This window comes from Cryptomeria japonica, chromosome 1, assembly GCF_030272615.1.
Source record: "Cryptomeria japonica chromosome 1, Sugi_1.0, whole genome shotgun sequence".
NCBI lineage: Eukaryota > Viridiplantae > Streptophyta > Pinopsida > Cupressales > Cupressaceae > Cryptomeria > Cryptomeria japonica.
Genome location: NC_081405.1, coordinates 585,745,940 through 585,818,028, shown reverse-complemented (window position 1 = coordinate 585,818,028; position 72,089 = coordinate 585,745,940).

Genomic DNA, 72,089 nt, shown 5'->3' with positions numbered 1-72,089 from the left:
ATGTTATATTAAAAAAAAAAATTGTATCATATTTAGGAACTTTTGGTCTTGTTCTACCGGATTCCCTAGTGCGGCATGAAAATTGGTATCAGAGCCCTAGGTTGCTATAGTGGGAGCTCTAGGGTCTATTATGCTTAGTTAGATTATTTTTTACATCTATATATATCCTTCTTATGTTGCGTTACTCTCCCAAATGGTCCCTGTTACCCGTAGAGAAGCTAGGGATGGAAACCAAAACTCTACCTCTAGGTTTCAGCAAGAGAGTTTCCAAGGGGACCATGAGGGAGAACAATCCCAAGGTACCCATAGGGAAGAGAGAGATGAAAGTCAAAATAATGAATCTGAAGGAGCTCAATTGGGGCACATGATGGGGGAGATCCTCCAAAGGTTAGATACAATTGAAAATAAAGCAAAGCATGAGGAAGGAAATAAATCTCAACATCATGACAGGGAAAGAGATAGGAGCCCTAGGAGAGAGACAAAAAGACCAGATAGTGACTCTACTACTCACATGAGAGATTTACTTAGGGCTAAGATGCATCTTTTCTTTGGCAATGAGGGGGGATCTATAGAAAAAACTTGGATATTTGATCTTGAAAGATGTTTCAGCATGCACCCTTTTAGTAGCAATGTTAAAGCTAGATGTGCCATTATGCACTTAAGAAAGTTTGCTTCAACATGGTGGTGAATGGAGGAAGAAAAACTTCAGGTTAGCATAGACACCATTTCTTGAGAATTATTTTTAGAAAGCTTTAAAGATAGATTCATGTCAAATCAATGGAGGTAGGGTAGAGAAAAAGAATTCCATCACCAAAAACAAGACAACATGTTGGTTGAAGATTATGAGTGAAAGTTCTATGAACTTAAGCCCTTCTTGGGTTACAAGGAGGATGGACCTATGTTGGTGCAACATTTTATTAGGGGATTGAATGACCATATTTCTGGGGATGTAGCGGTCTTTGAACCAAAGAGTCTTCGAGATGCAATAGCCAAAGCCTTTCTGGTTGAGAGGAATGTTAATTTGGGTTTAGGAGGTCATTCCAACAATCGAGGTAATAGTGTTGGGGCCATCTCTACGAGGAACCAATATCAAGGGACGTCAGGCTCTAAGAATCAATAATCAACTCTCAAAGGAGGACATTTCTCACACAAGAAAAAGACTAAGAATTACAATCAGAGTGGTAGAGAATTTCAATACCGACAAAGTCATGGTAATTCTCGCACCCAGTAGAAGTATACCCCTCAACCATCCCAAAATTCTTAGAACATTAATAAAGGGAGTTACCAGCAATCGAGTGAACCATCTACAAGATTTTTTGTGAGAAACATGGGTTGTTATTCTTGCGGGCAGCATGGGCATATTGTAGTACATTGTCCTCAACTCACCAAGTCCCTTGCAAACCAGAATCAGGCAACCTCTGAACCCACAGTAGGAAATGCAGGCCAGTCCCATAGAATATTTATCGCAATAGAGAAAAGGCAAGCTTATCACCAAGGCATAGTTATTGAAACCACAGGTTCATTAAAGGGTAAAACTATATTTATTTTATTTGATTTTGGAGCAACTGATTCCTTCATATCTCCATCCTTAGTAGAGAAGTATGGGCTAGTGGTGGAAGGGCAAGGAGTGAAGTGGCAGGTAGAACTAGCCTCTGGGACCAAAATGACCATATATTTATGTGTCCAAGAATATGAATTGGGATTAGGACCCTTCACTACAAAGGTAGACCTTCATGTAATCCTTCTCGGCTCTTATAGGGTCGTATTAGGTATGGATTGGCAAGAGGAGCATGAATACAACATAGAGTGCAGAAAGAAAACTATATATTGTATTGATGATTTTGGTGAGCATAGAGTGATAGTAGGTATTCAGTGACCCATATCTCTCCATATGATATCTATAATGCAACTCAAGCGATGCATGTGAAAGGGATGTCAACTTTCTGCACTCCCAGTTAAGGATCTTGATGAAGAGGAAAGTAAGGAAGTAACACTTGATCACCCCTTGCTTCAAGAGTTTGCTGATGTATTTCCTAAGAAAATCCCAGGAATGCCTCCAAAAAGGGATATTCATTTTCATATAGACTTGGTACTAGGAGCGGAACCCATCTCCAAGGCTCCAAATCGCCTGAATACTCTGGAACTAAGTGAGTTAAAGTTACAATTATAGGAACTATTGGTAAAGGGTTTTATCAGGCCTAGTGTATCACCATGGGGTGCTCTAGTGATTTTTGTGAAGAAGAAGGATGGTTCTCTCAGGCTTTGTATTGATTAGCGATAACTCAATAAAGTTACCATTAATAATTGGTACCCACTACCCCGTATTGATGACTTGTTCGATCAAATGAAAGGGGCAAGATATTTTCCAAAATTGACCTTAAGTCAGGATACCACCAGCTAAGGATCCTCAAGGCTGACATCTATCGTACAACCTTCTGTACTCGATATGGCCACTATGAATTCACTGTGGTGCCTTTTGGTTTAACTAATGCTCCTTCAGTATTCATGAGCCTTATAAATGGAGTATTCAAAACTTACTTGGATAAGTTTTTGATAGTTTTCTTAGATGATATACTAGTGTACTCAAAAAAAGTGGAAGAGCATGAACAACATCTACGCCAAGTGTTACAATGCCTACAAGAGAATCAGTTATATACTAATGTTGAGAAATGTGAGTTCTCTCAAACTAAAGTTAAGTATCTTGGTCACATGATCTCAGGGGAAGGAATATCTGTGGACCCAACAAAGATTCAAGCCATAGTAGAATGGCCAATGCCCGCTAATGTCTCAAAAGTTCGCAGTTTCATGGGCCTAGCCAGCTATTATCGATGTTTTGTTATTGGTTTTCACTTCGGCTTTTTGGACAACCTTGTAACATGATTTAGGGACTCAGCTAAACTATAACACTGCTTACCATCCTGAGACCGATGGTTAGACAAAGTGAGTTAATCAGATTTTAGAGGACATGTTGAGGATGTATGTGATGGATCGATAGTCCGCTTGGGAGGATTACTTGTATCTAGTCGAGTTTGCATATAACAATAGGTATCACAGTTCCATCGACATGTCACCATATGAGGCCTTGTATGGTAGACCTTGTCGCACACCCTTGAGTTGGGATAGATTGGATGATAGGACACTTCTTGGATTAGAAATGTTACACGATATGGAAGTACAGGTTTAGGGTATCAGAGAACATTTGGCAACCGCACAAGATAGATAGAAGAAGTATGTAGATGCTCATAGGGTTGATAGGCAATTTGTAGTTGGTGATAGGTTATTTTTGAGGGTCTACCCTCATAAGAGCCCAATTTGTTATGGAAAAGGTTCTAAGTCAGCACCTAGATTTTTAGGTCCATTTGAGATCCTGGAGAGGATAGGACCAGTTGCTTATCGACTCTCCCTGCTGCCTAGCCTTGCACATATTCATGACATATTTCATGTTTCTGCTCTTAGAAAATATACTCTATATTTGACACATGTATTGGATTGGACTTCTTTATAGGTCGCAGATGGGCAAGTGGCTTTAGAGCTAGTACGTATACTACAACATCAGACCCTGACCCTCAAGGGTCGCACCATAGAGCTGGCAAGGGTCCAATGGGACCAAGATGATGAAACTTTAGCTACATGGGAGGATTTTGGCAGACTTAGAGCTGCTTACCCCTATTTGTTTATAGGCTTCTAGGAGTAAGCCTAGTTCTAGGGGGGAGGATGTAATACCCATCCTAGTGACTTTTCTTGGCATGGACATTATTTGTTATATTTGGTGATATTGGACTCTATATTTCCTTGTTAGAGTAGATGATGAGACATATTTAGTTATATTTGTACCTTTATGGTTCAATATGTTATTTGATGCATTAGTGAGTTAGGCATTTCATTGGTTTATGTACATGATTTCATTATCTTTTCATATGGCTACTATATTATATGTTTATTATCTCAAGCTAACAATGCTAACCCAATCATGCTTAGAATAGATTATTATATGAGACATCTATAGGATGAGGGGAGGTAGTCATAGTTCCTCTATGGAGACCCACACGAGGTCGCACTCCCCCTCCTTGTTTTTCATTTGTATATGGATATATATTTCTATCATTTTAGTGATGCAGGATTGTAGGTACTAGGCATCGACTCCACCTGGCTACACAAGTTTGAGCGTGCCTCTAAATCCTCGAATGTTGTTGTTGCGGAGATAACACCATGATTCCCACAAGTAAACCTATTAGACGTAGGTCTCTCGTTTAGGAAGATCATCCTATCTTGAGGGCTGGGCAATGTCATATTTATGATGGGTATTGGTTTCAGTATTTTGACTAGTTCTGATTTATGTTGTGCGTAATGATTTTTGTATAATGTTTGATTATTTCTTTGATAGGATACCTACACATTAAATGATTTAAGTGGCTTATGTTATGTTGCATTAAAAAGATGAAACAAAAGTAATATAGATGTATTATGTTATATTTATGGACATATATATATATATATATATATATATATATATATATATATATATATATATATATTCGTATATATGGGTGCACACATATATGCCTACATATATATATATATGTATATATATATATATATATATATATATGTATATATATATATATATATATATATATCTATATATATGTATATATATATATGTATATATATATGTATATATATATATATATGTATATATATATATATATATATATATATATATATATATATATATATATGGGTGCACACACACACACACACACACACACATATATATATATTGTGTGTGTATGTGTAATATAAGATTTGTTTTTATTAATTCTATATATTAAAAAAAGGATCAAATAAAAAGATCGAGGTTTAAAATAATGTTATCCTTGTCAATGAGTTTTGAACCTATGACTTCTCTTGTATGAGTCTTGATAGTTACCATTGAGCTATATGTGTTATTTGAGATTTTTATTTAGCTATCAAGTATTTAGCATAATTATTTCCATGGGGTATCTATTAAATTTTAAATAAACTATTATAGTTAGTGTTAATAAATAATACCAACTGTAGAGGTTGGAATGGTTGCTTCCCATAAAACAACCTCTCTAACTATACAAGTTGGTATTATTTATTGAAGTTTGTATTTTGGAGGAAGGGGTTGGTATTTTCTAGGAAGATAAATCAGAAGAAATTTGAAGGTTTAGGAGCAAGAAGAGAGATTTGTACAGGAACGGGTTGGATTTTTGCTTGTTCTTTCTCAAAATATTTTCTCCGTCGGACCCAAGGTAGGCCTCATTCCAAGAAGAATCCATGTGGCTTGCTTGTGTTGTGATTTTTGTGCTGTATGTTATGCTTGCATAATTTAAATGAATATTACATGAAAATTTAAATTTAAAAATATGAATATTATTCTAGAAATACTTTATTCTGCTTCTTTCCTTGTTTGTGTAAGGGATATGCTTTGGTTGGGAAATTCAATTTGGAGAAAATGAGTGTCATGTTGGGGAGTAATGACTCTTGCATTTATTTTATTTTTATTTTTTTTATATAAAAATTATTTATGATTTGTAGTGAATCAAATATAAAAATACATCTATAATTAAATGCCAGATCTCATCCAACAACTATTTTTCAAGTGTCAAGTATCAACCCAACATACAAGATTTCCATTCTTACAATTGTCCCAGTTTTGATAGTTATGATTATGTTATTCATAATGTTCACTACAAATAAATTTTTTCAAATTGCTTCAATGAAAATGTAGAAATCTAGGTTTAATAAAACATATCCAAAATTTAGGGAAATCCAACAGTTCATTTGAACGTTAAGTTCCCTGTACTGAGACTAATTTTTAGTCAATAAAAAACTCAAAAAAAATTCATTGTTTGTGTCACTAGGGCATCAAATATCTTCCTCAAAATAAAACCAAATGATTCTAAAATAAATGAATATGAAAGATAACTCCAAATATTATAGTAATCCAAAATCTTTCATCTTTTAATGGTTTAAAATGAATTTATGAACAAACTCTTTTACACAACTCTATCAAAGAGGGTTTTAAATAGTTTTAAGAAAAATTATTTAAACTTTTATTATAACCTCTGGTTGAGGCTAAACATTATTTCAAGTTAAATATAAATCATTACACCATTTTCTCAAATATATTTCAGTCTTCACTCAAACCATTTATCAAAATAAATATCTATTAAACAACAAGGAAACATGGTTCAATTTTATGGGTTTTTGAGTTGTTCTTTGGGTTGCCTTTTCTTCCTAGGGGTTTGGGTGCTTTCTATAGTAGGTAACTATATTTTAAAGACCTATTATTCATGTATGTGAGGCGTTCATGATAAAAAAAGAAAATTAAGTGTTTTATATATGTTATGCATTGGCCACCTCCTTCTCATGCTTGATTGTGGCTTAGAGATAAGGGTCAGACTCATCCTTATGGTTTGGAGGACATGGGAAGTACTTGAACTTATAAGTTGATTATGCGAGATGAATTTTTTGTTTTTTTTGATGAATGTTTGAGTAGGATAACTAGATACCCTAGATGGGTGGCTCACTATAGGTTGCCAGGACCCAAAGTGGTTGCTAGGAGATCCTATGAGTGGGTTTAATTCAAGTGATAACATTTTAAAAATGAACTTGAGCTGGGTTGGGCTATAACACACTAGTAAAAGATAAATGATCATTGTAGTCCATATAGGCCTATTGGAGTACCACGACCATTGTTATAGGTTGGGTGGATCCTTTTGAGAGGGGATTGTGGTACATGGTAGGTAGGGTGGATCCTAACATTAAGGCTATATGATGACACCCACCTAGTAGGTGTTTTGGTTCTCTCTTTCTTGTGATGTTATTTGATGTTGTTATGTGATATTTGGTTCTTGTTTATTGTTTTGGGGGAATCATGTCTCATGGCCTTAGTATTGCCCTAGTACTTGTGTGGACCTTGGTTTTATCTCCTAGAATGGGGGAGTGGACCTTTGTGGTTCCATGTGGTTGGGTGGTAAATAGTTTTTGAGGTATGTTCGTCATCTCTTTTGATGATGCTTCTTGATCCTTGGTTGAAGATGTTGGAGACCTTGCTTTTGAACTAGTACATTCAAATATTGTAAAGATTATTTGTAAGCCATGAATGGCCTTATAATAACATGTAATTTTATGAAAAACATTGTAAAAGGGAGGGTAGTTTATAGGAACTATGATAGGGGATGATTACTTTGTATTTGAAACAATATTTTTAAAAGTTATGTTACCCTTCCTATCCTATCTCTTTATGATCTTATTGTGTTGTTATGAAATTGAGTAGAAGGCATTAATAGAAACTACAATTGCATTATTATATATGTTGTTATCGAATGAAAAGTATTAATTGCATGGATGTTGCGAATAATAATCAAGGGGAAAATGATGCAAAGGATAGTTATTGATTCTATAGTGGGAATGGGATTATGGGAAATATGATTGTTAAGTACTTTTACTTTTGTCTCAAATGAAATGATAAAAGCTTTGTAGTGTATCAAATAGATAGTAAAGTTAATGTGTTGTGAAATATTATAACATGCTCAAAATTAAGAAGATCATTGTATGTTTATTTTATGCACATTATGTTATGTGTTAAGTTGTTATATCTTTCAATTATGTTGATGAACATTAAAGGGAACCTGTAAGGGCATTAAGTATGTTATATTAAAAAAAAAAAATTTAGCATCTTTTGGAACTTTTCTTCTTGTCCTACTGGGTTCCCTGGTGGGGCATATCACGGGATCACAATCAAGCAGGAGACCAACACATGAGGAGGTGTTTGATATTAACAAAGGGTTCCCAACATGTGATAAAATTTCTCTAATATTTATCTTCAACTTTCTCAATGGTAGCATGCATAGGTAAAAACAAGGTCAAAGTGGGGAAATTTTCCACATCTACCCAACCATCATGGAAATGTTAAGAATTAAATGAGTTTCCACATGGAGTAAGGATCTATCAATATTTTGAAAGATGTGAAGCCCTAGGAACCATGGTGGATTTTCTTGTAGCTATGTCTACAAGCACATCCATGCACAAGCGGTTGCGAGGCATGCCCCATAGTATAGATAGATCATTGTTTTTCTTGCTTGCATAGGAGGATGCGTTGTGGAGATTTTGATCGTGCCTTTGATCCTTTCTAGGAATGGTCCAGTTATTCTCTCTGCTTCCATGGTTAGAGGGGCTGACTCTTGTGCTCCTCCCTTCTCCTTCTTGGCATTGTGGAGGAAAGAGGAGATTTGGGATCCGAGTGGAGTTTATGGTAGTTGGATCTACTATGGATTTGAGGTTTCACCTATTCTTTGGGCGGTTCTGAAGGTTTGTGGTTGTCTTATTTTGTTTTTTCTCTTGTTTCCCTTCTTTTTAGAGGGTTGTGTGAAAGCATTTCAAGCCTGGATTGGGCACTCTCTTCACTGATCTATTTGAGGTCTTTTTGGACAACCCTCTTCTTTCTCTCTGATTGTTTAGGTTTTGCAATGACTATCTTCAACCCTTGCTACATGTTGTGCTGTTGTAGGGGTCTTCTGTTCAGGGGGTTTGTATGACCTTGGTTTTTGGTTTTGTTTAGGGTTTCTTTGTTCAGCCTATGAAGTTTTGCTAGTTGAGATTGGGGAGTTTAATCTTGTGGGAGGGGTTGGATTCCCAGTGTCTTGAGACTGAAATGTTGTATAATGTTTTCTCCCTATTGAGGTGGAAACTATGGAGGAGTTTATCTGTAGGATACCTGTTCAATTCAGACCTCTTTTTAAGTGCAAGGTTTTGGGAGCCTTCTCAAAATCTAGTTGTCCAATTATGCTTAGTGGTTCCATCTCTCAGTTTCTAGACTTTGGTTCATGGCTAGAAGATTTGTTCTTTCTTTTGAAGGTCCTCCTCCTTTCAGCCCTTATTGAGGTGGGTCCCTATCTTATAGAGGTGGAGAGGTTTGATGTTGTTAGAGGAGTTATTTTTAGATGCTTTGAGGTTGTGGGTGCCTTTCTAAAACCCAGTTGTCTAGCAAAGCTTCATTGTGCCTTCTCTTGGTCATTGGATTTTGGTTTCTGGCCAGCAAATTGAGTCTCTCTACGGATGATCTCTCTCTTTTTATCCCCTATGGAGGTGGGTCACTATCTTTTTGAGGTGGATGGGTGTTTTCCTATTAAAGGTGCGGTCAGATTCTATGGGATTGTTGTTGTTTCTTTCTTGGTTTTGCGAGCCATTTTAAAACCTAAATCGAAGGTTAGGGGAGCCTTTTGAAAAGCCCCTTTCTTTTGTTTGGTTGGATGCTGATAGTTTTAAAGGGCCTAGCTTAGATCGTGATATTTTTTTGTTAAGGGTTGGCCTAGCCTTTTGTTGCCTGATTTTTCTGTATATCGATAGGGGAACCCGGAAAATCCATGATGTTTGGATGAGGGAGTCTATCAAATTCATCTGTAGGCTTAGGCTATGTTGCTAGCAAGTTTTGTAATTATTTTCTCTTAGTTTGGTTGGTTTATTTATGCTTGTGGTGGTGTTGTCTTTTGGCTGGCACTTGCCAGATTTGTTGAGGTGGTCTCCTAATTTTATTTACCTCTTTTTTGGCAGAAGTTTCATTGTAGTTTCCATATCCTAATAAAATATGAGGGTTTCGGGTCCCTTCAAAATTTGTTGTTTGGGGTTTTAAGTCCCCCTCAAAACTTGTTTCTCCCTTAATCAAAAATAGAAAAATGAGTGAGGCTTTGAATACTATCTATGTTGCCACTAATGGAATAATGCACAAGGTAGCTATGGGGTTTGTCTTTGGCCAAAGAAAACTTAAGAAAAAATCAAATAAATGGCTAAAAAAGGATAATCTAGAGGAGACCAAGAAGAATGAGGAAGAAGCGGGTCAAGAGGCTTGGCAGGAATAGAGGCTTAGCAATAATAGATAAGGATACTTATTAGAAACTGAGACATCCTCAACAAAAATTGGGTTGTTGTTCATGATATTGTGTTGGTCTCAGTGTTTTTTTACTTCTCTTTTCATGTTTATAGTTCTAGATAGCTTTCATAATGTTAGTTGTTTGCTTTAGGAGTGGCTTGCTAGTTATAGTAGTTATAGGTTTACTCTCTTGAATAGTATGGTTTATATTGCCTATGTACCCCCTCAGACTATTTTTAATTTTTATATGATTATTGCTGAAAATTCTTATATCTACTATTATCAGTTGATAGCTTATCTAGTTATGTTAATTCTAAAAATGTCTAGATGGATGTTATGGTTGTTAGGTCATGGTAATATGTTTTTGATTACTTACTAAGAGTTAGCTTCTAGAGTTTTGTCTAGATGTCTGGCTATGTGATGCCAAAAGTTATTCTATGGCTACTCTATTTTGTTGATTTTTGTTTTTCCTTTTGAGGGTTCAGGGCCCTTTCCTTGCTAAAGTATTTAAAAACAATATAAATAGAATTTCTATCTCCACTTCAAAAGTAAGCTAAATCTAATTTTATTCGACTAGAACCTTGGGCTATTCAAACAAAAATATTATTTCCTAGGATAAGAGATCAAGGTAGAATGGCTTGAATAAATCATGTATCTTCTATTATGTAGCCTAAACTTAAGGATAAGATCAAAAGAGATAGAGAACATCGTGAACTTTTTGACACTTTAAATGGTTCATTAATTGGATACCCGATTTAAAATATCACCTCCAGAAGTTAGGACTCCTAAAATAGGAAATATAAAAATGTGTTGGACATGTAAATGAGTTGTATAAAGGGAGTTACATGTGTTTGTGTGTGTTTTAAAACATCATAGAGCATCATGGATTGGAGATAAGATGGTGTCAATTTTTGGCTAGTTTTAGCCCATGGTTTTGTAATACCATTTGATAATTTCATGTATTGTATGTCCTATATATTAAGTGTATGAGATTGAGGTTGTGTTTAAGAATCTTATAGTTGTTTAGTAACGTTTGGATCTCAGATGGTGATACTCCAGTGAGAAGCTTTCTTTACAAGTATATTGTGCTTTGTTGTTAATTTTTGAATAATATTATAAGGCATATTTTGGAGTGTGGGATTTTTCTCCCAAAAGGGTTTTTCCCACATAAATCATTATTTTTTGGTATGCATTCTATTTATGTTTATTTCTATTAAGTTTTTGGAACTATTACATGTTCGAATATTAGAAACTAAAAATAAAATAGACTCCAATTCACCACAAGATTAGTACAGTAGCATAAATAGGTTTGTGATACCAATTAACTAATGATAAGGCATGAGGAGATGTATAAATATATGTCCCTATACTAATAGAAGGCTATATGAGAATCTAAATACACCACAAGATAATAGGAATAAGGAAAAGTGGACAATAAAAGAGCTAACATGTAATAACAATGAGATGTATGGAAATAAGATCCCAGCCTAAGAATTCTAACTAAGATCTCACATTTCCATTACATAATATTAGGTGTCATAAATAGGCTTAATTATAATCCAAATAGGTAACCTATGCACTTGTGTTTGTGATTCCTTTTTGTGTATAGAAATGAAATAGAGATTATGAAATATATGTAAATGAACTAAATTAAATGATATGAAATTAACAACTTTCAACAATAACAACTTGACACACAGCATAAAAAACTAACATGGTAGCTTAGATTTGGAAAGAGAATACATAGAGATACATGTCTCTTCAATTTGGGCCTAAAAATGTTGAACAATTTTTTAGGGCACCCTAGTCTGAGGGTGTCTCTGCACATAAAAAGTTTCAAATTTGCTGTCAAGAGGTCCTATAGGTCTCAAACTCTTTATTTGTTAATCTCCAGTTTGTCATAAGTCTTCTTCCACATCCGTAGTTTGATTTATTATAATATTTTGTTCTGTTTTGAACCGTATTATATGGAAAACCTCTATAAGTAATAAGAGGATTATCATTGAATAAAATTTTCTTTCTTGAATAATCTTGAAGGTTGTTGATAAAAAAGATTCTACGCAAAAGAGATAGTCAAACATTTCAGAAAGAGTTGTCATCAAAGCTGTAGCTGAAAGAAAAGAATTAGAGGTAAAAAGTTAAGGTAAGATTGTGGAATTGTAGGTTAAGTATTTGAAAAAATTGAAGAGGATTTACAAGAGTGTTGTTATATTGTTCTATTAAGAAAAAGTTTGCAGATATCGCAACAAATACCAACACTTCTCAGCCTCAAATTTCAATTTCCCATGGTAAAAATTATGATTTTTGGTTAGTGAAAATGAAAATATTGTTTTATTCTTCATTCAACAAGCAATGGAGGATTCATTGTTTCCAAGAGTTGATGCAGCAACCAGGTCTAAACAAGGTACTACCAAAGTGAAGGTAGCTAAGTTACAAACTTTAAAAAGAAGCTTTGAAAATATTTATATGAATGGGTCTGATTTTATAAACCATTTCTTTACTGAAGTAATAAATATTGTTAATCAAATGGGAACAAATGGGGAAAGAAAAATTGATCAAATAGTGGTTGAAAAAGTTCTTAGAAGTCTTCCTAGTAGATTTGATGCAATTGTAGTTGCTATTGAAGAATCAAAAGACTTAATTTTTTGTGGATGAACTATTGGGTATTTGTTATCTTGTGAATCTAGCATAAATAGAAACAACAATTCTTGTTCATAAAATGCTTTCAGATCTTAGGTTTCATCTAGGAGAGGAAGAGGAAGAGGAAAAGGAAAAGGTGGACTAATGAGTATAGATCAAGGAGGAAGGAATAGCCAGTTCAAACATACTTACAATAATAGAGGATGAGGAAGAAACCAATTTCAAGAGAAAACACCAAGGTTTGATAAAACTAATGTTCAGTGTTATTGCTATAAGAAATATGGTCATTCAGAAAATGAATGTAGGAAGAAACAAGAAGAGATTGATAAAAATAGTGCAAATTATTCAAGTGTATTTGATAATAATTTTGGAATTTTATTCATAACTTGTATTGTTTCTCAAGAAAGCTCTATATAAATATAGTTTCTAGATAGTGGTTGTAGCAACCACATGACAAGGAATAAAGAGTTATTTGCTTACCTGGATGGTTCTGTGAATGATATGAGTTGTTTCCAGATTCGATTGTGTGAATGATATGGTTCTGTGAAATCTGAAGTAAATTGGGAAATGAGAGTGTAGTATATGTAATGGGGAAAGTTGTTATATATCTAGTGACTAAAAATGGAGAAAAAAGGTACATTCCTAATGTTTACATTATGTATAGATTAAAACATAATCTAATGAGTGTTGGATAATTAATTGAAAAAGGGTATAGAGTTTTATTTAACAACGATGTGTGTACAATTTTAGATAAGATTCCTAGTGACATATTGATTGGAAAGGTTGAGATGACTAGGAACCGGACATTCCCTCTTCAGAATCATGGAGTTTAAGGAACAAAGGAAGTTAAATTTAAAGCAGTTCATTTAGATTAGACATGGCTACAACATTTGAGGTGTGGTAATCTTAATTTTGATGACTTGAGTCTATTGCAGAAGAAAAATATGGTAAAAGGATTGACACCCATCATTCAGCCTACAAATTCTTGTGAAAATTGTAGAATGAAAAAACAACATAGAAATAATTTTCTATTAGGAAGCTCAAATAGAGCAAGGGTACCTTTGGAATTAGTTCACACTTATATATGTGGTCCAATCCAAACTCTGTATTTAGGTGGAAGTATATATTTTCTAACATTTATTGATGATTTCAGTAGGAAAATTTGGATACTTTCTCAAGGAGAAGCATGAAACCTTCATTAAATTTAAGGAGTTTAAGTTAATGGTAGAAAAGAAAAGTGTACCATTTATTGAGGTACTTAGACCTAATAGGGGTAGTGAGTACAATTCTAATAATTTTTTGGATTTTTGAAGAGACCATGGGATTAAGAAATAGTTCACAACAAGGTACACACCATAGCAGAATGGTGTAGTAGAGAGGAAGAAAATAACAGTAATAGAAATTGCAAGGAGTTTGCTAAAGGGAAAAAACTTGTCTAATGATTTTTGGGCAGAAGCAGTAGCTTGTGTAGTATACATTTTGAACAAAAGATCTACAAAGAGTGTTAAAGATAGAATTCCATAAGAAGCATGGAATGGTAAAAAAATATTTTGTCTCATTTTAGAATCTTTGGATGTGTTGCATATGCTTTAGTTCCAGCTGAACTAAGAAGAAAATTGGATGATAAAAGTGAGAAATGCATTTTTATTGGTTATAGTGAGCAATCAAAATCTTACAGATTGTATAACCCTATTCCAAAGAAAATGACTACTAGAAGGCATGTCATATTCAAGGAGGAAGAAGCATGGGATGGAAATGTTTATATTTTAGTCACAACTGGAGCACCAATACCTTATAATGAAAAATAAAAAGGTGGCCACTCAAATCAAGTAGGATTAGACACTCCACCAAGGAATCTAGTATAAGGTTAATTATCAAGTCATGCAGAGCATCCCACTCTAAATATAAGTAATAAGTCAAATCCTACTCTTCCCTCATTAAAAGGTATGAAATTGAGAAGTTTGAAAGAGATATATGATCAAGGAGAAGAAACTTTAGGATTGTATTGGTGTCAAATGGCTTTACAAAACCAAATCTAATGCAGAAGGTGAAATTGGCAAACATAAGGCTAGATTAGTAGCAAAAGGTTTTCACAACAATATGGTGTAGACTATAATGAAACATTTGCTCCAGTTGCTAGACTTGATAAAATTAGAATGGTTTTAGTTATAACTACACAAAATGATTGGAATTTGTTTCAAATGGATGTAAAATTAGCTTTCTTGAAGAAGTTTATGTTCAACAACCACCTAGTTATGAAGTATGTGGGCATGAAAGAGAAGTGTATATATTGAAAAAGGATCTCTATGGTTTAAAACAAGAACCTAGGGCATGGTATAGTTGAATTGATTCATATTTGTTGACTGGTGGATTCAATAAAAGTAGTAGTGAGTCCACATTGTATAAATCATTTAGTGAAATCAAGTTTTAATTGTTTGTTTGTATGTTGATTTAATTTGCATTAGTAATTTGTCTATAGACATGTTCAAGACAACAATGATGAAATAATTTGAAATGACTGATTTGGGATTGATGAGATACTTCTTAGGCATTGAAGTTGTTCAATCTGATGAAGGAATTTTTATTTTTCAAGCTAAGTATGCCAAGGATGTATTGAGAAAATTCATAATGTTGAATAGTAAACTAGCACCAACTCCAATTGCAATAGGAATGAAACTTAGCAGAGAGAACAAGGGGTCAAATGTTGATTCAACTTTGTTCAAGAGACTTTTTGGAAGTCTAATGTATCACAACTACAAGATGAGTTATCATGTATCGTTATAGCTCGATTGCAAGGTTTATGGATTCACCTCGAGACTCTCATTGGCAAGCTGGGAAAAGGATACTAAGATATGTTACAGGAATAAGAGGATATAGAATTCCATATTGAAAAAATAATGAATTTTATTGTATTGGTTATAGTAATAATGATTTTGCATATAATATTGATGATAGGAAGAGTACTTCCAGATATGTCTTTCATTGTGGCGTAGGCACAATCTAATAGGCATCAAAGAAGCAACCCATAGTGACACTCTCATCAACTGAAGCTGAGTATGTAGTAGTATGCCAAGGGGTTTTGATGAGGATAACATTGATAGACTTATTGCAAAAATAATATGAGATGACACCAATCTTTTGTGACAAAAAATCAACAATTGCACTCTCAAAGAATCATGTTTTCCACCAAAAGAGAAAGCACATTGATACAAGATACCACTTCATCTGATAATTAATCAACAATGGAGAAATCTATCTTGAATTTTGTAGATCTAGAGATCAGTCAATAGACACTTCTACAAAGGCTTTAGCTACAAAGAATTTTGAATTCTAAAAAAAGATAAAGGAACAATTAATGGTGAAACTATTAATGGAAGAAATTAAGGAGGAATGCTAGACAAAATTAATTTCTTCCATGATTTGAGTTCAAACTAAACTAAAAATTTATTAAGACTATTGTCCATGTATGCAGTCAGTTAAAACTAATCTGCACATTTGAAATAGCTATTATTATGTGTTACAAGCTAGGGTTGTCGTTGCACCAAAAGATCAACTTTTCAATGCCCGATACAATCACTAGACTTACAGAATCCATGGGAGGCTGTTAAACCATGTTGTGAATCCTCACGAGGGATGCTAGCCCACTACCAACAATCCCCCTCCCAGCGTCACTCATTGGGGCCTGCATGATTCGAACCTATGACCAAGCTCCGATACCACTTGTTAGGATCCGAAGCCAACCACAATCAGATGATACTACTGGAGATAGTATGTGTGTATAAATGGGGTCTGCACATGCAGAAAACCAACTACCTAGAGCTCACTGCTCAATCACAAAATTAGAGTCACACTAACTACAATTGGATGATTAAATCCAATGATAATGTACTACTCAAAGTAGCATCTTCAATGTTGGATTCAGTATCGATAAAGCTCTGATTGTCTTCTTCAAACCTTCCTTGAATCTTCAAATGATGTCTACGTGAGTAGCTTTGCTTATATTCGCATATACCAAATATAACAAACTTAATACCTTATTTTCTTCTTATATCATGTAATCTCACAAATGAGATCTTACATATATACCAAAACCTAAGACCATATGTATAGGTCGGCTTACTAAGAATATTATAATTAAATCAATTATAAATGAATCAATATGTGATGCATCATGTCGCCTCAATGCATTTACAATAATAACCAATCAATAAATCATCTCCATAATGTGTTGTGCTGATCTAGAATAGATAATGATTGTTGGTCCATAACCTAGACCAATTTGCCGGTAACAACAAATATGCAAACTCAATTAGACCAATAACCAAATCTCCAAAACAAGTGTCCAAACCATGTCTTTGACATAACCAAGCAATCTCTAGATGATAACAGATCATCCTTAGTGCTGGTGAACAATATAACCTACCAGTGAACCAAATACCGGTGACTATGCATAAGTCATTGAACATGCCGATGAACATAACCAAAGATCTCCAGAAAGATAAGTGCTGAAAAGTGTTGACATAGATGACAAAACCAATGTAACACATCCATAATACCAACAATCTCCCCCTTTGGCATTGATGGCAACACAAGATGGAAAAACCATCTAAGTGCCAAAGCAGAAATACCAAAAACCAAAAACCAACAATCTCCCAAAGAGATCAATTACCAGAAATCAAAATACAGAATATCTCTCCCCAAAAGATAATGTGTTTTTCCATAGATATCTCTCCCCCTTTGACATAAAATGCCAAAGCAATACAAAAACTAGATACAACCAGTTCGTAGAACTAATTACAAATACCAACTACTCCCCCTGAGAAGTAGCTCTCCTTCATCAAAGCCGAAAAAAGCTTTTTCTGTAAATTCTGTCGGTCAGATGCCAAGCATCAACTGTCTAAGTCTCTACCGGTGAGGGTATTACCCCAAGCTGCTCTCTGAGATATTCAAAAGTTTCCTTAGGTAAAGGTTTAGTAAAAATGTCTGCAATCTGCTCTTTAGTATTCACATAAACCAATTTCACTTCTTTTGCTTCAACATTCTCTTTCAGAAAATTGAATTTGATAGAAACATGTTTAGTTTTAGAGTGAAATATAGAATTCTTAGATATATCAATTGCTGCCATTTTATCACAGTAAATAATTATAGGCACTTTGTATTTTACCTTTATTTCTTTCAACATGTGTTTAATCCATAATACCTGAGTACAATTAGTTGCTGCTACAACATATTTTGATTCTGTTGTTGATAATGATGTACAACTCTATTTCTTGCTTAACCATGAAATCAATCTGCTACAAGGAAAGAATGCTTTGCCGATGGTGCTCTTTCTGTCATCTACATCTCCTGCCCAATTTGCATCAGTGTATGCACATAAATCAAATTTTTCATCCTTAGGATACCATAAACCAAGATTTGTTGTGCCTTGTAGATACCAAAAAATCCTTATTACTACTGATTCATGATTTTTCTTAGGATTACTCTGAAATCTTGAAACAATACATACTGCATTCATAATATTAGGTCTTGTTTGTGTCAAATACATTAAACCTCCAATCATAGATTTATCTTGTCAGATTAACAGGTGTTGAATCATCCTCGAATGATAGTTTATCAGTTATAGCCATAGGAGTACTTACCAGTTTAGATTTTTGCATACCAAATTTCTTCAGTAGTTCCATCAAGTATTTTGATTGACATATGATTATACCTTTATCAGTCTGTGAAATCTGTAATCGTAAAAAGAATTTTATCTCCCCAATCATAGACATTTCAAATTCTTCCTGCATCTTATTATTAAAGTCTTTACACAATCCATCTTCTCCTCCAAAAATAATATCATCAACAAAAACTTCAATAACCAAGATGTCATCATTAGTCACTTTGAAATATAAGTTGTTGTCAACATTACCTTTAGTGTAACCAAGCTTCAAAAGACATTTTTCCAATCTAGCATACCAAGTTCTAGGAGCTTGCTTCAATCCATATAAAGCTTTCCTTAACCTACAAACCATATCTTTGTCATTTGTCAAAGAAAATCCATCAGGTTGTTCAATGTAAACTTCCTCTTCAAGATCACCATTCAAAAATGCACATTTAACCTACATTATATACTTTATAGTTCTTGTGTGCTGCAAATGCTAGAAATACTCTATCTGCCTCAATTCTAGCTATTGGTGCAAAGGTTTCATTGAAATCAATTCCCTCTTTCTGTGAATATCCCTTACACACTAATCTTTCTTTGTTTCCGATTACCATACCATCTTCATTAAGTTTATTTCTGAATACCCATTTAGTTCCAATTACATTTTTGTTTTTAGGCCGGGGAACCAATGTCCATGTGTTATTCTTTTCAATTTGTTCCAATTCATCTTCCATAGCCTTAATCCAATGTTTATCTTCACATGCCTCAAAAATAGTTGCTGGTTCAATTTGAGAAATTAAGCATACCTCTTCATTTGTCAGTCTTCCTCTTATCATAACTCCTTGATACTTATCCCAATTATCTAACTTTCAGAGTGATTTAGTCTTACATACCTAGGTGTATTCACTTGTTGTTGTTCTTCAGTCACTGTGGACTTCTCTGATGATGCCGATGTGACTGGATCAACATTTTGTACCGGTGCACTCAAAGTAGGTTCATTTATGATCATCTCAATTGTCAGTTCATGGTCCATAGACCTTGAATCTCTTCTAAACTATTCATCAATCTTCACATTTGCACTCTCAATGATTTTTTGCAATCTTTTATTAAAACATCTATATGTTTTTCTCTTAGATGAACAACCAATAATTATTCCTTCATTACTTCTAGGATAAAATTTACCAATATAATCATCTCTCCTAATATAACATTTGCTTCCAAATATTCTGAAATATTTAAGAGTAGGAGTATTACCAAACCATAGTTCATGAGGGGTCTTACCAGTTTCACCTTTTATGTGAACTGTGTTAAATGTGTAAACTATTGTATTCACTACTTATCTCCAATACACATGAGGTAGGTTTGCTTCTGATATCATGCTTCTAGCTGCATCCAGAATAGTTTTGTTCTTCCTTTCCATAACGCCATTCTACTGGGGTGTCTGAGGTGCTAATAGTTGTCTTTTGATTCCATTCACTTCACAAAATGTATTAAATTCCTTAGATGTGAATTCACCTCCTTGATCTGAGCTTAAACATTTGATTTTCTTACCAGTTTCATTCTCTACTATTACCTTTGTTGAAATGTGGTGACTGATCAGCAAAGTATTGTACACTCAGCACGTATCCTCACCGGGGTCCAAGGCCCCGGGCAGGGGTTCGGGGGCGGCAGCCCCCGAGAAAATTTTTTTTGCCGTTTTTTGTTGATGAAAACCGACATTGTAATAAAACCCTAAAAAAGGCCGACTTTGTTTGTTGCCCTAAAAATGCATGTTATAAGCGGCTGGGATGCTTAAGGCATTGTAAGGTTGATGTACTATTTTTGCTGGATAATAAGAAAGATTGGACGGCTGTGTATGGTGGACGTAACCCATTTTGGGTGAACCACGTTAAATCTCTGTGTTATCTGTGTCCTGTTTTATTTCTTTATCTTTTGTATTTAAATCTGCATATAATTGTTAGTTCATATTTGCTTCGGATCTACTTGAAACCCTAACAATTGGTATCAGAGCGAGGTTTTCTGTAAATTGGCAGGACTTTCAGATTTGAGTGGGAGCAATGGAGGATTCCAAATTCAAGGTCAAAAAGTTTAACGGCCAGAATTATCAGTTATGGAAAATGCAGATGGAGGATTACCTGTATCAAAAGGATTTGTGGCGGCCATTGGAAGGAAAGGCAAAGAAACCGACCACAATATCAGATGAAGAGTGGGACATTTTAGATAGAAAGGCACTGGGATCCATTCGATTATGCCTTGCGGCGTCTGTAGCATTCAATATAACAGAAGCAAAAATGACTGTAGATTTGATAGCAACATTGGCTAAGCTGTATGAGAAACCCTCGGCTTTGAATAAGGTATTTCTTATGAAGCGTTTGTTTAATTTGAAAATGAGTGAGGGAGGATTTGTAGCAGAGCACTTAAATGAATTTAATACAATTACCAGTCAATTGTCTTCGGTAAAAATTACCTTTGCAGAAGAGGTTAGGGCTCTTTTGATTTTATGTTCTTTGCCAGAAAGCTGGAATAGCTTGGTTATGGCTGTAAGTAACTCTGTCTCTGGTAAAAATACTTTGGTATTTGATGATATTGTTGGTGTTATCCTAAGCGAGGAAATGCGAAGGAAAAGCACAGGTGAGACTCCAACATCATCGGGTAGTGTTTTGAATGTGGAGAACAGAGAAAGATCAAAGAAAAGAGGAAAAGGCCCTGGGAATGAGAAGTCACGAGGGAAGTCAAAGAAAGGACGCTCTCAATCTAGAGGAAAGAAAGATTGCTGGTATTGCGGAAAGCTTGGTCATCTAAAGAAAGATTGTTGGTCTCGGAAAAACAAAGAAGGAGACAAAAATGAAAATGATAGTAAGGAAGCTAATATTGCAAGTAATACTTTACAAGATGCTTTAATCTTATGTTTGGATAATGTTAATGATTCCTGGGTAATAGATTCTGGGGCTTCATTTCATGCTACACCCCATAGAAAATATTTTCTAGATTATGTTCAAGGTGATTTTGGACAGGTATATTTGGGTGATGATGAGCCTTGTCAAATTGTTGGAAAAGGAAAGATAAAGATCAAGTTGCAGAATGGTAATGACTGGTTTCTGCAGGAGGTAAGACATGTTCCTAATTTAAGAAGAAATTTAATTTTTGCAGGGCAACTAGGTAGTGAAGGTTGCATAGTTACCTTCTCAGACAATATGTGGAAGGTCACTAAAGGATCATTAGTAGTAGCTAAAGGTGCAAAGGTAGGCACATTATATTTGTGTACTGGTAACACTTACTTTACCTTAGCTGCTACAGATAAAGTTACTGCAGGGACAACAACAATAAATGTTGCAAGAACAGATTCGATAATGTGGCACCATAGGCTTGGGCACATGAGTGAGAAAGGGATGAAAATCCTTCACTCCAAAAATCTATTGCCAGGACTAAAGAAGATTGATTTAGAGTTCTGTGAGAACTGTGTTTATGGTAAATAGAAAAGAGTCAGATTTCTCAAGGTTGGGAAAGAGAAGAAGAGTGAGAAGTTAGAGCTTGTACATTCAGATGTATGGGGACCGGCTCAGGTATCATCTCTTGGTGGCTCTTGTTGTTATGTTATTTTTATTGATGACTCAACCAGAAAAACATGGGTATATTTCCTAAAACAAAAATCAGATGTTTTTGAAACTTTTAAGAAATGGAAAGCTCTGGTTGAGAATGAGACAGGAAAAAGGTTGAAGTGTCTCAGATCGGATAATGGAGGTGAGTATTGCAGCAAAGCATTTGAAGATTACTGTTCCTTAAATGGGATTCGAAAGCAGAAGACAATTCTAGGAACTCCACAGGAAAATGGTGTGTCAGAGAGAATGAATAGGACCATCATGGAACGTGCGAGGAGCATGAGATTGCATGCTGGATTGCCCTTACATTTTTGGGCAGATGTTGTACATACTGCTATCTATTTGACAAATAGAGGACCTTCAACCCCTTTGGATGGTGGTATTCTAGAGGAGGCATGGACTGGTAAAAAGGTAAATTATTCTTTTCTAAAAACTTTTGGTTGCGAAGCTTTTGTCCATGTTGATAAAGAAAACAGAACCAAGCTTGATGCTAAATCTCAGAAATGTACCTTCATTGGCTATGAGATAGATGAATATGGCTATCGGTTATGGGATCTTGAAATAAAGAAAATAATTAGAAGTAGAGATGTTATATTCAATGAGAAGGTTATGTATAAAGAACAAATGCAGGAAAAGAAGCATGAACAGGACAAACAAGAATATGTGGTGTTGGATGAGAATCCTGAAAATGAAATGCCACAGGTACCTGATGCTCAGCAACAACAGATTGTCCCACAAACTCCTGCAAGTGTTAGACATTCTATGAGGACAAGTAGACCCCCTGAAAGATTTTCTCTTTCTTTGTATTCTATTTTATTAACAGATTCTGGTGAACCAGAAGAATATGAAGAAGCAATGCAGGTGGATGCCAAACAACAGTGGCAACTAGGCATGAAAGAGGAGATGGACTCCTTGATGAAAAATAAGACTTGGGACTTAGTCCCTTTACCTGCAGAAAAAAAAGCCTTGCCTAACAAATGGGTTTATCGGCTGAAGGAGGAGGAAGGAGGTCAGAAAAGATATAAGGCCAGACTTGTGGTAAAAGGTTTTGCACAGAAAAAGGGTATAGATTATGATGAAATATTTTCTCCAGTTGTAAAAATGACTTCAATTAGAACTGTACTTAGTCTTGTGGCTGCAGATGATTTACATCTTGAACAATTAGATGTCAAAACAACTTTTCTCCATGGAGATTTGGAGGAGGAAATTTACATGTTGCAACCACAGGGATATGAGGTCAAAGGTAAGGAGAACTTGGTGTGCAGGTTGAAGAAAAGTCTGTATGGCCTAAAGCAAGCACCCCGACAATGGTATTTAAAATTTGATAGTTTCATGGCTGAACACGGTTATCATAGATGTCATTCTGATCATTGTGTATATTTTAAGAGATTTGATAATGGTAGTTATATTATCTTGTTGCTTTATGTTGATGACATGCTTGTTGCTGGGTCTAACATGCAACATATAAATGATCTTAAACAGAAATTAGCCAGGTCATTTGCTATGAAGGATTTGGGTGCAACTAAGCAAATTCTCGGTATGAGGATTACACGGGACAGGAAAAATAGAACCTTGAATTTGTCCCAAAGTGAGTATATAAAGAAGGTGTTGAAAAGATTTAACATGCAGGATGCAAAAGCAGTTAGTACACCTTTGGCTAGTCATTTCAAATTAACTAAGGAGATGTGTCCAAAGGCACAGGAAGAGGTTAATAAAATGTCTAACATCCCGTATTCATCAGCTGTTGGCAGTCTGATGTATGCAATGGTATGCACAAGGCCAGATATTGCACATGCAGTGGGAGTTGTGAGCAGGTTTATGAGTAATCCGGGTATGGAACATTGGAATGCTGTGAAATGGATTCTTCGGTATTTGAAAGGAACTACTACGAAGGCATTATGTTTCAAAGGATCTAATGCTGCTCTAAGTGGATTTGTTGACTCTAATCTGGCGGGTGATATTGATTCACGGAGGAGTACTACAGGGTATGTTTTTACTATAGGGGGAACTGCAGTCAGTTGGATTTCTAGGCTACAAAAGGTTGTTGCACTTTCAACCACTGAAGCTGAGTATGTTGCTGCTATAGAAGCCAGCAAAGAGATGATTTGGTTGCAATGTTTTCTGAAGGAATTGGGTCAGACACAAGAGGATAGCCCATTGTATACTGATAGCCAGAGTGCCATTCATCTTGCAAAGAACTATGCTTTTCATTCAAGGACAAAGCACATTCAGCTCAAGTACCACTTCATCCGGACTATTTTGGAGGAGGGTCCATTACGGCTTGAGAAGATTCACACAAGTGAGAATCCTACCGATATGTTCACCAAGGCAGTTCCACAGGAGAAGCTGATTTCTTCATCAGTTTCTGTTGGTCTTCTTGATTAATAATTGTGGAATTTATACCAGTCAAGTCCTAGTGTTTTATCCAGCGGATGTTGCATGTACAATGGTGTCGTGTAGTATCAGTCTCCAAGTGGGAGATTGTTCGGTGTGGAGCCTAATCAGTCTCCAAGTGGGAGATTGTTGAAATGTGGTGACTGATCAACAAAGTACTATACACTCAGCACGTATCCTCGCCGAGGTCCAGGGCCGGGCCAGGCCCCGGGCAGGGGTTCGGGGGTGGCAGCCCCCGAGAAAGCGGGGGTTCGGGGGCGGTAGCCCTCGAGAAATTTTTTTTTGCCATTTTTTGTTGATGAAAATCGACATTGTAATAAAACCCTAAAAAAGGCCGACTTTGTTTGTTGCCCTAAAAACGCATGTTATAAGCGGCTGGGATGCTTAAGGCATTGTAAGGTTGATGTACTGTTTTTGCTGGATAATAAGAAAGATTGGACGGCTGTGTATGGTGGACATAACCCATTCTGGGTGAACCATGTTAAATCTCTGTGTTATCTATGTCCTATTTTATTTCTTTATCTTTTGTATTTAAATCTGCATATAATTGTTAGTTCATATTTGCTTCGGATCTGCTTGAAACCCTAACAACCTTGAATAGTTTGAATTTCCTAAAAAGATTTTGATTTCTCCCTAAGAAAAGTAACCCAACACTTTCTAGAATAATCATCAATGATTAGCATAAAATATCTATCTCCTTGTAGACTTCTAGTTCTTGTTGGACCACACATTATTGGATTTCTTTGGAATACTCTTAAAAGATTTTCTAACTTGCTTTCCAAATTGACATTCCTTACATACCGGATTGTGAGGTTTTACAATCTTAGGTAAATCCCTTACTGCCTTAGTTGTACTAATCTTTACAATGCAATCAAAATTCACATGGAAAAGTCTCTTATGCCATAACCAACTTTCATCAATATGTGCAATAGAGCATGTCTTCTCATTGTTATTCAAATGAAAGATATTACCTCTAGTCTAATTACCAGTTGCAATTTCCAAACCAGTTTTATTCATGATTTTGCATTTACCATTCTTGAATTGTAATTGAAATCCCTTTTCAACTAATTGACCAACACTCAAAAGATTATGCTTTAAACCTTCCACATAATAAACATTGTCAATATTGTGCTTACTATCAAAATATATAGTTCCTTTTCCTCTGATCAAACAAGCTTTATCATCTCCAAATCTTACTAGACCTCCATTGTATTCCTGAAAAGTTAAGAATTTACTTTTATCACCGGTCATATGATGTGAACATCTAGAATCAATGATCCATTCATCATTTTCTTCAATTTTAGCAGCCAGGGCCTACTCTACCAGTTGTACAGTAGGTGTCGGTTGATCTTCTATTATTGCAACAAAATCCCATCCATTGTTTGTCAGTTCCTCATCAAAATCATCCATAACTCCTTCATCAGCATAGTAACAAGATTTTTCTCTATTCTTCTTAAATCTGTATCTCTTATATTCAGGGTTAGGCTTGTATGTTCTTTTAGCTTCTTGTAATGCCCCACTAGGAACCCTAAAGAAAAACAACACAACTAGGCAACTAAAGGGTGAAATAATTTATTTATTTTTCTTTTAAAGACTAAGTGCACTAACTAAAACCATTGCACGTTTAATAACATAGCGGAAGTCTGCATATGTTTTCCTAAGTGTTACCAACAAAGATTAATTCTTAGATTATATTAACACCACAGTTAATCCATTTAATTAGATAAATTGAAAACTTAAGTTTAAAACTACACACCTCCAAATTTCATAATAAAGAAATAAAAGTATTCCAATGTAACCAATTTCCATAAACCATTTAAATATAAGATCAAAACAATAACATTCATTTCACTGGCATAATATTACAATCTTCATAGATACATGGCTTCCAAAAATGCCACTGATTATAAGGTTACAATATCAAGGTTACATAAAAGTTTGATACAATGACCACAAGGTCTCAACTGAACAATGATCTCGAACAAGAGTTGGTACATGAACCAATAACCAAGAAACACTAGCGAAGCCTTTCCTCGCCTGAAGATACAATCCAGAACATCTGATGGGAAGTGGCACTACCACCCGACCATGTGATCCCGAAATGGAACCACCCCATCGTGCTAGGAGATAGTAGAAAACCCTCAAGCAAGCAAAGTAAGACAAGTACGAAAGGACTACAAGACTCTGCAAACATCCATGTAACTCAACTCACAAAACACAAGTGACTCTAAGAAGAGAGTGTGATAGCATAGCTTTATGGTTACAATGGTACAACCTCCATAGGTTCTAGCCCCCATCTTGGGTTTCTCCTGGTAACTTCTCCTGAGCTTTCGGTTCCAACTAAGGCTCATGCAGACCCTACCAATCCTTTCGTGAAGACAAGGTGGTAAGTTTTCCATTCCAGGCCTTCTCGTAACATTATGAGCCCTGTACAAGCACTCACCTATGCATGAGGTACACTTATCTTAATTAATATTTATCTCACTTCCCCCAATATATTATTATGTTATCACTTTTTAACTAACTTTCGACGGGTTATCCTGTCATCCACTTCGGGCACAGCCCCCACTCGAAAGCCACTCTCTCTCATAGAACACTAACAGGAAATGTCTCTCTCTATGAGAACTCTATGGTGAGACAGACAACCATAAACAATCCTGACAAAGCACAGGTGAAAGATACATAATCACTAACCCAAGATTGACCATTTGGACAAACACACACAATGGCTCACATCAATAAGGTTTTACAACAACACCTGACCAAGGAGAAATAATAACATAGGACACAATGACAAATCAACCAAAATTGCAATGAAATTAAGCTTGACTGAGAACACAATATACGCAAGATCCTATTACAAGCAATCTTTCCTTAAAAACAACCAAAAGCATAAATAACATGAAATTTAAGAATTTCCTAATAACAAGAATTTACAACTATATAATACATAGAAATCAAACTTGTCATTTGTCCAATAAAGTTAAATAAATTCACATATGAATTAATCTCCTATTGTATTTCCACATGAATATGGAATTGCTTTTTTTTTTCCCTAAAATTACTAAATTCTAAATTCTTTATTCATATAACAAAAATCTTTAAATTGATAATTAAAAATAAAACAAATATATATATATATATATATATATATATATATATATATAACACATTATAATTATTTAATTATTATTTATTTATTATTTATTTTTATTATTTTCTTAAAACTAAATAACAAAATAAAATAATAAATAAAATTTAAAAATTAAAATTAAATTAAACTTCTTTTAAAACAAAATAAAAAAATAACAAACCAACTACCCAAAGGTAGCGGTGCCCCCATATGGCAGGCAACACTACCCTTGGGTAGCACTGCTACCCTATGACAGTAGCCGCTACTTTTGGGTAGCACTGCTGCCTTATGGCAGTAGCCACTACCTAACGTAGTTGTTGCGTGGGTAGAGGCATAGCCTCCCCACATTTTTAATAATATTATTATTATTATTTTATTTTATTTTATTTAATATTATATTTTTTTTTTAAACATTAAAAATAAATTCCCCATTTACTAAAAATTTTTGATAGCAAAAACATAAATTTCCCCATATCAATAAAATTCATTTAACAAAATTTTATTCTAATTATATATATATATGTTTTAAAAATTTCAGATAATCCAATAATTTTAATTCTTAATTAAATTTATTTCTAAAGTAATCATATAATTTCACAAATATGCCATTATTTAAAATACTATGAGAACAAATTAAACAAGAGAGAATAATTTCTCTAGTAGATACTATTTCTCTCAACTTTTGCAATTTTTCACACAATCATGAGGATCTTGACTATTTTCTTTTTCTCCATAATAATTTTTCCTAATTTTCTCCAAATTAAATCCTTTCCACAAACTAGAAATACACATCAAGCATGAATTCTAAAACAAAAACTTGAATTCACCAAAATAGGGTTTTGGATTTGACAATTATTTTACACACACATCAAACAGAGAAAAATAGAAATATTTACTAAAAACACACAACTAAGAAATCATCCAACCTAGTATAGCTTTCCTGGAAGATATCTGTAGAAGAGCCCTAATCCTTTCAATAAACTTCCAATAAATTTCTGCACCTAAAATTCTTGACCTGTTCCTATGTAACTAAAATGAAGACCTATACCCTTATTTAAACTAAAATTCTAGGTTCAATAGCTTTTTCATAAAAAACCTAAATTTAGAATAATAGTAATTTTTATTTTATTTTCTAAATTTATCACAAAAGATAAGCTAACATCCAATAATTAAAAAGCATTATTCTTTCTTTTCTTTTCTCGTGCACATTAATTATTTTTCTAAATAAAGATTATTTTTGTTTTTTGAATAAAAGGGGTAAAAACTTTATTGAAGATCAGACCAAAAAATTATGAGGACCAGAGCCCCAAGGTCCTTCAAAAAAGAACCCTAGGCCTAGACTAAGCTCAGTCAACATCACAACACTCCATGTCCTCAGCAAGAATCTTACACAAGACTTGACAATAATCTAGGGAGAGATGTTCCCATCCTTCAAGCTTCCAATCACTATCATGTTCTGAGGCCCACTAAGCCAAACAATCTGTTTCTCTATTCCATTCCTAGGGAATGTGTATGAAGGACACCTGCTCCATTAAAGAACTAATTTGAAGGATCTGATGCATAATCCCTACCAATTGCTAATGAGTCCCACTCATCTTCTTCTCAGTCAACAAATTAACAATAATTTGTGAATCTGACTCATAGATAACCTTTGTACAACCCAACTCCTAGGCCCGCTCCAGGGCATAGAGGATAGCAAGACCCTCCATAAAATTATTGGATTGCCTCCCTTTATGCACTGAAAAGAGGAAGACCGCCTCTCCCATATAGTTCTGACCTATCCCACCCACCTCACTTGGGCCTGGGTTACCCCTACAGGAGCCATTAGTGTTAATCTTAATAATCTCATCCTAAGGGGGGCTCCACTTTCCAACCCTTTGGACCTTCTTCCTAGCACATCTACCTCTTCTGACACAAGCGGAGGCAAGAGACAGCTCATGCCAGCCCAACCTGTTCACAATGTCCACCTCATCTATGTTCAAAGGAAGATTAACCTCACACTTCGCTTCCACCGTCTCTTGAATCATAACCATGGTTCTATTCCATACTTGCTGCACTCTGGCCTCACGAAAGATCCTTTTGTTCCTCTCAAGCCAAATCTACCAGAGTATGAAGATGGGCCCAATATACCAGACCGTCTGGAGGAAGGAGAACAGAATAGGTGGTTTGCCCAAACTGCTCCGAAATTCCATGAGATAGTCAGCATGGACACATGGACACTTCCACACCCCCCACCAGTCGTGCCAAATAAGCATAGAGAAGGGACATCTGAAGAACAATTGTGAGGAATCTTCTTCGCCGTTACCACACAAAGCACAAATATAAGGCCTCAAGAATCCCCTCTTGTGAATATTATCCCAAGTTAGGCATCTGTTCAAAGGCAGAGTCCAAGCAAAGAAATTGCACTTTGGCCAAGAGAAACTATTCCAAGCTTGTTTCCACCGATGCACCTCTCTACCCTCGAAACTTTTGTTCAAAAGAACCCGATAACCACTAGCAACAGTAAAGATGCCTTTTGGATTCGAAGACCATGCAAGACCATCCCTACCCTTGAGAGCACTACAGTGTCTACTTGCCAGAATACCTTCCAGCTCAGCACACTCTTCCTCCATCCCAACCACCAGCCACTCACTAGGAGCCTTCCACCTCTCCATCTCCAACCACCCACACCGGTAAACTGCCTTGAAGTCACTCACCCTTGACCACCCTGCCTCTAGGAATCTTTGGCAAAGGTTCCCAAGATTGGGAAACTACACAAGGATGGGGGGGTACCCATCCCAAGATTTGTTCAAGAAAATGACTTCCTCCCCCCTCCTGTAGATCCAAAGTAGTCCCTCCTTAATGAGAGATGCCCCCTTCTTGAGAGTATACTAAATAGTTGAGCCTTTTCCCTCAAGAAGATATCTTGGAACCTCTTGAACTCGGATCCTTTGCATATATTTGAAAGCCAAAAGCTTAGCCCACACACGATCCTGCTCGATGCACCACCTCCAATATAGTTTAGCCGCAAGAGCCTCCCTGAATAAAATAGCCTATCGTAAACCAAGCCCCCCCGACTGTTTCGGGCTACACACTAGGTCCCAATTAACCAGACTCCATTTGGAGGAGGATAGATTGCCTGCCCATAAGAATTTCCTTGCCAAAGAGTCCAATCCCTTCAAGAACCACATAGGAGCCACTTGGAGCATACAATGATAAATCAGAAGAGCCTGAACCACTGACTGAATCAGTTACACCCTCCCAGCGAAAGATAACCATCTGTGTGTCCAATGTTCCACCTTCAAACAAAATTTATCCAAGATACCCTGCCATGACTCCCGAGGAGGATTACCAAGAGAGATAGGAATACCCAAATAAGTCATGGGGAGAGTACCCACTTGGAACCTCAAATTAATAGAAATCCTCCTTTGAATAGCTCCAGGTGTGTTGAAGAAAAGAATAGAATACTTTTCTTCATTGATCAACTGATCTGAGGCCGCCAGATAGACATCCAAAATCTTCAGCAGATTAGTAGCTTCTCTAATCTGAGCCAGACCCATCAGGGCCATGTCATCAACAAACTACAAATGGGACTGAGGCTGCAGATCATTACCCCAACTCCAGCCCTGAATACTACCCAAACCCACATTATGCTTGATCAGCCTCCCCTGACCCTCAGCTAGGAGCATGAATAAGTAAGGGGAGAGGGGGTCCCCCTGGCGAAGTCCCCTAGTTGCACCAAACAGATCTGTGTGATAACCATTAATAAGAACTAAGAAAGAGGTGGACGTGACACAACTCATAACCCATTGGCTCCATTCCTCAGCAAAGCCAATAGACCTAAGGATCTTCAGAAGGAAGGACCAGAAAACTCCATCGTAAGCCTTAGCCATATCCAACTTGATAAACATAGCTTTTTCCTTGGAGGATGCCATAGAGTGGATGGTCTCCATAGCAATGACCACACCATCCAAAATTTGATGCCCTTCCACAAACCCGCTCTGTTCCTCTGAGATAATAGCCCCCAGACACTTCTTTAGCCTCTCTGCAATCAACTTAGAAATTATCTTGTATATCACATTGCAGAGAGATATAGGGTGGAACTGGCCTAACCTGTCGGCTCCATCACACTTAGGGATTAGTGCAATGAAGGTCGCATTCAAGGCTCGAAGCATCTATTTGTTCCTTTGGGACTCCTGGACTACTTCGAGTAAGTCCATTTTGATGATATCCCAGAACTCTTGAAAGAATTCAACCGGAAACCCATCCGGTCCTAGAGCTTTTCCTTTCCTCATGTGAAAAACAATCCACTCAAGTTCTTCCAACAAAATAGGATGCATAAGCTGCTAATTCATCTCCCTAGATAGAAGAGGAGGAATGCCGAGGACCTGGTTCTCGTCCACCAATTCCCCCTAAGAATCCTCACTGAAGAGGAATCGAAAATACTGAAGAGCCTCCCTAGAAATCTCCTGCAAGGATAATAACATCTCACTGCTATCATTGACCAGAGCAGAAATGGAGTTCCCATGGCATCTTGCCTTCACAGAGTTGAAAAAGAAAGCAGTGTTCTTCTCGCCCACTTGAAGCCAATCAATGCGAGCTCTCTATTTCTAGTAAATTTCTTCCCTGAGTTCCCATTTCTCTAAATCCTTGAGAGCCCTATCCTCCTCCTTAAGCAAGACTTCAGACAATCCTTTCTCTCTAATTTCACTAGTGATGCCATTTAACACAGCTTGGGCAGCTTTCTTAGCATGAAAAATGTTCTCGAAACCCTGCCTATTCCACTGTTTCAGCTGAAACTTAACAAACTACAACTTCTTGGCAAAAGTAAACATGGCAGTGCCAAAGGCCGGTCTCCCCTTCCTCCAGCACTGCTCAACTAGAACGTGCAGAGCAGGATCCCGAAGCCACATAAGTTGGAATTTGAAGGAAGGAGAATGAGAAACCCTGGTTGAAGAAGAGACTAGCTTGATAGGCCAATGGTGAGACCCTTTCCAATCAAGAATCTTAGAACTTGTGGACCACCCCCCACCAACCGAAGGACTGGAAACCAGGAATCTGTCCAGCCTTTTAGCAATCCCAAACTCCCCCAGTCTCCTATTGTTCCAAGTGAACAGACTGTTGTTGGGCTTAATGTCAACTAGATGCAGGGAAGATATACTATCCTGAAAGAGATAAGAAGAGGGGTCCAGTTGCATGACTCCCCCCTTCTTCTCACTCAACTCAATGATAGCATTAAAATCTCCTATGATAATCCAAGGATGAAGAGGGGCCAACATTCACATACAAGAAATATGAGACCAAAGGTTTTGCTTGCCCAGAAAATCAGTGGGAGCATAGATATTAGTAAACAAGATATGGCCTTCGGTCTCAAGACTCGAGGCCACCCCAGATAACGACAATCTGGAAGCCACCCACTAGACAAGGTGAATCTTTGAAGGATTCCACAGACATGCCACTCCCCCCGATGACAGCTTAGCCCCAATACACTGACACTCGCCTCACCCCCATAGCTTTAGCACCAACCCCATCATACTCTCCACCGAAAATTTAGTTTCTTGTAAAAACAATACATCAGGTGAATGATTCCTAATGAAATCCTGAACAACTTTTATTCTAGGGCCACTGTTCAAGCCCCTCACATTCCATGAAAGCACAATCATTTAGGAGGATTGGAAAAGTGAGAATCCAAAGTCTTTACTAACCCCGACTCAACCAAATTCTCTCCCATCAATTTGATTTTATCCAAATCCTTCTTTCTGTCAGCCTTTGAGATTTTCTCCAAAGCACTCTTCTTAATATCTTTCTGATGAAGACCCAAGTGAGTCGAAGACTTTTGAGTTTTAGCTCCAGCTAGTTCCACTTTCATAGCTATCGAGGAGCCCTCCCCCCCCACCAAATTCACCTCCAAAATAGGAGTGAGACCCACCTCAGCCCTTGCAATCTTCTTCATCTCCATTAGATGGCTTCTAGTCACTAGCAAGGCCTGGGTAAAATCCTCCATAACTCTTTTTGGACCCCCCCTGAAGCACCTTGGTCCAACAGGGTTATCCCTGAATTCACTTCCTGTTGACTGAGTTCATCCAATGCTTCGAATCTATTGAAGGTATCCTCCTCCTATCTCTCCTGAAGGGACCTCTTCTGCCCATGACTTCTTTTCCTTGTCTTAATTCAAGCAAAACCATCAGCACCCACAACCTCGGCCGATATAGCAGCTTTTCCTTTATCAGCCCTATCTTGGCTCTGGGCCGGTTGTTGAGACGGGCACACCACTAGTTTATATCTAGGACACTTAAGTTTTAAATGGCCATACTCATGGCATAGACGACAATGAAAAGGTAAGGTCTCATAATCTAACTAATGAACCCAAGAGTAAGAACCGACACACATATCTATAACATCCGGTAAAGGTTTACTAAGATCAATTTCAACACAGATGCATGCAAAGGTCATTTCCTTTCTCCCTAGGGTTTGCAATGAGGATCCCACCGATTTCCCAAGTAGTGCAGCCAACATCCGTAACACCTCCTCCCGACAACACTCCACTAGAAATCATGGCAAGCGAACCCACACAAGAACCCTATTTGGGAGCTCCTCCAAAGGGTTAAACCCTGCATGCCAAGGTTTGATAAACAACCCCACCTGGTTGTAAAAATACGGGCCTCCTTCAAAGACCCTATTGCGATCCTCCATATAGTTGAAAGTAACCATGAAATAGTTGTTCGCAAGCAACATAATCTCCATTTCCCCATCCTCTGCCCAAGTCCTCTGTGCCCAGTTTTCCAAGAACTGCAGGGAGACCCTCATTCCTAGAAATTTGCAATAAAGCGAGTGTTTTGAAAATTACTCAATGTCTTCATCAATAATCTTAGGGGGAATAACCAGCTTCGGCCTTTCACTACATCTCTCGAGACACCCGTTAATCTTCATGAGGCAAGAATTACCAGCACTTCTAGACCCCGGTTATGAGGTGAAAAGATTATTGGAAAATGTCTTCATATTTTGAAGTGGGGGTTTTGAACCCACCGCAGCATAAAAGTCCATGGTTGGGCCACCCTGTGAGGCCTCACCACCAAAGCCTGATATCGGATCACAAAAAGAGTTAAAATGCGACAGAAAATAGCCAAATACCAAACCCGAAGAGCCCCTTGAGAAATCCCAGCCTCCAAGATTTAACCCCTACCAAGATTCTCCTCCAATGATACTAAACGAGCCCCCCCAACCCCACGAGAGACCCACGGGGTAGCCACTGCCCGCAGCAGTCCAACACCCAACACCTCCGCAGCCCAAAACTCCCCCCGGTGACCAGCGAAAGAAGTCTCTTCTCCCCAAGCCGCACCCCCCAACTGCTCTCCCCTGACACCCTTCCCTACCCTCCCCCTCTTCACCAGCTGCAGCTACATGCATGAGCTAGGGCTTCAAAACCCTAGCTCGATCATTCGCTCCTCCCTGCATGCGAGCCATCATCCCCTAAAGAGTTGCACCCCGCATGGAACCAACCTTCATTTTTCTAAATAAAGAATTAAAACAATACTTTAGTTCTAATTAATTCCTTTAATCATTTATTTATTTCTTTATTTATTCTTTTATTTATTTATTTATTTAAAATTCTAGGAAACAATAAATATAACAAATCTAATTTATTTTTCCACTAAAATTTAAATAAAATATATTTCTAATATCATGCAGCTTGCAACTTAATTTAATAATTTCTTTTAATTAACTAAATTTATAATCTCTATGCATAAATAATACAACTATCAGATAATTCCACAAATTTAATTACTTCATTAATTAAATCCACTAAAATGCTCAAATTAAACAAAACTCAAGAAAATACTCGTAAAAAAATCAAACGACAAAATACGAAGGCCGAACAAACTAACAAGATGACCAACTGACGACACTCATATGAGTGTAACTAAGTAACATAGGGTCAACTACTATCTCCTCCACTTCCATCAGAAAATATAAGGCAAGCTCAGACCTGTGAAGCTAGGTGGAGATGATACCCCGTACCTACCCGGTACTTGTACCTGCAATAATCTGCATCACCGAACCACACATGCATATATATACAATATAGAAAACATGGCATACACACCGATGAAGGAGAATCGTGATGTTCCCTGTCTCAATGAAATGAGTGAAGGAAAATCGTCCCCTTGCATCCAATACACTCGCAAACACACAACATATAATTACACATTGCATAGATAAAGTAAAATGTCAGTACATAGCAATAATCCATAAAATGCCATAAATCACAAATACTAAAATACAACAGATAAATTATACATCTCATCTCCAGATAAAGCATAATGTCATACAAATCTGAATAATATATCATGGTAATGTATCCACTAAAAACAACCAATAATAAAATATGAGTCTAATGAGTTCAAACAAGTAGGGGTACTACATTCTGCCCCCCAAAACTAGGCTTACTCCTGGAAGCCTAAAATAAATAAGAATATAGTTCTCTCATCTTCGCTGCATCCTCCCAAGTCACCGAGGTCTCATCATTTGGGTCCCATAGGACCCTTACCTGGTCGATGGTATGACCCCTGAGGATCAAATCCCAACGCTGAAAAATGCGCACAGGCTCCATGGAAAGCTGCCCATCCTCGACCTGCAAAGAGTTCCAATCAAGAACATGTGTCACATCAAGATGATAAGATCAAAGAACTAAAACATGAAAGACATCATGGATGTGGGATAGACTCAGTGGCAGGGAAAGACGGTATGCAATAGGTTCTATCCTCTCAAGGATCTCAAAAGGTCCAACAAAATGAGGTGCCAACTTAGAACCCTTTCCATAATAGATCAGACTCTTCTGCGGATGCACTCTCAAGAACACATGATCGCCAATAGAAAACTAATGATCTAGCCTATGAGCATCTACATACTTCTTTTGTCTATCCTGTGCTGCTACTAAATACTCACAGATCCAATCTACCTATTTCTCTTACTGGTCTACTGTCATCCCATACTGACGCAAGGCATAAAACTCATCTGCTCGAGTCTGCCTCCATTGGAGTGAGAGAAATCGAGCCCTAAATCTCTCCAGAAATAGTTCCCATGTGATGGTGTTAATGCATACACTGATCTTCTCCTCCTCTAATCTCTACCAGATTGAAGCAAATTTATTGAGACGCATAATAGCACATCTCGCCTTGGTGTTACTATTGTATGGAAAGATAGTGAAACACCGGTCCAAGCTGATAAGCTAGGTCAATGCCTCAAGACCAGTACCCATACCATCAAAGTAAGGAGGATTGGACCTCATCAAGTCCTTTATGTGACCCAAGGAAGGTTGATCTCTAATGGGATGGGGTTTGGGATAAACTAGCCTAGTCTATACTCTTGGATCCTTTCCTTCGATAACTAGGTGTTCTAACCACACCCTAGGGTCTCTAGGACTTCCCCTACTTGTGGAGTCCCCTGACCTTGCCCATTCCACCCACCAACAAGTTGAAAAACTACTCCAAAAGTCTCACCTACTCATGAGATTCAAGAACCCTTACTTAGGCTAATAAGGGTTTGGCTTGCTCCACACCTTCCTAGGTCTTAGAAAGGATAGATCAGGTCTAATACATTGTTTTTCCACCCATTTATGTGCCCCCAAGAGGTTTCAATCTTCCTACCCCTTACTGATTTCACAATTTGGTCTTTTTGCCTACAAAATAGGGCTACAAGGATTGTGACCAATTAGGCCTGCTACCTGGTCCTTTACAGCTCCCTCTTGAAAATGATGCATTTGCTTGTGAAACCTCCCAAAAGACCTGCCATTCATTTGACAAGGACTTAAGGATTTTTTCAGGTTTTAGGCCTCCAAGTGTTCGTACACCACCCTAGGTGGATTTTAAGGTTTTTAAGGGTTTTTAGGAGGGTTTTTAGGAGGGTTTTTAGGCCTGTGAGGGTCATAATGTAGGTTTGGTGCTCTTGCCACCTTATATGGATTGGTGGAAGCTCCTCCTTCACACCAATGGTGCTTCACTCACCCCTCTACATCTCCTCCAAAGGGTGCCTCCTCCTCTAACCTTCCTTGCTCTCCAAGACCTCTGCAACTTAACCCTTCCTAGTTGGGCACTGTCCAGTCTTGCCTAGGTATGGGTCTTCAAATGGCCTCCTTCCATTTTCAAGGGCCCTGCTTGCTATGAAGTATAGTATAGGGTTTGGACTCTCATTCCACATGGTTTCATGGTGATTCCACAATGGGGAATGGAGTTATGATTACATTTGCACAAACCAGTCCAAAACTGGACAGTGAGAAGATAATTTACAAAATATTTACAAACACACCTCACTTACAAATCAAAACCTAATATAAATGCTCAAAATGATATTAAATACACCATAAAAGACACTCCACATAGTTTTTCTCAAAAATCAATCCACTAACAATCTTCCTTTACTCCATTTGTGCCGACTGGCAGCAAAATTGCAGTCACAGTCAAGTCACTTTTCTTGGGCTATACAATTTCTGACATCCAACCCATTATCTTAGGGTTTGAAACTACTTTTACTACCCTTCCCTCAGTCTATGTGCCCACATTAGGGTTGTCCACACTAAACTAAGGATTTTTACCTATTAGGTGGAAAAGTTGCTTGACAACTTTTAAAAGTTGTCATGCAACTTTTGAGCAACTTTCTCAATGTTGCTTTTCTTGACTCCTAGACCCATATTGGGCAAAACTAAGGACACCATCATGCTATGAAGGACCCCTAAACACCTCAAAGGCACACATACTCTCTATTTTCAAGAAAATCTCCATCTTGACTTATGACCCTAGGACCTCAACTAGGACTTATGAGCACATGGCTCTTTATTTTAAATACAATGGCTTCATAAAGAAGCAAGAACACAATCAAAAACAAATGATGGGAGCCCTTTGAAGGGTTCTCCTACTCCATACTCCCCCTCTACAACAAACTAAGAAATTAGGGGAGTGAGAAGAGACGGATCAATGCCAATCTTCTTGAACTTTCTCTCCTCCACTCAAGTAGCTTCAGACATAGGTTGACCTACCCATTTCACCAAGTGCTCCATGCAAACCTGGTGTCTAGTAGAATTATTCACCCTTGATTCCAAGATCTCCTCTGCTATAGGTTGCTTCACTTGAGGTAAGGCATTTAGATCCAAGTCTTGTAGTACCTTGGCTTGGTTCTTAGTTTGTCCTTCTATCTCACCCTTGTACATGATCAGATCAGCAACATTGAAGACTAGTGAAATAGCTAAGTCTGAGGGAAGTTCAACCTTATAGGCATTCTCGCCATATTTTGCTAGAATTATACAAGGTCCTACCCTCTTCATTTGCAGTTTGGTAGGCTTACCACTTTGCATCCTAGCTTTGCTCAAATGGACCATCACATAGTCACCCACCTTGAACTGAACCTCTCTCCTTTTCTCATCCATTTTGGCCTTCAGTTTTTCAGTGGATTCAAGGATGGATTTCTTGACTTGCTCTTGGACTTCCTTGATGGTTTGAGTGAAGTCCTCTGCTTGCCCACTCTTCATCTCCATGGAACCTAGTTCCCTGAGTTCACACACTCCTCTTGGATGTCTACCATAGACAACCTCAAAAGGACTTCTTCCAGTGGCCCTATTCACACTATCATTATATACATACTCTGCTTGAGGAATGATTAGGTCCCATGTCCACCCATACTCCTTAGTTAAACACCTCAACAAATTGCCTAACACCCTATTGATGACTTCAGTTTGACCATCAATTTGTGGATGGTAAGCTGAGCTAAATGAGAGATTAGTTCCAAGTCTCATCCATAAAGTTTGCCAAAAATGGCCCATGAACTTGTTGTCCCTGTCTGAAACAATGCTTACAGGGGGTCCATGAATCCTAACAATCTCCTTAAAGAAGAGATGTACAACATAGCTAGCATCATGTGTAGTTTCACACATAATGAAATGGCTCATCTTGGAAAATCTTTCTACTACCACAGGGAAGCTGTCCATACCTGTCTTTGTCTTGGGAAGTCCTACTACAAAGTCTATGCTTATACATTCCTAAGGCCTATTAGGGACTGGCAATGGTTGATAGAGACCAGCATTGCTTGATCCTCATTTTTCCCTTTGACACACACCACATTGTTCTACATACCTTTTCACATCTCTTGGAAACTTGGGCCAATGGTAGTACCTCTGTACTAGATCTAAGGTTTTGTTGATTGCAAAGTGTCCACTTAAACTACCATTGTGTTTCTCTTGGATGAGGTTTTCCCTTATGGATCCTCTTGGCACACACAATTGATTACCTTTGAACAAGAGACCATTTTGGAGAGTGTAATCTGCATACTCACCATGGAAATGGTTCTCAAACTTTTTGCAAACCTTGTAAGCTGATGAGAAGTCTTCATCTCCTTCATAGAGGTCCTTGAAACCTTTTATTCCTATGCTCTACAACTGTAACTCTTAACTGTCAACAACTTCCTGCTTAAGGCATTTGCCGCCTTGTTGAGTTGCCCCTTCTTATGCTTGATGGTGAAGGTGAAGGATTGGAGGTATTCCATCCATTTTAGATGTCTATTGCTAAGCTTCTCTTGAGTGCTAATGTAACTCAATGCCTAGTTGTCTGTGAACACCACAAATTCCTTTGGAAGTAGGTAATACCTCCATTTCTTTAGTGATTGCACTAATGCATACAACTCTAGGTCATAGGCTGAGTACTTCTTCTTTGCTTCATTGAGCTTCTCACTGAAGAATGCCACAAGTCTTCCCTCTTGACTCAATACACCCCCTACTACAATTCCACTTGCATCACACTCCAATGTGAATAGCTTGTCAAAAGTAGGTAGGAGAAGGATAGGTTTTGTGGCTACTTCTTGCTTCAATAATTGAAATGCTTTATCAGCCTGCTCAGTCCATTTGAACTTAGTTTTAAGACCTCCTTTTATGGTGTCAAGGACTGGTGCACATATGCCACTGAAGTTCCTCACAAACTTTCTATAGAATTGGGCTAAACCATGGAAACTCCTAACTTCAATCCCTGTTCTAGGTGTAGGCCAATTCAAGATTGCCTCCACTTTGCTTGGATCCATCTTCAAGGTTCCCTTAGACACCACAAATCCTAAGTAGACCAGCTCTTGCTTCAAGAAGTCACACTTCTCTAGGTTTATTGATAACTTCTCTTCATGCAACCTCTCTAAGACTAACCTCAAATGCTCAAGGTGCTCCTCTTTGGGTCTGCTATAGATGAGAATGTCATCTAGGTACACCACCACAAACCTACCTGTGAAGTCTTCTAACACCTCATCCATGAACCTCATGAAGGTTCTTGGGGCATTGGTGAGTCCAAATGGCATCACAAGCCATTCATACAATCCCTCTGTGGTCTTGAAAGCAGTCTTCCACTCATCTCCCTCCTTAATTCTAATCTGGTGATAACCACTTTTAAGGTCCAATTTAGTGAAATACATAGCTCCTCCTAAACAGTCCATCAAATCCTCTATTCTAGGAATAGGAAACCTATACCTTATGGTGATCCTATTGATTGCCCTTGAGTCAGTGCAAATTCTCCACTTGCCTCCCTTCTTTGATGCTAGCACTATCGGGACTGCACATGGGCTGATGCTCTTCTTGATCACTCCTTGTTCCAATAACTCCTGCACTTGCCTTGCTACCTCCTTATTTTGGTCAGGTGTGAGCTTATATGCAACTTTGTTAGGTAGGGATGCACCAGGAACAAAGTCTATTTGATGGTTTATAGACCTTCTTGGTGGGAGTGTTGTAGGTGCTCCATCACTCACTATGTCCTTATACTCTTGCAACATGTGCTTCACCTCCTTGGGTACCTCTACCTACAACTTGTCTTCTTCCTCTTTTGGCTTCACAAAGATGCCACACTTCACTATCGCCTCCTCATGTAGCAAGCGTAGGAACTCTTTACCAGTAGCCAATAAGACACTAGGTGTTCTTGAAGTTCCCTCTTCATCCTCTGTCAAAGATGGAATCTTAAAGGTCTTGCTGTCCTTCTTAAAGGAAATGGAGTTCTCCTCTCCATCATAGATCACCTTCCTATCAAATTACCAAGGTCTACCTAGCAATAGGTGATAGGCATCCATGGGTAACACATCACAAAGGATCTTATCCTTATATCCTCCAATAGAAAACTCTACCCAAGTTTGTTCATTGACTAGCACACTCTGCTCTTGATTCAACCATGTCATCTTGTATGGGTTAGTGTGGGGTATCCTCGTGAGTTTCAACTTCTTGGTTGCCTCCTTTGATATTATGTTATCAATTGACCCTGAATCAACTATCACCTTGCAAACTTTACCAAGAATCTTGCATCTCACCCTAAACAATGCTCTCATATGCTTAGGTTCATTCTTGACTGGTTGTCTTATCAAGACCCTATTGAACATCAGATTTTCTCCAATCTCTGATTCAATATGGTCCACCTCAGGTGTCTTGCTACTTGAAGAGTCTTCATGTGCATAAGCAACCCTCTTTCCACTATTTGATGAGGTAGGCTTGTCAGGGCATCTATAGGCCGGGTGTCCCAATTGACCACAATTGTAACATTTCATAGTTGCAAAGTAAGAGTTACCCCTGCTGGTACCTCTACCCCTACTTGGACCACCTTGTGTACATCTTCCTCTAGAATGGCCCCCTCTGAGATTGGCTTCACTACTATGCTCAGTCAACTTGGCTTCTCCTTAGTTCCTCTGCTCATTTGCCTTTCTTTGGTAACCACCTCGGTGATTCATTTTTTCTCTACCTCTACCTCTACCCCTATTGTTAGAGTCTCCTTTCCTTTTGTTCCTCTCTTCCACCTTGACAGCAAGTTGATGACAATTTTGAATAGTAGTAGGAGTCCATAGGCTTATCTCCTCTTGAATGTTCCACTTTAGGCCACTTAGATACCTAGCCACCTTGATAGATTCATCTTCTTGGACTTTGGATCTAAGACAAAGCTTTTGAAATTATTCGGTGTAGGAGGTCACATCAAGATCTTTTTGCTTCAATCCTTGTCTCTTCTCATGAAGTTGGACTTCATAATCCTCTGGTAAGTAGTTCTTCTTGATCTTACTCACCATGGCCTTAAAATTGGCAATAGGTACCTTCCCCATGCTAACTCTCTCTTCTTGCAGGTACTTCCACCATGTTAAAGTTGCTCCCCTTAGTCTTGATTTGGCAATCTTACACCTTTTGAGCCTTCGTCCCTCCCTCACACTCAAAGTGGTTCTCCATACCCTCAATCCATTCCATGATAGTGTCTATGTCCATCCTTCCACTGAAATGTGGCAATCCTTCAAAAGCTTTGGTGTTCAAAGCCTTAATAGCCTTTACAAAAGGTTCTTCATTGAACAAGGGATCTAGTTCAGGGATAATGTCATCTATGTCAATGGTTTCCTTGCCTTTATCCTTGGTGTCTTCACCCCAAGGTCCATGTGTCCTCTGATCCACCACTTCTTGTAGCTTATCCCTTATCTCGCTCATAGCTTCTTCAAGGAGTCTATTCTTCTCCTTCTGCTCTTCTACCTCCCTAGCCAGCTCTGTATTAGTGACCATTTTTCTATCCCCTATTGATTCACCAGTATATAGAGACATACACAGTCCACCAAATCTTTAACTTGCTCTGATACCAATCTGATGGGATGGGGTTTGGGATAGACTAGCCTAGTCTATGCTCTTGGATCCTTTCCTTGGATCACTAGGTGTTCTAACCACACCCTAGGGTCTCTAGGACTTCCCCTGCTTGTGGAGTCCCCTAACCTTGCCCAATCCACCCACCAACAAGTTGAAAAACTACTCCAAAGGTCTCACCTACTCATGAGATTCAAGAACCCTTACTTAGGCTAATAAGGGTTTGGCTTGCTCCACACCTTCCTAGGTCTTAGCAAGGATAGGTCAAGTCTAATACATTATTTTTCCACACATTCATGTGCCCCCAAGAGTTTTCAAGCTTCCTACCCCTTACCGATTTCACAATTTGGTTTTTTTGCCTACAAAATAGGGCTACAAGGATTGTGACCAATTAGGCCTCCTACCCAGTCCTTTAGGGCTCCCTCTTGCAAATGATGCATTTTCTTGTGAAACCTCCCAAAAGACATGCCATTAATTTGGCAAGGACTTAAGGATTTTTTAGGTTTTAGGCCTCCAAGTGTCCGTACACTGCCCTAGGTGGATTTTAAGGTTTTTAACGGTTTTGAGGAGGGTTTTTAGGCCTGCCAAGGTCACAGTGTAGGTTTGGTGCTCTTTCCACCTTGTCTGGATTGGTGGAAGCTCCTCCTTCACACAAATGGTGCTTCACTCACCCCTCTAAAACTCCTCAAAAGGGTGCCTCCTCCTCTGACCTTCCTTGCTCTCCAAGACCTCTGCAACTTAACCCTTCCTAGCCGAGCACTGTCTAGTCCTGCCTAGGTATGGGTCTTTAGATGACCTCCTTGCATTTTCAAGGGCCCTGGTTGTTGTGAAGTATACTATAGGGTCTAGACTCTCATTCCCCATGGTTTCATGGTGATTCCACAATGGGGAATGGAGTTATGATTCCATTTGCACAAACCAGTCCAAAACTGGACAGTGAGAAGACAATTTACAAAATATTTACAAACACACCTCACTTACAAATCAAAACCTAATATAAATGCTCAAAATGAGATTAAATACACCATACAAGACACTCGACATAGTTTTTCTTGAAAATCAATCAATTAACAATCTTCCTTCACTCCATTTGTGCCGACTGGCAGCAAAATTGCAGTCACAATCAAGTCACTTTTCTTGGGCTGTACAACTTCTGACATCCAACCCATTATCTTAGGGTTTGCAACTAGTTATACTACCCTTCCCTTGGTCTATGTGCCCACATTAGGGTTTTCCATGCTAAACTAAGGATTTTTACCTATTAGGTGGAAAAGTTGCTTGACAACTTTTAAAAGTTGTCATGCAACTTTTGAGCAACTTTCTCAATGTTGCTTTTCTTGACTCCTAGACCTATATTGGGCTAACCTAAGGACACCATCTTTCTATGAAGGACCCCTAGACACCTCAAAGGCACACATACCCTCTATTTTCAAGAAAATCTCAATCTTGACTTATGACCCTAAGACCTCAACTAGGACCCTAACTAGGACCTATGAGCACATGGCTCTTTATTTTAAATATAATGGCTTCATAAAGAAGCAAGAACACAATCAAAAACAAATGGTGGGAGCCCTTTGAAGGGTGCTCCTACACCAATCTCGGATAGCTGGAATCTCCCCTCTCCTTGGTGATCTCTCTCCCTCTCTCTCTGCTCTGGAACCTGTTGAAGCAGCTTTTCAACCTAAGCATGAATAGGCTGCTCAAACTCAAGCCTTTGGCCTAACCTAGCTAGAACCTCCTCAAACATCTATCTCAGCTCTTCCCTTTCAAGAACATGTTCTCCTGCATGCTGAGAGTTTTGATGAACAAATTTTTCTTTCTCTTGATGAACTGACTGTTCCGGCTCAAGACTCACATGAGTGTGGTGGTGGTGAAGGACTGTGATGGTCAGAACCATGGCCCCATCCTCCACCTCTGCCTCCTTTGCGACCACCCATACGACCAACTCCTCTAGCTTTCCTAGCCATGACCTAGTAACATAAAATAGAAAATGGTTCACATTTATAGCAAGGATAAGACAAGAGAGATACAAACATTTATGACCTAAGCAAAATGGTCAACTGAAACGCACACTACAAACCCAGAGTACCCAGTGTTGAAAGTTGGGCTCTGATACCAAATGTAATGCCCCGCCAAGAACCCTAAAGGAAAACAAAACAACTAGGCAACTAAAAAGTGAAATAATATTTTTTTTTTCTTTTAAAGACTAAGTGCACTAACTAAAACCATTGCATGTTTAATAACACAACGTAAGTCTAACATATGTTTTCCTAAGGGTTACCAACGAAGATTAATTTGTAGATTATATTAACACCATAGTTAATCTATTTAATTAGATAAATTGAAAACTTAAGTTTAAAACTACACATACCTCCAAATTTCATAATAAAGAAATAAAAGTATTCCAATGTATCCAATTTCCATAAACCATTTAAACATAAGATCAAAACAATAACATTCATTTCATTGACATAATATTACAATCTTCACAAATACATGGCTTCCAAAAATGCCACTGATTATAAGGTTACAATATCAAGGTTACATAAAAGTCTGATACAATGACCACAAGGTCTCAACTGAACAATGATCTCGAACAAGAGCTGGTACATGAACCATGAACCAAGAGACACCAGTGAAGCCTTTCCTCGCCTGAAGGTACAATCCAGAACATCTGATATGAAGTGGCACTACCACCCGACCATGTGATCCCAAATGGAACCACCCCACCGTGCTAGGAGATAGTAGAAATCCCTCAAGCAAGCAAAGTAAGACAAGTACGAAAGGACTACAAGACTCCACAATAATCCATGTAACTCAACTCAAAAAAAACAAGTGACTCTAAGAAGAGAGTGTCATCACATAGCTTGATGGTTACCATGGTACAACCTCCATAGGTCCCGGCCCCCACCCTGGGTTTCTCCTGGTAACCTCTCCTAAGCCTTTGGTTCCAACTATGTCTCATGCAGACCCTACCAATCCTTTCGTGAAGACAAGGTGGTAAGTTTTCCATTCCAAGCCTTTTCATAACATTATGAGCCCTGTACAAGCACTCACCTATGCACAAGGTACACTTATCTTAATTAATATTTATCTCACTCCCCCCCCAATATATTATTATGTTATCACTTTTTAACTAACTTTCAACGAGTTATCCTATCATCCACTTCGGGCATGGCCCCCGCTCGAAAGCCACTCTCTCTAATAGAACACTAATAAGAAATGTCTCTCTCTATGAGAACTCTATGGTGAAACAGACAACCATAAACAATCCTGACAAAGCACAGGTGAGGGATACATAATCACTAACCCAAGATTGACCATTTGGACAAACACACACAATGGCTCACATCAATAAGGTTTTACAACAACACCTGACCAAGGAGAAATAATAACATAGGACACAACAACAAATCAACCAAAATTGCAATGAAATTAAGCTTGATTGAGAATACAGTATACGCAAGATCCTATTACAAGCAATCTTTCCTTAAAAACAACCAAAAGCATAAATAACATGCAATTTAAGAATTTTCAGATAACAAGAATTTACAACTATATAATACATAGAAATCAAACTTGTCATTTGTCCAATGAAGTTAAATAAATTCACATATGAATTAATCTCCTAGTGTATTTCCAAATGAATATCAAATTTAAAATTATAAGCTTTTTTTTTCTAAAATTACTAAATTCTAAATTCTTTATTCATATAACAAAAATCTTTAAACTGATAATTAAAAATAAAATATATATATATATATATAATTATTTAATTATTATTTATTTATTTATTTATTTTAAAACTGAATAACAAAATAAAACAATAAATAAAATTTAAAAATTAAAATTAAATTAAACTTCTTTTTTAAAAAAAAATAAAATAACAAACCAACTACCCAAAGGTAGTGGTGCCACCATATGGTAGCCAACGCTACCCTTGGGTAGTGTTGCTGCCCTAAGGTGACAACCACTACCCTTGGGTAGCATTGCTACCTTATGGCAGCAGCCACTACCTAAGGTAGTTGTTGTGTGGGTAGAGGCATAGCCTTCCCACATTTTTAATATTTTTTTATTTTTTTTATGAAATATTATATTTTTTTTAAAACATTAAAAATAAATTCCTCATTTACTAAAAATTTCTGATAGCAAAAACATAAATTTCCCCATATCAATAAAATTCATTTAACAGAATTTTATTCTAATTATATATATATATTTTTTTAAATTTCAGATAATCCAATAACTTTAATTCTTAATTAAGTTTATTTCTAAAGTAATCATATAATTTCACAGAGACGCCATTATTTAAAAGACTATCAGAACAAATTAAACAAGAGAAAATAATTTCTCTAGTAAATACTATTTCTCTCAACTTTTGCAATTTTTCATGCAATCATGAGGATCTTTACTATTTTTTTTTCTCCATAATAATTTTTCCTAATTTTCGCCAAATTAAATCCTTTCCACAAACTAGAAATACACATCAGGCATGAATTCTAAAACAAAAACTTGAATTCACCAGAAGAGGGTTTTGGATTTGACAATTATTTTACACACACATCAAGCAGAGAAAAATAGAAATATTTACTAAAAACACACAACTAAGAAATCATCCAACCTGGTATAGCTTTCCTGGAAGATCTGTAGAAGAGCCCTAATCCTTTCAATAAACTTCCAATAAATTTCTTCACCTAAAATTCTTGACCTGTTCCTGTGTAACTAAAATAAAGACCTATACCCCTATTCAAACTAAAATTCTAGGTTCAATAGCTTTTTCATAAAAAAACCTAAATTTAGAATAATAGTAATTTTTATTTTATTTTCTAAATTTATCACAAAAGATAAGCTAACATGCAATAATTACAAAACATTATTCTTTCTTTTCTTTTCTCATGCAAATTAATTATTTTTCTAAATAAAGAATTAAAACAATACTTTAGTTCTAATTAATTCCTTTATTCATTTATTTATTTCTTTATTTATTCATTTATTTATTTATTTATTTAAAATTCTAGGAAACAATAAATATAATAAATCTAATTTATTTTTCCACTAAAATTTAAATAAAATATATTTCTAATATCATGGATCTTGCAACTTAATTTAATAATTTCTTTTAATTAACTAAATTTATAATCTCAATGCATAAACAATACAACAATGAGATAATTCCATAAACTTAATTAATTAATTAATTAAATCCACTGAAATGCTTAAAATAAACAAAACTCAAGCAAATACTCATAAAAAGATCAAACGACAAAATATGAAGGCCGAACAAACTAACAAGACAAACAACTGACAACACTTATACAAGTGTAACTATGTAAAATAGGGTCAACTACTATCTCCTCCACTTCCATCAGAAAATATAAGGTACGCTCAGACCTGTGAAGCTAGGTGGAGACGATACCCCTTACCTACCCGGTATTTGTACCTGCAATAATCTACATCACCGAACCACACATGCATATATATACAATATAGAAAACGACATACACACTAATGAAGGAGAATCATGGTGTTCTGTGTCTCACCAAAATGAGTGAAGGAAAATCGTCCCCTTGCATCCAATACACTCACAAACACACAACATACAATTACACATTGCATAGATAAAGTAAAATGTCAGTACATAGCAATAATCCATAAAATGCCATAAATCACAAATACTGAAATACAACAAATAAATTATACATCTCATCTCCAGATAAAGCATAATGTCATACAAATTTGAATAATATATCATGGTAATGTATCCACTGAAAACAACCAATAATAAAATATGAGTCTAATGAGTTCAAACAAGTAGGGGTACTACACTTCTTCTCTTAATCTCTTGCATGTCTATCAGGACACCTAGATGCCATATGACCAATTTTATTGCAGTTAAAACATTTAAATGGTGCTTTACCTTCATACTTACTTCCAACTGGACCTTTAGTAATTTTTCTTGTGAATAGTGCTTCAAGTTCTTCCAGTTCTTCATTTTCCTTTCTGATGTCTTTAAGTTCTCTTGCATAAAGTGCTTTCCAATCAGATTTCTCAGATGATGATGATGATGCTTTGAAAGCTAAATCTGTGTAGCAACAGGACCAAATTCCTCAAGTTCAAAAGCTAAAATTTTTCCAACCAAGGTATCTCTAGATACTAATGTATTAGGCATTGTTCTCAATTCATTAATATAAGTTACTTTCATTTTGTATGCCGGTGGCAATGCTCTTAAAAATTTAGAAACAACCTCATCTTCACTTAAGGATCCTCCACAACATTGTATACCCAAAATAATTTCATTACTTTTTTCCATAAAAGCAAAAATTCTTTCATCTTCTTCCATTTTCAGATTTTCATACTTGACCTGGAAGCATTCCATTTTTGCAATTTTGATAGTGGTATCATCTTCATTCATTGTCTCTAATTTATCCCAAATATCTTTAGCACTAGATCGGTCTAATAATCCCATGATTTGTTGATCTGACAATGCACTCAAAAGTGCTTCTCTTTCTTTGCAATCATTCTCCTGATCTTTAGCCAAGTTTGGTGGATTAGGTTGACTCTGTGTAGGACCAACATAGACATTCTTTGTAACATCCCATATGTCTCTTCCAATGTAATTCAGATGTATCTCCATTTTGATCTTCCATATACCATAGTTAGTTCCATCAAGTTTCAAACTGTCCTTCCTCAAATAGTTAGTTGCCATAGAATCTCCTCAAGCTATTAAACTTCTGCAAAAAGAGGACTTAGCTATGATACCACTTGTTACAAGCTAGGGTTGTCGTTGCATCAAAATATTGACCTTTCAATGCCCGATACAACCACTAGACTTATAGAATCCACAGGAGGGTGTTAAACCATGTCGCGAATCCCCATGAGGGATGTTGGCCCACTGCCAACAATATGCATGTCTACAATAGCCAAAAATAAGGAAGATCATTGTTCCAAGTCCCCAAAAATTTGTTTGTTAATCTCCAATCTCTCATAAGTATTCTTCCATGTTTGTCATTTGATTTATTATAGTATAAATTGTTCTGTTTTGAATACTACTATATGAAAAACCTCTATAAATAAGAGGATTGTGATGTATTCAAATTATCATCGAATTAAATTTTTGTTTATATGTTGTAGCATATTTGTGATTACCTTTGTTTTCTTTCTTAATTATTTTCTTCTATCAAACAGGTCTTAGAGCTAGGATTAGAGGATTCGAAAGGCTGAATTCAAGTTGCCTTGAAGGAGAGTTGTAGAATTTGAAAAGAAGCTCAAAGGTTGTTGATAAAAGAAATTCTACATGAAAGAGGTAGTCAAAGATTTTAGAAAGCGTTGTCATCAAAGTTGTTGCTGAAAGAAAAGAATCAAAGAAGATATTATTTGTAAAAAGTCATGAAAGCAATGTAAGATTATAGAATTGTAGGGTAACTATTTGAAGACATTGACGAAGATTTACAAGATTGTTTTTATATTGTTTTGTTAAGAAAAAAATTGTAAATATGGCAACAAATAACAACATTTCTCAACCTCAAATCCCTATTTTCAATGGTAAGAATTATGATTTTTGGTTAGTCAAAATGAAAACATTGTTTTTCTCCCAAAACATATGGGATTTGGTAGAGAATGGTTTTGTAGAGCCACGAGATGATGCAACTTATTAGGTATTACCACAAATAAAAAAGACTAGGTCAAGGACAACATGAAGAAGGATGTTAGGGCTTTATTCTTCATTCAACAAGCAATGGAGGAATCAGTGTCTCCAAGAGTTATTGCAGAAACTAGGTCTAAACAAGCTTGGGATACATTAAAAACCATTTATTGACCATTAAAAAATATTTATATGAATGATTTGATTCTATAGACCATTTCTTTACTGAAGTAATGAATATTGTTAATCAAATGAGGACACATGGGGAAAATATCTTTGATCAAACAGTGGTTGAAAAATTTCTTAGAAGTTTTCCTAGTAGATTTGATGAAATTGTAGCTGGTATTGAAGAATCAAAAGACTTAACTTAATTGTTTGTGGATGAGCTATTGGGATTTTTGTTATCCCAAGAATCTAGAATAAACAGAAATAACAATTCTTCTTTAGATAATGTTTTCAGATCTCAAGTTTCATCTAGCAAAGGAAGAGGAAGAGTCAAAGGTGAACATATGAGTATAGATCAAGGAGGAAGCACTAGCCAATCAAATCATAGTTCTAATAACAAAGGACAGGGAAGAAACCAATTCCAAGAGCAAACACACAAGTTTGATAAAATTTATGTTCAGTGTCATTGATGTAAGAAATATGGTCATTTGGCAAATGAATGTAGGAAGAAACAAGAAGAGATTAATAAAAATAGTTCAAAATGTTCAAGTGTGTCTAATAATAATTTTGGAAGTTTTTTCATAACTTGCAATGTTGCTCAAGAAATCTTAAAGATATATGGTTTCTAGATAGTGGTTTTAGCAACCACTGTTGGCATTTTTGGATGAATTGATTATGTGTTGCATTGATGTTTTGTCATTGATGTCAACACTAGCTGTTCTGGATGGTTACTGATAGACAAGTTTTGGTTACCAATAGAAGATCGAGTGTTTACCGGTATCTGAATACTTATGTGCTCCAGTTTTAAGTTGTATTGTGGATTAAAGGTTATAATCTGTTAACAACTAATTCACCCCCCCCACTCAGTTGTTCACCACTTAATATATGTTAACAACTGATACACCAGAACATTTTGGAAAAGCATTAACAACATATAAAACCCAAAGACATTTGGTTTTAATGCTTATTCAACAATCTACATGCTTAGAGAATAATTCAACAAAAACTCATTCAACATAAAATGACATTTAACCATTCATCCAATAGATAACAAGTCTCAGAACATAGTTTAATTTGTGCAGTCTCACAGCAAATATCATTGAAGTTATTGAACTTGAAAACAATACAGAAGTCAATATATTAAGCTTGAAATAAAACAATCGCAAAGGTTGTAGGTGCAATCTGACATGTCTATCATTCACCAAATTTAATCAACATAAAGGCCTATTTTATGAGCCAAATTCTAGAAATCTCTCTAAAAGTTTGAACCCTTCTAAGTAAGTAAAAGAAAGCATAAATAGAGCCCTCAGCTCCTAACTAACAACTTGCAACATTAACAAAATCCTAGTCACCGCTTCTGACAAGAAAACCTGGTGTGGCACATCGCGAGATACTACCCATCAAAACAACCTTCAAAGTTGTTATCTCCACCATATCGTGGCGATCCCTGCACCTGGCTAACAAGAAAATCATGCTACAAACCGCATCCTGGTTTACAAGCTACCATTGAAAACATGCGCTAGCTCGGGGGACATCTACAGTCAAGCGCAGAAAGAGAACCAGATCATGTAACGTGTGGACACCAAGTGTCTTTACCTTCATATGATGGATGGTGGGGCCAAGGAGAGTACAATGCTATAAAAACCTGAGCCATACAGTAGCTCCCCATTCTCTCAACTTTGAACAAGAAAAGTGAGCGGCTAGAGGCAACACCGAGATGCAACCTAGCGCGCACGCTGGCGAATGGGAAAATGGATGAAAATCAAAAGGAATCGGCCCCACTTGATCAAAATGTCACCTATGAACAATCTCAAAATAATGTTAACAGTTAGACATCGGGAATTTGATCAATCTCAAGGAAATAAGTTTTTCTTTAGGAGGTCTAGGTGGGTTGTGAAGTGTAGAAGATCTTATCCTTGAGAGACTAGTGAAAATGAGAATTCTTGGAGTTGCTAATAATATTTCTCCATTAGAGGGTGATATCCATCCAAAATTCCCAAAGAAAATGAATGTCATGAACAATCTTCAAGAATTTACTCTTAAGCATTTATTCATTCCAAGTTAGACATGTAGTATGGTATAATATTTGTATACAGTATTTTTTTATTTATTGCATTGCATATAATAACTATTGGATACAGTGTTGTCAATGATGCCAAATATGTAGTCAATTTTTTCATTGATGTCAAGAAACCTGAAAGATTGCAATTACCATCATGTTATATTAGAGAATTTGAGTTATGGAGAGGAATAATAAATTATGCTTGATATCTAATTTATTTTTATCATTATATTCATCTTTTAGTTGTTCTTGACTCTCTAGAATATGTGCTATTGTATAGAAGTATTCATGGTACGTTTGTGATGTTTGTTGCTCAGAAATAGTATTTTTTCTCAATTACCCAATCATGATTCTTAGATTTGTATTCTAATATAGTTGAGAGTTATGGCTTGTGTCTTTGAAGTGAAATAAAAATACATATGAATTATCATATTTCAAAGTTTTAGTAGATTTGGTTAAGTGGATAGAGAGTTAGAGATGATAGAGTGTTCACAATGATAGCTAGTTAACTATGCTAATGGTTTGAATGTATATACTAAAGGATTATAACTTGTGTTAGCCAGAGGAAGCATGTCAAGGTAGTTTCAGAACAGTTCAGTCTATGTTGGGTAACACATAGTGTTTACCCACTTCTAGTGTAGAATGTTGGATTTTGAACTATCAATAACATGTTTCATGAGGATTTAATTAAATAATGATTGATATGGCCAGCTTGTAGATATTTTAAAATGTGTTCTAGGCTAACATGAAATGATAATCTTTATTGGGATGCATATATATCATTGATTAGATTTATTCTAATATGTGTGGGTTTTTGAGAATGCGTGATGAATTTTAATAACTGAAAAAAGTGCAAACTATCTATTAAATGTGCTAACTGAATTGTAGGACTAATGCATAGTGTGAGAGATTTATGAAGAAGCTCATGTATTAGGAAAATGTTGAGGGTTTAGCCTTGAAGGTCCACATCACATATCTTTTGTATATATTGATGTATTTGAGATTGGGGTGTCATATATTGAGCTACTGCTTAGATCTTGAATTAGGGGATTCGTGTCTCCTATAGGTTTGTGCCTACAAACATATTTGGGGATTAGTGTCTCTAGTAGGTTGGTGCCTACTGAACATTGCATGTTCATATATTATATCTTTTTTTAGGTTATACTTGGGTAGTAGATCCAAGTAGTTACTCTCACTATGGTTTTTTCTTTCTAAGTTTCCACATAAATCTAGTGTTCTCTTGAATAGATGCATATTTATTTTTATCATTTAGATAGTTTATTTATTATTAAATTTCAATATATAGATATTTATAATGATAAATTAGATCTAAAGCTATGTTTCGTGAATACTAATTCACTCCTCCCTCTTAGTATATCACGTTCCTAACATTTGGTATCGAAGCTAAGTTCCTTTGGAGGATTTTTTGGCATCTTATAGCCATAAACCATTTATTTATAGATATAAAAACCTAAAGCCATTAAATAGGCTTCCATCTTAACTCTCCAAAATATTGGCATATCAAAAATTTTAGTTGGAAGAAGCAAAAAGGAGAAATGATGTCATAACAAAAAGTTTAATGACCAAGGATGAGGATTGTGAAAGACTTGACATAGAATTAGTTCTTTTTTAGAAAGGAAATGGAGAAATTAATTAGCTAGCTAAGAAAAAAAAAATTAAGGATTACTAAGATCTTAGATGAGATTATATATAGTTAGAGGGAACCACACACCAAAATTGAAATCAAATTCAATGGAAAATAAATAAGTAAGACTACTAAGAATTCCATGAAAGAAATTCTAAAAGTTTCAAATGATAATGTTTCTAGAATTAGAGGATCAACAAAGAGTAACTGAAGACATCAAAAAGGAGGATGGAGGATTTGAGGTTTCTAGTTTTCTTTTTTCATTAAATCTAGTTCATATTCATAGATAGAAGAAGCGATTCAAAAGATAAAATCTAGGTCGAGGATTGCATAATGCTAGGTTCAATCATTCTTTATCTAGTTAGCATTTTAATTGCAATCATTATTGACATAAGGCAGTAGATTGTAGAATATTTCCTACAAGGAAGAACAACTTTTTAAGTAGAAAGGGATAAAATAGAGGTGGTTAGAGAGTGAATAGACCCAAGATATTGGATCAGGTTACCTCATGAGCATATGATGACAATATGGATGAGAGAAGGTTATAATAGGGTCAAAATGACCCAAAATGAGGTGTACTAAAGCAAGTGTCCAAACAATAGTGTGAAATTGTAAAGCATTTACAATTTATGATAATGCACCATGTTTACTAAAGTTAGTATATGTTCTAATGTTTTTCTTTTAATATAATTTAAAGTTTAAAAAGTGACATTAGAGGTTAATCATCCATGATTTTAATTTACTACTAGAAAAATACTCCCCGTATAGTTTCTTGTGTTGATAATTTTATAACAATAAAGATGCTTCTATGTGATGGTGTGTACCTATCCATGACATCTACCTGAATGTTTCTTGTATTCATAGCTCTTGAAAATGCCACCATGGTTCCTAACTCCCTTCTTATCATTGACAACATGGATGGACATTAATTTGCTTCTTTATCTAGCAATGATGGTTGGCTAGATATTGAAAATCTCTCCATTGGACAATATTTTTACCTATGCATGCTACCATTGAGAAAGTTGATGACAATAATTAATTAAATTTTATCACATGTTGGGAAACCATTATTGATATCCAATATCTTCTTGATGTGGGAGCCATCTATTCTCCATAGGAAACAACACAATCAAAAAAACAAAATTTGCAAATCACAATAGATTTTTATGAAATTTCTATTGGTTCAATCCTCTTAATATACCTTCTCAATACTATAAAAATACAAAAAAATTACTAAAAAATAATTATATTATGCAAATTTTTGTTTTGGATCAGGTGTTGTTTTGTATGGAGAATAGTCATTTCCCTTTATGTGGGGTCTTCAATTGATCATGACCTCTTTCCTTTTGCTAAAATAACCTTCATGGCTTATCAATTTGACCGTCTTCTTTGAGTTTTAATTTCAAAATATAATTCTAAAAATTTGATTTTATTTCACCCATATTTTATATGATGCATTTATTAAATTTATGATATATTAACATAAATTAGAATGGTCTTTATCATGAAAAAATAGAACTATGAAACTTAAAAATAAATAATTATATTTTAATATTTATGATATATTATGGAGGGAAACCAAGGTCTCAAGTCCTTTACTACATAAACAAAATTATCAAGATTTTGCAAAAGTAGTGAGATAATAAAAATCAAGAGGTAAAAATAGCATATAGGCAACAAAATAGTTAAGTTTCCAAGAAAAAGTAAAAAATTAAATGAACTAAACAATACTATATCTAAAACTTTCACCTATGAATGGGAAAGAGATACATGTTTGAAAATACCTTTATTCGTTCTTTGTGCCATTATCCATGAAACCTCATCATCCATATTCACAAAATTATGAGAGTGGAGGGGCAAGCCTCACTGAGATCAAGAATTCCTAACTAAAAAACGATTGTCAAGAGAAAGCTACACCACAAATTTGAATAGATATAGCATACTTTCATATTTTTTAATATAAAACTAATTCACTTAAATATATTTTGTTATAATGATCAAATGATTAATAAATCATTTTTTAATATGTAAAAAAATAAAAAATAAATCATACTAAAGGTTTTTTTCACTTATGGCAATAACGTGCCAAAATAACCGCAATAAAAAAATCGCATGAAAACATAGAATTGTTATCCTAAATAGTTTAGCAATTCCTTTTAGCTGCATGTTATGCCATGCATGTGTATCAAAGCTTGTTACATTTTTTTAATTTATTTTTATTTGTTTTTATCAAAGCATTTTACATTGATTATAGAAAAAAAAAATTAATTACTCAAATAGTTTTGAGAGTGACTTTGTAATGACATTGAATGTGGCTTCAAAAAAGAATTTGTGAATAATAAATTATTTTTTTATTTTAAATAAATATAATAAATTTAATCGAACATTTAATTTTTAAGAAAAATTTATTAGTTAATTGTCAAATTGAACAATTTAGATCATTTAGATATATTTAATTATATTTTGATTGTACATCATTTCATCTTTCCTGTAGGGAGAAATAAAATGAAAAATATTATTAGTGCATAATTTTTGAATATTTCAATTAAAGATAAATGCAAAGATAAATTTATTAAAATATTTGTAAGAGTAAAATTACAAGAATTATAATAATTATGTCAAGAAGAAGGAATTAAGTAAGATATATAGAATACTTTAAATTTTGCAATAGTTAACAAGAGACAAACACTATTGTAATGGTAACAACTAGATGCCTTGTTATTAACAAGATACTACATGAAGATTTGATTTTATTGTTAATGAAGCATTTTAAAAAAATTTGGGGAAACGCAAATCTATGAAAGCGAGGGATTTTTTTGATTTGGAGGGAAATGGTTCCCCTTTCTCTAAGGTTAGTGGGTGGAATATAGTTGAGTCTGACAATTCCAATAGGGAATAGGAAGAGGATAAGGGAAAGATAGGTCATAAAAGCAACCCTAAAGGAAGAAAGGCCTCCCCTATTTTGGCATTGCAATATAGTTTGTCTGAGGGTGGATAGGGGACATGAAACAAGAAGAGGAAAAAGAATGATGGAAACAACAAATATCCTTCTTTGGACTCACCTCTTAAAGAGGGTAATCAGGATTGTATGAGGGTTTCAGAGGAATCTCATCCTAATATAAGTAGGGAAGGAAGACACCCTTTTTCCTTGTGACCTTAACCATGAATCCACAATGTTAAACCTAGACATAGAGAATTTTTCGGACCTCCTTTTTGTGGCTAGAAATGTAGCTATTGATAATTTCAGATTGCAAAAGTTTTGCTTTCATGAGATTAATAAGATCAATATTGCTATCTGTGGGGTCGAGAGTAATTTGGAAAACCCAAAGGACCCAAATCCGAATTGGTTGGAAAAGGGAGTAATATGGTGGCATCCCTGCAAAAAGAAGTTAAGGACATAGAGAACGTGAAGGGGGATTTTGATGGGAGAATTATGAGGCTAGAGACAAACTACAAAAGGATAAATGATAATTTAATAACACTAGTCAACTTCAACTACAAGGTTATCAAGTGTAGTGCAAAGAGTGTAAGAGGTATGATGGAGAAATTTGAGAGGGATTAGGAGGAAAAATATTTCTTCACTGACATTGATGTCAGTGATAGCAGAAAGTGAGCTACACAAGAGGAGGGAAGAGGCGCTTATACTCAACTAGGGTTAGCAGTAAGAATATGGTGGATCATACTACGCAAGATGTGAGAGATATGAAGAAGCTATCCATGAAAATTTCTTAACTTGAAGTGGAGGAAACAAAATCTTTAAAGAATTTGAATTACCTTCTTTTTCTTGTTCTTGTTGTGTTCTGCTTTTTTTTTGTGTGTGTGGGCCAGATACCTATTTATTGATGGTTTGTTGATGGTTGGTTGATAGTAGCTTCTTGTAAATAGGGTTTCGGGTCCCTTCAAAACTTGCGTGACCCTTTAATAAAAAAAAGTGGATGTCTTGTACTTTCCTTCTTTTTCGACCAACTTTAAATTAATTAAACTTTATACAATGAAAATGTATATTATGTGATTCAAAATAATAGTTGGTATACAATTTAAATCATGATTCTATTTGCATTTTGTTTTTTTGTTTTTTTCTAAAGAAAAAGGCGTAGGGCCCAAAATATATTAATATAATAAACAGTTACATAGAATTTACAAAATAGATGAGATAAATTTCATCCCTCAAAGATTGCAACAAAAAAATAATTTCCCATGCCTTTAGAGAAGCTAATAAGGTGGTTGGCTTCTTCACCAATGAAGGGGTTAAGCTTATGGCTTGACAGACGTGGTAGACTTATAGTTATTTGGGAGCTGATATCAAGGACTTAATAGATTATGATATCATTCATGGGAAAGTTTTCATTTTTAATAATGATGAAGCAGAGTAGATATTTGATGCAGCCATAACGGGTAAAAACCCTCAAAAAGATTCAACCGTCTTATGCAGCAAGAGAGACACAACAAAAGCAGCAAGAAAACATAATAAATTCACATAAATAGATCATATTAAAGCCAAAGAACTTCCAAAAATCATTTTGCAATTATTATATTATCATCAAACAACATCTGATAATTAACTGGTTACATGCAGGCTTCAAGCCAAATACAATCTAAGCGGGACTCTAAGAATCATTGAGATCAAGAATTCCTAAATAAAAATATGATTGTCAAGAGAAAGCTACACCACAAATTTGAATATATATATAGCATACTTTTATATTTTTTAATATAAAACTAATTCACTTAAATATATTTTGTTATAATGATCAAATGATTAATAAATGATTTTTTAATATTTTAAAAAAATAAAAAATAAATCATTCTAAAGGTTTTCTTTCACTTATGGCAATAATGTGTTAGAATAACCGCAATAAAAAAATCACATGAAAACATAGAATTGTTATCCTAAATAGTTTAGCAATTCCTTTTAGCTGCATGTCATGCCATGCATGTGTATCAAAGCTTGTTACATTTTTTTAATTTATTTTTATTTGTTTTTATCAAAGCTTTTTACATTGATTATAGACAAAAAAAAATTAATTATTCAAATAGTTTTGAGAGTGAATTTGTAATGACATTGAATGTGGCTTCAAAAAAGTATTTGTGAATAATAAATTATTTTTTTATTTTAAATAAATATAATAAATTTAATCGAACATTTAATTTTTAAGAAAAAATTATTAGTTAATTATCAAATTGAACAATTTAGATTCTTTAGATATATTTAATTATATTTTGATTGTACATCATTTCATCTTTCTTGTACAGAGAAATAAAATGAAGAATATTATTAGAGTGCATAATTTTTAAAATATTTCAATTAAAGATAAATGCAAAGATAAATTTATAAAAATATTTCTAAGAGAGTAAAATTACAAGAATTATAATAATTATGTGAAGAAGAAGGAATTAAGTAAGATATATAGAAGACTTTAAATGTTACAATAGTTACAAGATACAAACACTATTGTAATGGTAGCAACTGGATGCCTTGATTTTATTAACAAGATACTACATGAAGATTTGATTTTATTGTTAATGGAACATTTTAAAAAATCTTTGGGGAAAGGCAAATCTGTGAAAGCGAGGGATTTTTTTGATTTGGAGGGAAATAGTTCCCGTTTCTCTGAGGTTAGTGGGTGGCATATAGTTGAGTCTGACAATTCCAATGGGGACTAGGAAGAGGATAAGGGAAAGACAGGTCATAAAAGCAACCCTAAAGGAAGAAAAGGCTCCCCTATTTTGGCATTGCAATATAGTTTGTCTGAGGGTGGATAAGGGACATGAAACAAGAAGAGGAAAAAGAATGATGGAAACAACAAATATCCTTCTTTGGACTCACCTCTTAAAGAGGGTAATCGGGATTGTATGAGGGTTTCAGAGGAATCTCATCCTAATATAAGTAGGGAAGGGAGACCCCCTTTTTCCTCATGACCTTAACCGTGAATCCACAATGTTAAACCTAGACATAGAGAATTTTTTGAACCTCCTTTTTGTGGCTAGAAATGTAGCTATTGATAATTTCAGATTGCAAAAGTTTTGCTTTCATGAGATTAATGAGATCAATATTGCTATCTGTGGGGTCAAGAGTAATTTGGAAAACCCAAAGGACCCAAATCCGAATTGGTTGGAAAAGGGAGTAATATGGTGGCATCCCTGCAAAAAGAAGTTAAGGACATAGAGAACATGAAGGGGGATTTTGATGGGAGAATTATGAGGCTAGAGTCAAACTACAAAAGGATAAATGATAATTTAATAACACTAGTCAACTTCAACTACAAGGTTATCAAGTCTAGTGCAAAGAATGCAAGAGTTATGATGGAGAAATTTGAGAGGGATTAGGAGGAAAAATATTTCTTCATTGACATTGATGTTAGTGATAACAGAAAGTGAGCTACACAAGAGGAGGGAAGAGGCCCTTGTACTCAACCAGGGTGAGCAGTAAGAATATGGTGGATCATACTGCGCAAGATGTGAGAGATATGAAGAAGCTATCCATGAAACTTTCTTAACTTGAAGTGGAGGAAATAAAAGCTTTAAAGAATTTGAATTAGCTTCTTTTTCTTGTTCTTGTTTTGTTGTGTTTTTATTTTTTTTGTGTGGGCTAGATACCTATTTATTGATGGTTTGTTGATGGTTGGTTGATAGTAGCTTCTTGTAAATAGGGTTTCGGGTCCCTTCAAAACCTACTTGACCCTTTAATAAAAAAAGGTGGATTTCTTGTACTTTCCTTCTTTGTGAACCCACTTTAAATTAATTAAAATTTATACAATGAAAATGTATATTATGTAATTCAAAATAATAGTTGGTATACAATTTAAATCATGATTCTATTTGCATTTAGTTTTTTGTTTTTTTCTAAAGAAAAAGGCATAGGGCCCGAAATATATTAATATAATAAAAAGTTACATAGAATTTACAAAACAGATGAGATAAATGTCATCCCTCAAAGATTACAACAAAAACATAATTTCCCATGCCTTTAGAGAACCTAATAAGGTGGCTGACTACTTCACCAATGAAGGGGTTAAGCATATGGCTTGACAGACGTGGTAGACTTATAGTTATTTGGGAGCTGATATCAAAGCCTTAATAGATTATGATATCCTTCATGGGAAAGTTTTTGTGTTTAATAATGGTGAAGGAGAGTAGATATTTGATGTAGCCATAAAGGGTAAAAACCCTCAAAAAGAGTCAACTAGCTTATGAAGCAAGAGAGACACAACAAAAGCAGCAAGAAAACATAACAAATTCACATAAATAGATCATATTAAAGCCATAGAACTTCCAGAAATCATTTGGCAATCATTATATTATCATCAAACAACATCTGATAATTAACCGGTTACATACAGGCTTCAAGCCAAATACAATCTAATTGGGATTCTAAGAATCAACCGGATCACAATATGAAAATGTCAATCCTTATTATTAGTTCTACTTCCTCTTCCATTACAAATTATTACCTAACATCATATTTATACCTCTTGGAACATATCCGAGTCAGCCTCATAAGATTACATTCACCAATGTCGAAAAATGAAATGTGTAATTAGGTCGGCCCTAAGATTTAAGAAATCTTTCCAAAAAATAAAAACCAAGTGATGCAGTTCAGCAAGAAGGTCAGCCACATGCCAAAGAACATCAGACAAGACCCAAGATGGATCCACAAGCTAAGAATCATGCCAGTATTGAAGTGAAACCAACAGGTAAGCACAAGAATTGTCCCGGAACCCAGAAATAGTGAACCGAAAGCGATAACTAGCCAGAAAAGAACCCAAATGAAATGGAAATCTAGAATCAAGTACATGAAACTGTCTGGAAACTGAAAATAAGATTTTCCATGAAGAACAAGCAACTATCGGTACATATCAGTATGAACAAAGAAAACTACAAAAAAACTAAACAAGAACAAAACTGAAAGGAAATATTTTTTATTGATGCAAGATTGCTCATCAACTAAGGATGCTCCTGCATGAGACAACCCAAGTAGAAAAATATATTCCATGAGAGGAAACTCATGAATATCTAAAAGGATTCAGAATGAAGATCCCATGCTCATTTCTGATCCAAATATCTTCTTTATCTGCCAACCTCTGCTTTAGCTCTTCTGGTGCCTCAACCGACTTCTCTAACTTCTGACTCCCATTGTTTCTCTTTCTTTTCTTCAGATCAACACATTGTCTCTGATTCTATAGCTCTGATTTGGTTCTGCCACAAGAATTCATCTAGTTTATCACCATGAGCTCTCTGTTGACTGGCTCCACCTATCCATCAGGCTCAACTATCAGATCCTTCAGCAAACTCATGTCACCCTCTGGTATAACCTCTGCAACTAGTTCTATCAGATATTTCTTCAAACCCTCTAGTATAACTTCTCCAACAAGTTCTTTCTAACCTTCTGCTATAGCCCCTACCACCAGTTTCTCAGCACTACAACTTTTCTCAGGACTCATATTCTTCACCTCCTTCTCTTTCTCCTTCAAAGAAATCAATGTGAACTTCTACCCATCCTTTTCAATAGTAACCAAGTTTCTTATATAGTCATAAATATCTCCTCTATCATACTGCCAAGGTTTTCCCAACAAGAAATGACAAACACTTACGGACACAACATCACATAAAACGTTAACTCCGAAAGGCCTAATATTGAAACTCACCAAACACTGCTTCTTTATCTCTATCTTCTAATCATCTTGTAACCAAATCACCTCATAAGGACAAGGATTATTAAGCCTCTTCAACCAAAGCTTCACAACCATCTCCTCAAATACTAAATTATCAGTACTTCCCCTATCTACAATGACCTTGCAACACTTACCACCTAATTTACACACAATCCAGAAAAGAGTCTTCCTCTGAGTAGATCCAATATCCTTTCTTTTGAACATAAGGGATTCTCCTTGTTTTGGTGCACAGTCAGATTTGGTGCTATTCGGTTCTTCAGTTGACACACAACTTCTTGCCATTCCTTGCTTACATTCATAGGATCTATGTCTAGCTTCTCCACACTTGAAACATTTTCTAGGAAATTCTCTACCGGTACTACTGCTACCTTTCATTGGTGTCTTCTATTCTAATTCTTTACTCCACTTAGGTTTTGACTCCTCTACTTCAATCGGTTTCTTCATACTATCACTCATCTTGAATTTATCCTTTCCCTTATTTGGTTGCCTTATTCTCACCAAGTCTCCTCATTCTTCAAAGCATACTGGTAGGCTTCTTCAATTGTAGAAACCTTCAACATAATCATCTCATCTTGAATGTTAAAAGCAAGTCCATTGATGTACCTCACCACCTTTTCTCTATCAATCTCTCTATGTCTAGATCTGATCACCACCTTATAGAATTCCTTAGTATATTTCTTCACAGTCATGTTTCTTTGTTTCAGGTTCTGCAACTTATTGAAAAACTCCAATTCATAGTCTCCCGATATGAACTTGGCCTTCAATCTTGCAACCATCTATCTCCACCTGGTGATCTTCAATTAACCATTCTCCACTTTGTATTTCTGCAATTCTTTCCACCACAAGGTAGCATGCCCTTTAAACTTGGTCTGTGCCAACCAAACTCTCTGTGGGTCCTTGACATCTTCAAACTCAAAGTAGTCCTCCAACTCTCCAGTCCAATCGATTAGATCCTCTAGGTTCAGTGTTCCAAAAATGTTGGAAACCTCAACTTTATGAACTTTACTTGCTTGTGCCACTACTCTTAGGAATACTTCCCCTCTTTCATCTTCCAGTCCTTCAGCTTCCTCAAGCTCTTCACCGACTTCCACATATTGATCCTCAGAATCAGGTTTTCTCTGCAAACCAGCCAAAGCATTTCGGATTTCATTCCTTACTTTATTCCTAAAGTCTTTCATCATCTTCTCTACCCTCTGGGGGTTTGACCTTGTTGGTGGCATCTCTCCTTCCACTCCGGTGAATTACCCCAACTTGTCGATCCGACTACCAATTTCAATTGCCTCCCCTCAACAATCTATTGAACACATGCACAACCTGCCTCCAATCGGTGATCTATCCACCCCAATTAATGTCTCAATATTCACAAATGATTCTTCCATTAGCCAGTCCATAACTAGCTCTGATACCACTTGGTGCATCCATAACCAGTAAAACCCCTCAAAAATATTCAACTGGCTTATGTAGCAATAAAACATAACAAATTCACATAAACAGATCATATTAAAGCCATATAACTTCCTACAATCATCTAGAAATCATTATATTATCATCAAATAACATCTCATAATTAACCAGTTATATGCAAGCTTAAAGCTAGATATAATCCAACTGGGGCTCTAAGAATCAACTGGATCACAATATGAAAATCTCAATCCTAATTCTTAGTTCTACTTCCTTTTCCCTTACAAATGATTACCTAACATCATATTTATACCCACCAGAACATATTCGGTTCAACATCATAAGATTACATTCACCAATGCAGGAAAATGAAATGTGTAATTAGGTTGGCACTAAGATTTAAGAAATCTTTCTGAAAAATAACAACCAAGTGATGCGGTTAAGTAGGAAGGTCAGCCACATGCAAAAGAACATTGGACAAGAACCAAGATGGATCCATGTGCCAAGAATCATGTTGGTAATGAAGTAAAACTAGCCATTAAGCATAAGACTTGTCCCAGAACTGAGAAACAGTAGACTAGAAGTGATAACTGACAGAAAAAGAACCCAAATGAACTAGAAATATGGAATCAAGCACATGAAACCATTTGGAAATAAAAAAATAAGATCTTCCACGAAGAATAAGCAACTACTGGTATGAAAACATAAAATTGCACAAAGAATTAAACAAGAACAAAATTGAAAGGAAATATTTTTGGTTGATGCAAGATTGCTCATTGACCAGGGATGCTCCTACATCAATATTGGTATAGTTTTATCATTCAATATTGTGGTGGCACCTCAATTATCTCTACGGGTGGCGAGTGCTCACTTGTATTATGGGTGTTTTGGTTTCATTGTTGGCTCTTTGTTCAAGTTATTTTCTCTATGATCAACAAAAGAATTGGCTATGAAAAAATTGGGGGAAGTAGGAAGAGGGTTAAGCTAGAAAACTATGAGAAGAACAAGAAAAATACGAACCTCTTGAGGCATATCGAGAGGGTTGTTGAGTCCTTTTCTAGAGAAGCTCCATGGTGCTAACCCTGAAATTATAGAGTATTTCACCAAGAATTGGAAGGAGGATGGGATTGTTCTCTCTAGGAGAAATGTTAAGATTGATGAGAATCTCATTGGAGAAATTATTGGGCTCTCCATAGAGGGGATGAAGTTCTTTCACAATAGAAAGTTCTCAGATGAAGCAGTCATAAAATTTCCCAAAGTTGATGAGGAAAGGGAGGTGTTGGTAAAAAGATCTAACAGTTATTTTGAAGCTTCAAAGGTTAAGATGCTTTGGAGGGAGGTGCTCAAAGTTATCATGGGATATATCATGGTGGATGCTAGATTTACCAGAGTCTACAGGTACCACTTGGCCCTCCTCAATCACTTTCGACACAAGGTAAGGATTTCATTTCCTTACTACCTATTTTTCTCTCTGAAATATAGTATTAAGAAACACCAAAAAAGCCCTAGTAAATATCATGTCCTGCATGCAAGACTTATACAGTTAATCCATGAACATTTTGTTAATATGTTAGCCCCATCTAACCCCATCTTGCCTTCGGTATCAGAAGGTTATAACAATGACATTATCATGTCTAAGGATGAGGGAGAATGGGATACTAATTGGGAAGAGGAAGAGATCCCTCCCCCCCCCTAAAATTGGGACTAAGAAAAATTTATAGAGCAAGCCCTCGAATAAAAAATTCTCCTCTGTGAAAACACTCACTAACACTTCTCAAAAAGCTAAAAACAAGGAGAAATACCTCCCCAAGAAAAAGTTGGTTTCCTATTTTGAGAACTCTTCAAAGGACTCTTCTGTTGACCTAGATTCCACTGATGGCTCTCATACCTCTTACCCTCAAACTGATAGAGAAAATAGGCCCAAATTCCATAGAGATCTTAGACCTAAAGACCACTACTTCCAGCCTGACTAGTAATTTCCTCACGATATTCTGGCAATTACTAGAAGTGAGGCAGTTGACTATTTTAGAATTATTAAGTCGGTTTTGCATGAAATTAAGGACCTAAGTATAAAGAATAGGGTTTTTTCTAGTAAGCTAGATGAAATGGAAGTGAAAGGGGTGCCTTAGAAGGCTGCTTGAATTTTATGGACTGAAGAAGAGAAGATGTCGATGGCCAAGTGCCTTCAAAGAAGTGTTGAGCTCATGGATAATACAAAGAAAGAAAATGAGAAAAATATTAAACATATGGAAGGGGAAATTGGCAAAATTTGGGTAACTTCAAATTCCATCATGAAGAAAAGCCATATAATTGTGAAGAATTATGCTACTACAATGAACACCTTGGTGGATAAGCTGGAAAATACTCAGTAGGGGACCCTGTTTATGGACTTGGAAGCTGACAAAGAAAAAATCTAGGATAGGATTCCAACACTCTGAAGAGAACTAGAGCCAACCTGAAAAGAAAATTGGATTATGTGCCTCAGGATATCCACGAGTTGAAGAAGGTGGCTTAGGAGATGAATAACCTTAAAGCCGAGATTGTCGATACTTTAAAGTTCTTAGGTTAGTTTTTTTTGTTTGATGTTGGCCTTTTGCTGACTTTTGTCTCATTATTGTTGTCCTTTTGTGTTTGTTTTGCAGCTTTCCTGTCTTAGTGGTCTTTATTTGAATATTTTATCTTTCTTGTAAACTTTGTGGTTTTGAGTCCCTATAAAACCCATTTTTTTCTTAATCAAAAAAATATATATATATTCTTCTTAGTTTGGAACACTATATAGAAATTGTAGACTATCCACAAAATATGAAAAAAACATATTTTCCACCATTACAACCAAAGAATAGTTCATCACCTAATAGAGAATACATAGAAAAATGCCACAAGATGACAACAACCAGAAAAACCTCCTAAGTATTAGTAGTCAAGGGCTTGAAGAAGATTCTTCTAGTGTAGCCATGACATATGAACTATGGAAAGAGTTGGGATAGCCATAGGGATCCACCTCCACATGGGTAAAAGAAACATGAATATCATCAAACTAGGATAGAGAAGATGAGAACAAAGGCTCACCAATTGTTAATTTATGAAGACATAACCAACCCTAGAATGCATAAGGATCATCACCCATGAGCCTATTAATAATGGAAATCAAAGTGGATATAGAGATCAATATCTTCAAGCAATTAAGTTTTCTCACAAAAACCACCAATCATCAATGACATATTAAAATATTGTAGCTCTTTAATTCTACAACAAGGTCATCCTAGGATATGGGATCTAGATGCATAGAAGTTCCTAACAAAAGTATTGTAATATCTATTGAACAAGTTAGATCCATCACCATTGAAGAAAAGATAGAGGCTACCTTAGATTGAAGAGTTGAAGGATTATGTAAAGAAGTTAGTTAAGACCTAGAAGGGAAACAATGACATCTTCCACAAGTTGGCAAGGAATAGTAAATTCTCTAGATAGCTTGAAGGAAATATCATGATCAGAGTCTTGAACCTCAATAATTTTTTTGCAGAGCACAATCCTTTGCACCATCTTTGAAGAAGACTAAAATCCAAAAAAGCCATCAAAACCATATATAACAAGCTAAAAAAAGATGAGAAATTATTGGTAATCTTGTCTGCATGTAAACACACCTACAACTCCACATTTGGAAATCATGCAACACAAGGGAGAGTGCAAATGAAAAAATTAGAATCACAACACCTATATCTACACAAAGATCAAACAAAAGTTAGAGAGAAAAATAAGTGTTCTAGGAGGTCCCTTTCAAGCTATGACAGTAGATGACAATGGAGAATTAGTACTTAGAGCATGTGTAGTAGAAAACACATACAATCTACAATACCAATGGTATCCCAAAAGGAGATATCCCACAGGGTAGATGACCTCATATCTTGGAAGAGTTGTCACCACAGTATAGAAAACACTAACATGTCATATGTGTATAGCCCAAAACATATCAAAATATCATTCTCCCATCATGTCAATCAATGATCTCACTCAGTATAGTTAATATTATAAATAATAGCATAATTTGATAATTGATTAGAAATATCACTATCCTCATGATAACAATGAGCCACTTGACATTTTACTAATTTAAGATCCTGTTGCAAAAAATAGGTCAACTATCACCCTAGTGTAGATCACTAAGATAAAGCTCTAATTACAACCATCAAATTTCCTTCAATACATAAATCATGTATCCCACATTTGATTGCTAGTGAAAGACCCATAAGGAGAGCTAAGAATTTTGTAAAATTATTGTTGCATGAGGTATGTATCTGTACATTATATTAATTGTGTTACCCTAGTGATCTATGAGAACAACTCCAACCCTTAAAACTCTCGGATTTCCTTTAGAGGCACCATCAAGTTCAATTTTATCTATTTTGATGGAGTTGGTTTTCAAAGGACTTTTGACCTATCTCCTTTTGCAAACATTTTAAATGAACCTTGAGCTAGAGGAGACTTGAGATAAGACCAAGTTTTGAGAATAGAATCATCCCAAGAAGAGAACACTCTTTGTGTATTCAGAGTTTTATCTAAAAAAGTCATATCCACATCAAAAATGGACTGCTCAATTTTGAAGAGAACCTAATGCAAAACAAGCTTTTAACTATTGGATATTCTACTATTTCTTTTCAACCATATGTTCCAAACTACAACTGATGGATAAATCATCGGTAGACAAGGAAAAGTGGAAGTAATACAAAGAATAGGCCAATTCTAAAAGTGATTGAATTTTATCCTTTTCTTACAAACTTTTAGTTTCACAATTTATGCAAGTGACTTAGTTTAATTCTATTATTTACCAAACTGGACCAAAAACTACTAGTTTATAAATTTAAATTTCGAATCAAATCTACCATACCTATTAGTTGTTTCTTTCTAAATCAAAAATATTTTTTTTTTACTTACCACCTTTAGAGTACTAACTTGTATGTTTACATCATAAGTCTATGAGCATTAAAACAAGAAAATCATTATTACAACATCTAGGAAATATCTTACATGCTTTCTAATTGCCTTCAACAGTTTCTAATTTTCATTGAGCCAATATAATAGGTTTTTTATCAAGGAGAGAAGTATTTATTATCGTTGGAGAAACCTTAAATGCACACATTTGAGTTTTTGCACAAAAGAAAATATATACACCAAGTCAATCTAGGAGAAAACATAAAAAAATATAGAGCTCAAATCTACATAGGGTAAATTAGATATGTAGTTGTCTAGTTTAAATTCATAATTACATGATTTATTATAGTCATGAAAGTGATCCATGATAACAAATATTTAATATAAACCCTAAGGCATTTGTATGGTTATTCCTAGTTTTCTTGCATATCATTCAATGGTATAAAATCATCTAATAATATATCTACATACTATTTCTAGATAAGAACCTTTGTTTTCTTTATTTAATTTTTACATTTAGTTATGTGTTTTGATCTAGGTATTTATGACATGATTTGTTTTAATTTTTCAATAATTATTTGATCCTAATATTTTAAATAAATAGATTTAATTTTCTATTTCATTTTGGTGAAACCTTCCACTCCTATCCCTTTTTAAGGATTTATCTTCTACTTTTCATTGTAAATTTATTTGCTACAAACTAATAATATTTTTAATATTCATATTCAGGGATACCTTTAATATTTTTCTAGCATTTATTTAAACAAAGAACTAGCTAAAACTCTAATTTACTCTTGAAGAATTGTTTGGCTGAAGTCTTGTACGAATTCTCATTTTGAAGACCTTTCTCTAATTAGAACATTGGATTTTCCTACATATAAACATTATTACTAATAATTATATAATTTCTTTAAACATACAATATTATAAAAATTACTACCAATATATTTATGAACATAACTAATACAAATAAGAAGAGGAAAATTTAAAAATTATGGAAAATCACTATAATGAAATGTATGCAAAAGACTATCGATAGATAGAACATCATCACTAAAATCTAAATCCAAATTAAAATCTAAGAGAAAAGACAAAATATTTATACAACTCAAATTTATGCAAGGTAGTTTAGATATGTAGCTATGTACTTCAAATTCATAAATACATGATGGATTACAGTCATGGAAGTGACCCATAACAACAAACATTGAATATTGAAAAACAAATCATTATATCGGAATCCATAACTCGATCAAATTACCACTTAGCATCATGAAACTAACATTGAATCAAGTATCTCTAGTTGATTCAACATATCAAACACCTAAACCAGCCAGATCAATACTTTGCAATCATTGGAACACCAAAACATAGGAATATGTTGACATCAACAACAATAACATATCCTAGCAACAACAATATCCAACAATATCTGCATGATATTTTTGGCTAAAAACATTAGTTATATTTAATTTATTTATATAGTTATTTTTTTCTTTGTTCAAGATAATTATTAATGCCACATATTTTAATTCTAGTATATTTGTTTAATTATTAATATCTAATTTTATTACCTTATTATTTTAGGTAAGCAAACTTTTATTCTACAACCATTTTTGGTGAAGCCTTGTACTCTTATGACCTTTAGAGATTTAAATGTGTATTTTTATTTTCTATTTATTTATCATGGATTAATTATATTTTTAAATTTCATATTTATTGCTACTATTAATTATCTTATGAAGGTTTGCTTATGCCAGGAGCTAATCAAAATCCTAATTTACTTTTGAGAATAAATTCTCTCTTAAAATATCATATGATTTCTCATTGTATCAATTTTGAAATATCCATTGAGATTAAAAAATAATTAATAATATGTACTCATGATATGCATATGGATATGGATAAAAATAACTATGGTTAAAATATCATATGACCTATAATACTACCAAATTTAATTGATACTACACATTGATAATAATAAATCTATGATTTCCTTAAGCATATAACAAAATATAATTTTTTATAGGTACAAATAGAGATTCCCATTGGAGTTAAAATATCATGTGACTTGTAATACTACCAATTTTTATTTCTAATATACAATGATACTAATAAATCTATAGTTTCTTTAAGCATAAAATAAAATATTGTTTTTAATAGATCTCCTTACTCATAGATTTATGGTTTATTTGTATATCAAGAATAGGAGTATCCATAAGAGAATCCAGGATTGTGGAAAAATTACTATAATGGGATGCATGACATACTATCAATAGGTGAAACAATATCATCACATAAATGTATATCCCTAGATGTAACAATAGAAGTTATAGAAGTTTTGGTAAATACATATATACATAAATACACACACAATATATGCATATGCATATGTATGTATGTATGTATATACACACATACATATATAAATTTACATATGTACTTTTACATATGTATATGTGTATGTATATTTGTATGTATGCATGTATACATAATACATACATACATACATGGATTTCAGATAAACCTTTTAGATATTCAAATAGTTTTGAGAGTGACTTTGTAATGACGTTGAATGTGGCTTCAAAAAAGTAGTTGTTAATAATAAGTAATTTAAATTTAATCAAACATTTAATTTTGAAGCAATATTAGTTAGTTAATTATCAAATCAAATAA